This window comes from Denticeps clupeoides, chromosome 10 (assembly GCF_900700375.1).
Source record: "Denticeps clupeoides chromosome 10, fDenClu1.1, whole genome shotgun sequence".
NCBI classification, from domain to species: Eukaryota; Metazoa; Chordata; class Actinopteri; order Clupeiformes; family Denticipitidae; genus Denticeps; species Denticeps clupeoides.
The window spans coordinates 4,543,107-4,615,195 of record NC_041716.1 but is presented as its reverse complement, the minus strand read 5'-3'; the positions used below and the strand labels follow the sequence as shown (position 1 = coordinate 4,615,195).

General features: G+C 45.0%; 2 protein-coding genes across 4 annotated transcripts; both read right to left on the bottom strand.

The window, feature by feature from the left end:
• Positions 1-11,473: 11,473 nt before the first annotated feature.
• Positions 11,474-53,899, bottom strand: tbc1d22b (TBC1 domain family, member 22B). 3 transcript variants are annotated; one of them, XM_028992720.1, is made up of 13 exons: positions 53,652-53,899; positions 49,836-49,892; positions 49,159-49,484; positions 48,231-48,398; positions 45,503-45,573; positions 43,037-43,165; positions 39,131-39,196; positions 37,359-37,473; positions 25,508-25,614; positions 23,786-23,861; positions 20,432-20,559; positions 16,391-16,486; positions 11,474-13,230 (listed from the first exon to the last, which is right to left on the bottom strand). In XM_028992720.1, the coding sequence occupies exons 1-13, from the start codon at positions 53,705-53,707 to the stop codon at positions 13,102-13,104; spliced, it is 1,524 nt and encodes a 507-aa protein (XP_028848553.1). In that variant the 5' UTR covers positions 53,708-53,899; the 3' UTR covers positions 11,474-13,101. The 3 variants fall into 3 exon arrangements, with proteins under 3 accessions (XP_028848553.1, XP_028848554.1, XP_028848555.1); XM_028992721.1 differs by lacking the exon at positions 49,836-49,892; XM_028992722.1 differs by lacking the exons at positions 11,474-13,230; positions 16,391-16,486 and adding an exon at positions 16,514-18,198.
• Positions 53,900-61,915: 8,016 nt separating this feature from the next.
• Positions 61,916-64,334, bottom strand: pim1 (Pim-1 proto-oncogene, serine/threonine kinase). The gene is made up of 6 exons (XM_028993641.1): positions 63,923-64,334; positions 63,666-63,772; positions 63,459-63,509; positions 62,978-63,344; positions 62,421-62,597; positions 61,916-62,293 (listed from the first exon to the last, which is right to left on the bottom strand). Exons 1-6 carry the CDS (start codon positions 64,002-64,004, stop codon positions 62,109-62,111), a joined length of 969 nt encoding a protein of 322 aa, XP_028849474.1. The 5' UTR covers positions 64,005-64,334; the 3' UTR covers positions 61,916-62,108.
• Positions 64,335-72,089: the final 7,755 nt, after the last annotated feature.

Sequence of the window (72,089 nt, the reverse complement as noted above, 5' to 3'; positions counted from 1 at the left end):
CAAATATATACTGCGTATGAATCAATTTAAGGTGCCAAGGTCAATAGGAGATTTTTACACGCCGCAGCTCCAGTAGGCCGAGGTTAAACCATGCCAGCTTTGATTTATGCAAAATAATCTAACCATGTGTGTGGGAGTGGGATATGTAGCAAGACAGACAGAGTGAAGCGAAGCAAAGGAAGAAAGAGAGCGGGATGGAGAGAGTGAAGCAAGATAAGGGGTAATCAAGCATGAACATCATTTGCAAAATTTACAGATGTAATTTGGTATTACAGGACGCCTTCCTGAACTGTGCGGCGCGGCAATCATCATTTCCACCACAGACGCGCAGCGTATGCTCCGTACGTCTTTCTGCTGCTTTGAGCACAATAAATCAATCACAAAAAAAGTGAAACGAGCTCCATAACTAAAGAGGCCGGGGACGAGGTCCACGGGAAACAGCGTGCAGAACGCCAGCCAGCATCTCACACGTGCCCACAGGAACCAGGCTCATTTCAACCGACCTGTACGCCACATGACGTTGAACTTTATTTTCATGCCATTATTTATATCATTACACATTGGACTGATGGATAGATGGATGGATCGATGGATGAATGGAAGAATAGAGGTGGATGGATGGATGGTTAGAAGACTGGAGAGATAAAGGGATGGATGGATGATAGAGGAATAAAATGTTGGATGAATATAGGACTAGAGACATGGATGTATGGATGTATAGATGTAAAGATAGATGTATAGATAGATAGATAGATAGATAGAGTAGGAGGGAGGAGTCAGGATTTAGTGCTCTGTGATGCACTTTTTATTTGATAGTTTGGGAGAATGGGTATCTAGGTTCTCCCAGTTCTTATTTAACTATGTTAAGCAGAATACATCTGCAGTTTTGTGTCATTTGCCACATTTCTTTGGACAATTTGGGCTGTAGGAACACGACCTGAGCTACGAGCGTGAACATCGATCCATGTTCTCAGCTAAGAGTTTTAATGAACCATCGTACAGATTTAGAACCGTAAAATGTAGAGCAGCTGGATTTGCACTTTTAACTATTTAGACTGCCATTTGGTTAAATATGTAGTTGATGGGGTCACCCTTGTGTTTATCTGAATTTATATCTTCGCCTTGCAGCCTTTTTAGACCAGAGCGAAACCTAGAAGATGGGGTTGCGCTACCAGGCACAACGAGATGGACTCAGAAGTTCTCAAAGTGGGCAAGGCGGGGGATTTGTGTCAGCGCTGTGCTAAATGGGAAAGCTCTCTGCAGGTGTGGAGCTTTAATTGCTCCAGCCCTCAGCTCCCAGCACTGCAAGCATTTCCTCAGAAGCTCCTTGCAGACTGCTGGTGCAGGACTTGCGCCACCGGAACGCTGCAGAGAGCCTTTCATTAAGCCACGGGCCTGATTGCAATCAATACCCCCCCCCTCCTCCAATTACGCGCAGAGAGCGCTGCAGGAAACACCTCCCGTATTTAACCTGGCCCAGCATCGACCACTCCGTAAACTCACGTCTGGACCCGAGGCCCGGAGGTGCACGAACGTACGGCGGTGAGGTGTGTAGGTGATCGCTCCACGTTTCCTCAGAGGAGCGATTAAGGGTTAAAAATTCTTTAGATATTACATCACTCTCCATGTCTGCTGAGATTTCCTCATGCGTACAGCTTTCTGCAGTTCAACGAATGCTTCGTAGTGTGTGTGTGTGTGTGTGTAGGAATAATGGAACACACTGACATTTATCAGACACTCAGACACACACACACCGATACACAGAGAGCTCTCAAAGGGACAAGGGCAGGAAAATCCGGCGGATGTTAGAATAAAGGAAGGCGCAATGTTTTCAGATGGAGTCGAAAGATCACCTTTACGCAGACGATCCCTCCGAGGAGAGTGGCGATAATGCAGGTTTACAAGTCCTCTGTGCAGACAAAGACAGAGTGGAGTGGGTAATCTCTCTTATCCGCACTCATCTAATCCAGTTGTGTGTGTGTGTGTGTGTGTGTGTGTACCTGTGGTGAAAGGAGGGTGTGTCACTGTTGTGCGGTGTGTGTGTGTGTTTGTTGGAGTTTTATAAATAGCTCTGCTGTAGCAGGGAGAAGGACTGAGCAGGCAGGGGAGAAAGAGGGAGAGAGGGAGAAATAATGGGAGGGTTGAAGAGGTGGAAAGAAAGAAAGGACGCGGAGCTTCTTTTGTAGGTGTCTTTATTACAATCAGCACAACATGTAAAAATGCAGCATGTAGACGGCGCGGAGGCGAGGAAAGCGGCGGCGGTGGCAGCGATGTAGTCCAGGAAATCCTCTGATGAAAATGTAATCCTCTCTCAGTAACGCTCTTCTGCCGCATCACGTCTGACAAAACGAAAGTCAATTAATAGAGTAGATTTAATCAGAGCAGAAAATAGAACTGAAACATCAATGCGGGTTGATGGAGGGAGAGAGAGCGAGAGAGAGAGGGAAACTAGAATTTAGAGAGATAAGGGGATAGAGAGAACAAATGATGGACAGAGGAATTTATAATTTAAAAATCAATAGTGTTGACTTTTCTTATTTGACATAATTGTAATTTCAATGATCGCCATAGTAGTTGTAATTTTTGCACTCTCTAGCTGCCCTAGATAGACAGACAGATGGAGGGGATGAAGGAATAAAGAGGAAAGTGGAGTGAAAGTAGAGAGCAGCGGGCGGCCATGAAAGGCGCCCAGGCAGGTGTGTGTGGGGACGGTACCTTGATCAAGGGGACCTTCTGATTACGGGACCGCTTCCTTACCCGCCAGGCCACCACTGCCACCGCCAACGAGGGACAGAGGGAGCGGGGAGGGTCTCCCAGTCCCACTCCAGCTCTATTGAATAAATGTCATAATGCTCCCATGATGTCTTCCTACAGAGGGCGTCAGCGCGGAGCTGGCCGCTTTACCTGCGTAATGAAATATGTCGGCTGTGATGTATGGCCGCAGGAAAAGTACAAATTGAAAATTGAATTACACTAACTTAATTTGTGGCTCGGGACAATCAAATTACTTGTTTTGGCCAGAGTATTTTTGGGGAGTGCTGACGACGAATGAATCTTCGTGGCGGAGCCGTCAAGGCGGGGCCACCGTGAGTAACAATTGGCCAGAGGTTCAGGAGGCAGAGGTGGCTGCACTCCAGGGAATATTACTACATCTACTACCTATACACTGCCAAGGTCCTGAGTAAAGCTGTAGTACCACATATTCCCATCCCATACCATAATTAAACAAATAGATTGATTTTATTTGTATTTTCTTACTCCTATTTTTCCTATTTCACTCCTATTTTTCTTATTTTACTCCTATTACTCCTATTTTTTCCCTATTTTTTCCTATTACTCCTATTTTTTCCTATTTTACTTCTATTACTCCTATTTTAGGACGCGAGGGGGCCGAGGGGACGCCGAGGACGCCGAGGGGACGCCGAGGACGCCGAGGGGACGCCGAGGACGCCGAGGGGGCCGAGGGGACGCCGAGGACGCCGAGGGGCCGAGGGGGGCCGAGGACGCCGAGGGGGCCGAGTGGACGCCGAGGACGCCGAGGCGAGGCCGAGGGAGGCCGAGGACGCCGAGGGAGGCCGAGGACTCCAAGGTCCGGGGACTCGAGTTCCGAGGTGACTCTATACTCCGATTTACTTCTACTCCTATTTACTCCTATTACTCCGATTTGTCCCTATTTTTTCCTATTACTCCTATTCTATTCCTATTTTACTCCTATTACTCCTATTCTATTCCTATTTTATTCCTATTACTCCTATTTTATTCCTATTACTCCAATTTTTCCTATTTTACTCCGATTTTTTCCTATTTTACTTCTATTACTCCTATTTTACTTCTATTACTCCTATTTTACTCCTATTACTCCTATTTTACTCCTATTTTTTCCTATTTTACTCCTATTTTTTCCTATTTTACTCCTATTACTCCTATTTTTACTTTACTATTTAGGGCTAGGGCTACATCTATTTTCATTGTTTATAACTTGGTATAACTCCCTTGAGCCTGGAACATCCACTGGCCACCGATGGGCGAATTACGCTTCGGCCAGAACAGTCCGTAAGCCAGATTGGAGGCATATTTTCTGCTGGCTTGACGTTCAGTCGTTCAGTGTGAGTTGTTTAAAGACGACGATGTAGGGGTTCGATAACACATCACAGACACCCGGCAGATATTTACCAGACCTGTCAGCCACTCCAAAGCCTGCGGTGTGAAAGTGCTGTGAGTGGAAATTAGTGCAGAGTACATGTTGCACAACATATAGACGCATTGCACTCTCCTTCATCCCAGAGTCTTTTTTTTCTCCAAGACCGTAGGATCTCCTTGTATTGTTCATTTCTCTGCATGCATCCATTGGAGAAGTTTTTGATTCTTGTGCTTGTTTTCATGATACAGCCTAATCTAGGGCTGCAAAAGATGTTTCTAGATTTACTGAATGACAATAATGACGAGTCAAGTAAGAATAAGATTCTGTTGTGTGAACACCACAGCAGTATGAACATGACGCAATAAGTTGCTTCAGATGCTTTCAAATGTGTTGAGACCTTCATGTAATTTCTTACGATTTACGATCAACTTCACAGTCATCAACCAATCAGTGACTCTCATTAGCCTGGAAGTCACTCCTGCCGAGATAGAGACTTTTCTTGCTAGGACAAAGGTGATCCACTCCCAGCCACTCTGTATCGATCTGAGGTGACCCTTCCCTTTATTGATCTCCACTGGACCCAAACCACACAGCGAAAAGGCCCCACAAACGAGTTTCACCGCTCATTAACTCCGGCTTTGTAACCCGTTTGCAGTGGCTGGAGAGGCTCTGCGCCTCCGAGACACATTTCTAGAGTCTTTCCATCCCATTTGACTGAACGGCCATCTGCTTTTGTGCGAAGGGTGATGCACGGCGCCGAGGCCATAGCTGCATCAGCAAGATTAGGAGGAATAATTATCTTCAGTCATTCTGTGGCAATATGCATTATTAAAATGTCCCCAAATATAACTTAGGAGCGTAATTCCATTTAGCCAGTTAAAAAGAAAAGAAAGAAAAGTAAAAGTACACACTGCACAGACACGCTGAAGAGTTGCAAAGGAGCAGCCTGGACGAGGGCCAGACACATTTCCATTTCAATCAAGTTTTGATTTCGGAACGCTGGACCTCACAAAGCACTAGAACCATGAAAAGGCATGTTGGCCAGACCAACGCGGACGTGGCCAGCGCTGGCGCTCTTCCCTTTCAATCCGGCCGCCTCTCTCTTGACATTCCTGCCACTCGCTGAAAGGAAATCAATCGGAGTGACAAGCTTGTTCACCTCTCATACGCTCGTCCCTACTTGTGAGTAGCGTATCGTTTGTCGGCTGACACTGACGAGGCCACACATGAAAGAAAGTCTTTGCCCGCTTTTCCAGTGCCTGTTTCCTTCGTGTTCCACCCCACCTTGAGTGTCCACCAACAGATTCATTGTTTCGTATGTCTACTAAAGAATGTGCCAGATAAACTGGTCCATCTGATCCCTATTTACATCCTGAACTTGGGATGAGCAACGTCTTCAAAAATGACACTGAGATGACCTTCATTCTCAAGGGGACTAAAAGATACAGTTCAGGCCAAAAGTTTGGACACACCTTCTCATTCAATGTGTTTTCTTTATCTTCATGACCATTTACGTTCGTAGATTCTCACTGAAGGCATCAAAACCACGAATGAACACGTGTGGAGTTACGTACTTAACAAAAAAAGGTGAAATAACTGAAAACATATTTTATATTCTAATTTCTTTGCTCTGATTACTGCTTTGCACACTCTTGGCATTCTCTCGATGAGCTTCAAGAGGTCGTCACCTGAAATGGTTCTCCAACAGTCTTGAAGGAGTTCCCAGAGGTGTTTAGCACTTGTTGGCCCCTTTGCCTTCACTCTGCGGTCCAGCTCACCCCAAACCATCTCGACTGGTGACTGTGGAGGCCAGGTCTCCACTTTTTGTTAAGTACATAACTCCACATGTGTTCATTCATAGTTTTGATGCCTTCAGTGAGAATCTACCAATGTAAATGGTCATGAAAATAAAGAAAACACATTGAGGTGTGTCCAAACTTTTGGCCTGCACTGTATATCTATCTCATCTCTATCTCAGCAACTTCAGACAACAAGAACATTTTAGTGGTGTTCTGTAATTTTGGTTTGTTTTGGATTATTTTGGGATTGTTTTCCACCCCAAAATCCCACTTAGCATGACTGCTAACATGCTAACATTGTCAACAACTGTATATAGCTCGCAAAAACAGGTAAGACAACTGCCTTGCTCTGCCAAACATGGTCACAGGTGCTGGAGTCAATTCTGTGGTATCATTATCTAGTATTTGATTGTTAATAACCAAACTAGCATTAACAAAAAAATATTATCATTTACAACCTTTTCAAATCAAATCTAAAAAATATTAAGTTTGTTTTGGGCTTTACATTTACAAGATGTCGGCCGTGGGCCTGGCTTGGGTTTTGTCCATGACTCTAGAAGGTCATGTGAACCTTCTTGGGAAGGTTCTCCATGCATCTCTGCCAACTGAAGGTCACTTGGTACCTCTGGCCACTATTCAGTAGGAGTAAGGGAGCATAATGGCAACAGCCGTGCTTCTATTCAAACCTGGCTATCATTAAGAAGAATGGCGGTTGGCGCATCATGCGACCCGATGACCTTTTTACGGGCCAGTCTTCATGCAACAACATCGCGAACAGCTTTGGCTCCACGAGAAGTTGTAGCCTTCCTCACTGTGAGAAATGAACCAGACGTGCAACACGGTCTAACACGGGACCGTAGTTGGAGGCACAGAGATTCAAAAGAGCCACGCCGAGACGAGGTTTAGCATTGAGCTTTAGCTTTTTCCCGCCTCTAATCTGTCACCACCGAGAAGTAATGTTTTCATTAGTGTACCCCGTTCGTTTTGTGCAAATGTCGTGCGTGAATGACAAGCAAAATTATTCTGGCGAGCACCTCACCGGCAGAAATAAATGAATAATAATACGAAACGCTGACTGAGACGTTGGTACAGAAACAGCAGATCCCGTCATGAGATTAACGCTTGTCGGCCGTTGCTCTAACGATAACGGATTTATCTGGAGATTTACATGCTAACTCCCACCTACACGTAACCTTGAGCGCCCCACCGGCTGGAGAGGCAGAGGCTGACCGGCCCTGACAGGCCAATAAAGGATGGCGGATGCACCGGCCGCCGCTTTTGTCCCCACTCTCATTGTGGCCCGTGGGAAGGGCTAACGGGGCCAATTGATGGAGGTAAAGGCTTTACAGAAGAGTCCGTCACCTGTCACCGCTAAGACAAAACGCCTTGCTAGATAACGGCAGCTGATAACGGCAGAGGGGAAACACAAGCGGCTCCGTTGGCGACCTCGGCTCCCGCGCGAAGGCATCAGAAACGGCCGGGACAATGCAAGGCGGCCGGGTGAGTAAGCGGCGTGCAGGAATCAGGTCCAGGGGAGCCGCAGGGGACGGACGGCCATGAGTCAGGTGCTTCATCGGCTTTTATTTTTTCCGTGTGCATTACGTGGCCCCACTCACCCACGGTTCAGTCAGAACGCTCACGATGTACCAATCACGGCGGAGAACAAACAGCTATAGGAACAATCATATGTTTATTCAAGGGACTCGTGTGTTTTTAGTGCTTTTAGTCCAGGAAAATGAAATCTTTCATAAGAGAAATGTTATTTCAGCCCTTTAGAGCCACAATTTGTCAAACCATGGCCAGTCGAGGCAAACAAACAAATAAATACATAAATAACCCCCGGCACTTAGGAAATACTTGAGCTTTTATTTGTGCTCGTATTTAGCCATCAAACAGATAAACATCTTTAAAAAAATGTCTTGTTGAAAGCCTTGTATAGCTTACCTTAAAGCACTTTTTGTTGTTGTCGTGCGCCCATTGAGATGTCAGAGAGGGCTTCCAGCACAGACGGCCACCGGTCTCCACGGACAGAGACTAGTGCCGGGCCCCAGGAAAAGGTCATTAACCCTGCCAATTGCTTAATGAGCTCTAATTATGGCTGACATTTCCAAGGGGGCAGCAGATTGTCAGCTGATTTTGGTCGTCACGCCGACAGTCTCTGCACTCTTGAGCCTAACTCAGACCGACCGCCCGGCAAGTACATTACATTTCAGATGACATGAGCAGTCACTGGTTATTGCGTTATTTAGATTTTGAATTCTCCTCACAGTCCCAAAAATGACCTCTAAATATTATTTTAATGCAAATTTTATTCATGCTATTTTTTTAAAAAAATTAAACATAAAGGGCACTATTTTCAAAAGGGCTCTAAGCGCTAAGCATGGGGCTTGTTTGCTAGTGTAAGGTCAAAGGCGTCCTCATGCTTTACTTATGTAAATAGATGTAAGAAGAAAGATACATGATCTTGTATGCATGCTCTAAATCATCAGGCTCCTCCCATTATAAAGGATCCTCCAATTAAAGATTGTGTTCTGGGTGAAAGAAATAATTACACACCAACAAAAAGATACAGATAATTACCAAGCACTTTTTTTATTTTATCAATTAATTTATGCAAATACTGAGGACACCATCGACCTTACACTAGCAAACAAGCCCTGAACTTTGGAAATTGTGCCCAAAGGTAGATAAGCAAAAACAAAATATGTTGAATCAAGCCATTTGTCTCTTTATTTCACAAAATGTGCAATATAAATTGTGTAATTGTGTTAAGGTAATGAGAATTTTTATGATGTACCTGTGAAAGCCTCCCTAAAATATAGGGCGAGTCAGCTGGACAATAAAATTTGCATTAACATGATATTTATGGAACGGCTTGTGACAGTGTGCAATAATTTTTCAGCAAACAACCTATTAAAACACACACAGAACATCCAGACACAGAGCAAGAGTATCAACAGTTTAATATAAACAGTTCAGTATACAGCAGATAACTGTACTCTTTCATTTAAGGCTAAAAAAAACCCAGCATTAACTACAGAAGCATTAATGAAGCAGAGAAAAACCCATAGTTATGGCTGGAATATTTGGCATATAATCACAGAGAGGAGACAATGGAGAAAACGCACACATACAAACACACACGCAGATAAAAGAAAAAGGGGAGAACATGAACCCGCTCAGAACAACAGCGGCACGCCATGAATTAAATTTCCAGCCTCATCTGCATTTCAAGGCGTGATTAAAACAAATCGCCTCACACCGACATGAGTCCACAAGCCACAGCAGAGGAACATCACGCAGACGAATAATGCAGGGCAGGGGAATCACGTCCATTCTGACGGCTGAGGGCGTATGCAGGATTAAAAATGTAGTAATGACAGTAATAATCATGTAAAAAAATACAGTGTACTGTAGACTGGACTTGGGCGGTATCCATATTTCTAAATACTATCAATTGGGAATTTTATTTGCAAAGCGAAATGCGTTAAGGTGGAGCAGTATACAATAAAATCATGCCCATCCGTTCGAATTCAACTGCAGATACGGTATTAAAAAAATACCACCATCAAAATATTGTCACCATACCACCCAAGCCTACTGTAGACCATGAGGCCCTCATCATGGGCCCTCTTCAGTGAGGACACAAGCGTTAAAATGTGGGTTAAAATGCCCAGTGAGTGGTAACTTAACCCAAGAACGCGTGCCATTTCTGGCCATTTAACCGATAAGAGGCTATAATAGCCTCTCATCCAATCAGAATGCAGTACGGCCACAACTAATGCCACTGTCAGAACAGGCGTTCTGTGCCAGTGTTCGAAAAACAGCCCATAAAAACACTGCACAACACATGGCGGGAGAACCTTGTTTTTTTCCACTTTGCGCAAAAACAGTTTAATGTAGCTTTTCAAATCCGTCAGTTTCATTATATTATAAATGTTTTTGGTAAGCGTTGAGAACCAGTCCCTGTTTGCCAAAAACAACGACTGCTGCGGTGACAGAGGATTAAATCATCGCTTACGTCACAGCGTGTCACCAGTGTGCGCACGAGTTTGAGAACCAAGGCATTTGTTCACAGTTTTCACTCGAACAACGTAGCGTAACAAGAGCGTTTACTCAAGTGTCACCGTCACATGAACTCGTGCAGCGACGTCCCAGCCCGTAATACTCTGCTGTCACAATACCAGGAAAAAGAGCCGTTTCATGTCTTCAATACCTGCTTGTTCACAGCTTCACATGAGCCGAGGGAATTAAATAGCCGTTTTTGTCACTTTGGTGTTGTCTATGAAGGCCATTTTTACTGGACAAAAACAAACCCGGCGAATGCTGAAATCATTTTTTCTTCTTCAGTTAAGTATACGTATTTTAGAGAGCGGTCCAGAATCCACTGTATTTGTCAGGGACATTGTCTGCGCTTTCCCACCACCCCGAACGAAGACGTTTCCAAAAAACGAAGACGTTCTAGCAGCTTGAAAACAGTACCTGGGGAGTGCAAACCACGTCCACGACTGAAGCAACCGACCGCTGTGAACAATCTGTCCCACGATCAGACTGCCAACAGGGACAAAGGCGTGACGTTTCAGCTGCTTCGACTACATAAAGAAACTGTAAATGAGCCGAGTGAACAGGCTCCGCCCACATTTTACATTAGATAACGGTGTAATGACTTACAGAATGTAATGAGTGGCTCAACCTGATAAGAGGCTATTTGTAATAAATTACATTCTGCAAGTTTCTCAGGAGTTCACAGCGTCAGGAACAGAAGAAAACACGGGAATGAAAAGCATTGATGTTTCGTACCAAATGAAGTTTGACGCGAGCTGGGGGAAAAAAAGCAGGACAACTACAAATATGATTGGGGAAAGACAGGGTAACACAAGTTTGATCGAACCTCCCGGAGGTGTCATTTCATTCGTCTGATTTACACGCCTGCTAATTAGGCCGCTGCCTCGCCTGCTGTCAGTCGACTTGGTTCTTTGTTCCACAGTGTTTGACAGGATCAGAATAAAGCAGCCCGGCGCTGTCGATGCCGAGCCAGTACTTCCAACACCAGATCAGCGTCCTGCTGCTACTTAAACTCACGTTCCAGGTAGTTCTCACAAGGAATGAAAAATTATGCAGTCAGTCTTAAAGACTCAAGACTACAGCTATGTGTAAACTTTCAAAAAGTAAGATTCAACTCCGATCTCTCTCACACACTCACACACACACACACAAACACACACACACACACACACACACACAAATGAAGTAATCGGCGGGTAACACTCCAGTTTTCAGTTAAATAATCACAGACTGCACACTAAACGCTGCACAGAAAGGCTGAATTACCCAGAGTCAGCAGAGCGCCTGATGCATTATTGTACAGCTCAGATGGTGAGCGTGTGTGTGTGTGTGTGTGTGTGTGCGTGTGTGTGTGTGTTTGGGCAGGCGGCAAACACCAGCAGCCTCCGGCAACCTCATCAAATCTAGTGAGACCAGATGAAGAGAACACGATCACATGTAATGAACCCTGACATTTTTTATCGTTAAGTACGTACCATTCCGCTAAATAATTAAAAGTACTGCGCTACTTTTTTTTTTGGTTTTTCGAGCCATGAACGCTTTAAAAACCAGGGACGTCTCTGCCACTCGGTGATAGCAAATCCAGCCCTTTTCACAGAGTTCTTGTTCGCACTAACAGTACCAGGAACATCCAATCAAATCACGTGGGTGTTGGTCAGTCCCTTCTGAGGCCAGTCCACTCTACCGCTATCTTTTAAATTTACATCCAGTTCTGGACGAAACTGTCCATGCAGTGAATCATGGGATAGGCTGGCCTGCAACAGATTCTTTGAAGAAGAGCATGAATGGAAATGGCCTTATTGAAACCCAGCCTCAGAAGGATGACTGGCCACGCCTCCATGACAAAAGGCCCAATCGCACGTCAGCAGCAGCAGTCGCTGTGCCAGCCTACCGAACACCAAAAAAAAAAAAAAATCTGATCAGCGCCCACAGCACCTTTTAAAAATTCACTCCGCTTTTATTAAATTGCCTCTCTGGGGCTGTTTTCGCGCTCGGTCCGTGTCCCGGCCGGTCGTATAAAATTAAACTGCAGTCTGCGGTGTGCCGGGCTCAGCTCGCCTCCTCGCTGTGCTCTTCTCTACTTCACAGGTCACAGCTCTTCTGGAACGGAAAAATAAAATAAGATCTGCGAATCGACAAGTTGCCCGACAGGCTTCCCCGGGCAAGAGCCGACGCCCAGGTACCTGGGTGTCACCACGTACCATGCTTCCTACAGGATGGACTAAAAGAGAAAGGAAAGAGGAAAAACTCTGAAGCTACATGGACCGGCACCTTGAAGCTGCGCTCATTAGCTAGCGCAACGTCAGTCTTATCTACAGCTCAACAAAAACACACACACACACACACACACAAATGAAGTTTCACGGCTGACAGTCAGAGAGTGCAACACGCCCCCCGCTGAGATCCCCCACCTCCCAAGACTTCCCGTATCCTCCCTGATGCTGATCTTCTAGAGATACTGATTGTTCTGTTAATAGATACGTTATTATTTTTTTCTTCCAGTGTTTGATTGATTGCGGCAGCACGGCCCTTCTGATTGGTCACTACACAGCAGGCCTCAAGAGCACAAGTATCTCCGCCTCTAAAAGTGCAAAGTCACTGGCCCTGTGGAACAATGAACCAACTGGCCCTAAAACATTCATTATATTAGAAACTCACATTAACACACTTGGTTAACTGGTGAAAGTGGTTGCGAAGTGAGGATTGCAGACGGAGGGTCCTGATTGGCTGATGACAGTGGCAGCTCTTCGCAGAAGGAAAAGCTCTCCCACGTCTCACACGTTCACCTGATGGATGGACAGAACAGAACACAGGTCCTCTACCCCTCCTGTAAAGTGAGTCGGTATACCGCCCAATCATGGACCTTGTTGCCGGTCCCTGGTGCGTACTACGGTAACAGTCATCGCGGTAACGGCTCGAACAGCAGGCTCTCTGGCAAGAAATTTCCATAAAAAAACAGGAAGGAGCCGGGGAAGAAAATTAAAACAAATAAATAAAACACTAGAGTGTCGAGCAGAGTGGGGAAGTGCGTCCGACCCCTGTGTGCCCCGCCCGTTTCACGTCACTCGCGGAGTCACTTGGAGAGGAGGAGGGGGCTCATCTCCGGTAGTGGTTGGGGGCGTCGGCGAACATGTACTTGAGCCTGTAGGCTTCGGCCAGGAGTAAACCCACTTCCTCGTTCCCCCAGTGGATTGTGGGTAGATTCTGCAAGAGCATGAGCAGATTCTGAAAGATAGCAGAGAGAGAGAGAGAAGAGAGAGAGAAGAGAGAGAGAGCTTAAAATCGCTACAGTGCTGTCAGAGAGCATTTGATGTTTTGCTCATCCTGAAACGCAGCCGAGGCGGCCCACGGCACGTGACACAACAGCGGGCGCTGTGTTTATATTAATACAGCATCGCTGTCCCCAGGGACATCATTAAACACATCACAACGGTGAAAAATACCAATATTTTCCTGATGCATATTCATCTACTGCTGAGAATTTTCAAAAAAAAAACAAAACAAAAACTCACTAATAAGACCGGCTAATTTTAAAATCTTATTTGCAAACAAGATCTTGCAAACCACCTTGACTAATACAATCGCTTCACTCCAAAGCAATTAGAAACTCATTAAGAAATGCAATATAAGCAGCGATACCAAATAATAACAATAAAAAAATATATATTATATTGCATTAGAGTTTATTGTGCAGCACGCTTCCGCTGACACTGAACAACTACTGACATTCAATTACCTCAACATTACATGAGCATCACGCTCTAAACGATGTTCCCTTAATGATGCAGGTGAAGAAAGTACACGAACAGTCTCACCCCGCGTTACCCCGGTAAACACGACATCAAACACTTTCAGTTTAATGAACAAACCGAGCTTGTCTCTCCAGGCGTCTGCAGTTCTCCTCAATCTTTAAGCCACATTAAGTAAAGAAATAAACACACACACACACACACACACTGTAGAAAAGGTCATTTGCTTTTAGAATTTAGTTTAAAAAGGTAAACCTTCATATGTGCTGCATGGAAATAACATTTCAAACAAATTACTTTGCTTCTCTCAATAGTTTAATCACACAGATATTTACCCATTTTCGATTGCCACTTAAGAGCTGTGTGGTCTTCACAAACCTTATCCAGAGCGACTTACAGTCAGAAGTTGCAGGGATAGTCCCCCTGGAGACACTCAGGGTTACATATCTTGCTCAGGGACACAACGGCAGTAATGAAACAAAGACTTTCAAGGTGACTGGGACAGGGGAGCCTTAACCTGATCAGCTCTGGACCCCTTTTTTGAATGGACATACCCAAAATTAAACAGAAAATATCTGTGCAAATGGATGGCCTATTAATAGAATTTCTTTTTATTCCAAATCACAACGCTCCTGAAATTACTCTAGAGTGTAGGAATCAGCATATATGTCAACTGGGTCACGGAAAATTGGATGGAACACTGAATAAAATGAAAAGGGATTTGGCCATCTGAGAGAAGCTCTATTCCTCAAGTAACCCATAGTACTAAGACCTAATAATAAACATGCATCAAACATATTGCTAAAAAAAAAAAAAAGAGAACAGGGAGAACAGTAGAGAAATTTCCAGCTGTTTTTGGGCTGTTCTGAAAATATCACATTGTATGTATATGCTCGCCCATGGCACCAAACAGGCTAGGACCACACCTGGGTGTTTTCACCCTATGGCTGCCAGCATCCTACACCGTCGGCGCTTGGCAGAGAGGTGGGGGCAGGTATTCGCATCCAGAATATTCATCGCCCCCTCAGTTGTAAAAAATCGCTTTTTGTATGCTGCGTCATCATAGTTCAGATAAGAGACTTACAAGAGGAAGACACCAGCAATTCTCGTTCGATTTCTATAGATTTTGAGTTAACAAAACTATGAGCCCTGATACTAAAACTATGAGCCCTGATTCTAACTTGTTAGAAAAAGAACATGCTGGGGAATTGTTAAGTACTAGACGAAGAAAAACATTTTTTTAATTTATTTTGTGCAGTGTGTGTGCATGTGCGAGTGTAAGTGTTAGACTCGTCTGAAATACTTTTTGAATAAGCGGGTTTTCAACTGCTTCTTAAAGGTGTATTGATGTAGGAGGGCACAGTTCCACTTACAGCCCTGTAGGCAAACAGCAAGAATTTAAACTCAATGCGAGCAGCTACCGGGAGCCAGTGGAGAGAGGTAAGAAGAGGCGTGACATGGGTGTATTTTGGCTGATTGAAGATTTTGGACCATCTGGAGTGGTTTTATGGTGACTGTAGAGGCTCTAGCCAGGAGAGAGTTACAATAGTCGAGTTACGAGATGACCATTGCCTGGACGAGGGGCTGCGTAGCCTGTTGTGACAGAAAAGGCCGAATCTTGCAAATGTTGTAGAGAGTGAACCTGCAGGATCTGGAGATCGCAGCAACGTGATGGTTCAGACTCAGTTTGTCGTCAAATCCAAACTCCAAGGCTTTTTGCAGACGCCGTGGGTGTTAACAATAGCGAGCCAATTTGAATTGAGAGGTTTTGCTGAGGGGAGTTGTTGCCCGGAAGGATCAGAATCTCGGTTTTACCTGTAATTCTGTACAATAAATGTGGGAATATCTCATGATTCCTCACTAGTTTGAATCGTCTGTGCCAATAGACTTGAGAGGGCATTTGCAGAAGTAACGTCATCAACACCACTCACAAACCAAAAAGCGTGAAAAACCATACATACACGCATTACGGTAATGTTTTTACACCTTTTGGGATTTTCTTGCCGGTTTTGGGACTGCGTATGGGGCTGAATGTTGGATGTTTATGTTGAGCTTTTTGGTTACGTTCGTTTACGTGTGTGCCGTTGGAATTGGGCTCCTCCACATTAAGACGATTTGTGATGTGTATGCATTGGTACGTGTTTATGGGTGTTAATATTGCGGGCTCGCTTGTGCTGCCCCCGGGGCGGGGGCCGTAGCTTTGATGAGGCAGGACCACAGTCGAGTGGACAGACCACTCAACCCTCCCGCTAACACACCCAAACACCAACGTCCGGCACACTCTTAGCTCACCGCCCGAGGGTCAGTCCGAGAGCGCGGAGAGCGGCCGGGCGGCGAGGGAACGGGGGCGAAGTGCCATGAACGGGAGCAGCGGGCCGGACGCAAAGGGGAGAAATTTCTCATTTTCTACCCGCTGAGGTGTGGCAAATTGCTGGCCTGTGAAATTTGGTTACTGCAAGTCTGTTCAACTGGAGGGCCAATTATTCCAATTGCGACAAAGTGTCTGACGGGCCATGGCGCATTCAAATGATGCGCGCCTGTGCGCACACACACTCAGGCGGCCATTGAAAAGGAGGCAAAACTGGCTGGTTGTCACTGCACATGGACACACACACTCACACACACACAAGCTGTACCTGAAAGTCAGACATGGAGAGGATCTCCTTGCGCCACTCAATCAGAAACGCAGCGCAGACGTACAGGTGGAAGTGAGAGAAGCCTTCAGACTCGGCCTGGATCAATTTGAGGGAAGCAAAAACAAAAAAAAAAAAAAGGTCAGAATATGCAGCAACTGAGCAAGATAACACAACAACACCCTTTATTGTCAGTAATTACAGATCAGATCAAGTTCATTATATTAGACCTTCGCAAACAACCAGAGAAAAAATTAACATATGTGACCCAGGCTTGGGACTTGGGCCTATTTCCACGATAAACATTATTAGAAAATATTCCATCTGATTATCAATACGCATCAAGGCTTTTTATAGAGAAATATAGAGACATAAGACATCAACCTCTCATTATCCTTGTGGCGAAGGCTTGTCATGTTTACTTAAGCACCACTACATGGTGCCAGTCAACAGATGAGTTGTCAGGTGATGAAGGAACTTAGCATATGAGGTCTATAGATTTTACATCATCTCATAACTCATACAGATGGGTCTGGTGCATATGATCTATGTCCTAATTATCTTCATTTGAGGCAGAGTTGGATGGATAATTGACTTCAGGTAGAGTATACTCTAAACCTGGAACTCTGATAATTTTTTTTCCATTTTAGATTACTTTTCTTTTTTTCAACGTAAACGGGTGGCTTCCAAAATCCATGCTATTTCAGAGCTGCCATCTGACTGCCTTTTAAAGTCACACATTTAGGCTGATTGCAATATATTGATGGATGAAACATACTGATAAGACAACACACTGATCACTAAACAGTATCCCCAACAGCAAAGATGTGGAGACTGCAGCACAGGGCACGCCCTGCATTCCTTATTGTAGAACCTGCTCTGCAGCAGTCATCACCCCAGTGATTATCCCATGGAAGAAAGGATATTTTATTGAAGATGATGAAAAGTGACGCAGCAGAAGTAGATTTAAAGCTGAATGTGCAGCGTTGACGTCTCAAAGCAGGAGGTGTTGCCAGGTGATTAATTCTTCTTTTCCCCAAGTAAAGAGTACCAGCAAGCAGGCATTTCTTGTTCATGTGCATTTATGTCCTTATTTGCATCTTTTACCAATAAAATGGGTTTAAATTGTTCATTTTTCATGCATGAGAGAAACGACGTTCCCTGATGTTACTTTTTGCCGTTTGGAGTGTACGCTACACTGAGAGCGACAGGATCCCTTTAGAATGGCGGAAGAGGGAGTCGGAGTGTCTGGCAAACCGATCCAGCACTTTAGTCGTTTTATTTCATGTCTTTGACTGGAGCCCTGTCCGCTCCTGCAGGCGCCCTGCATTCTGCACTCAGAGCCCTGGCTCGAGAGGAACAAGAAGAAATACATATAAAGCGACATAAATAAAACATCGCACCCCACTGCTAAGTTCAATTTCCCTTCTGCTCCATTGCAGGTTGATGTTCCACAAAGTCTGTACGGGGGAAGAAGACAAAGACAAGGTGAGAGGGTGAGAAAGACAGCGGGCCAGAGGGCAGGGACTCGTAGAAGATGAGAAAATAGGAGGTTAGCGAAACAGACAGGCGTGGCGGACGGAGATCGCCATTTGGTGCAGGGGCCGAAGAGCACGTTCGCGCATGCTCGCCCCTCGGCACGCTGCACACGCTAATGGACTGGAAGTAAGACGTAGATGGTTTATCGCTCGTCCGACATTAACATGACTTTCCTCTTTGTCTCGCTCGCCCCTCTCATCTGCTGAGCTCTTTGTGGGGAGGCTAATTGATCTTCAGCAGCAGAAGCTTTTGTGTCTCCGGCCTAATGTACGCTGAAAAGAAAGGGGAGAGGGGGAATAGGAGGAAAAAAACCAAACCCATATGAGCAGGCCTTATAATAAAGCCATCTCGCCCAAAAGGTGTGACTATTGGTGCACAAGTACTCTGCCATCTTTGTAATATAATTTTTTTTTTTGCTTTATGCTGACTAAAAAGCTCTTTATTGATAACATGCCAAATACATTACATAATGTGTGTTATCAAGATCATTTCATTCAAGGGTATACCAAATATTAAAATATACCACATTAAATATTGTTATGTCGTAAATGTGCATAAACAGTCATTTGTTTAATTTATTCTGGAGACCACAAGGGGGCTATATAAAATCTACAGGCCTTCCATTCTCGATGGCTGTGTTTCAATTCAGAGACCGAATCCCTCAGAAGACTAGATGTGATTGGACCTTTCAACATTCGCCTAAAATATGTCTTTCCCCTGATTAATCAATCCATAATTCATTTTGCTGTACAAAAGGACAAAGGAAAAATCATTTTACAATGCATGTTCCTCTAAAATAACAAAATATATGTAAAAATGACATCCATTTTACAGCTGGAGATGCCGCAGTTATCTGTACGTCAGTAGATCTTTAACACATAGAGGCTGTAGGCTTTGGAAATGTGGTCCATAAGGGCCAGACCCATTTCTACATTCACAATCAAGTAGCAGTTCTCTCTAGTGGTGCTTCCTTATATGACAAAAAAAACTTACTAAGCATGTTTGCTTATTTTGATCTGCAAAATACCGATAAATGTGAACCAGCAGAATTCTATTTTTTGCTCATCAGCGAATGAAAGATATTTCAATTCCCCGCATAATGTCTACATAATTATATAGAGAAAACCTAATGAAAGATGAGCTGGTAGAGTGTGAAAAGGTTTTATTTTGCTTTTTAACCTCTATTTCTCCCTTATTAACAAGCCCTTGGAGAGCTGTTCAAAGACATTTAAACAACACTGCTGAACAAGTTTTGTGGCGGGATCAGAGATGAGGACATTCAGACAAAAGCGAACGCAGGCGGGGGGGGTCAGGGTGGCGGCGGCCGGCGCATTAACCTCTCGCACACAGCGCTGCTCTTCTCACCAGCTCAAACGGGCCTCTTTCCGGCCTCCTTTCAGATGAAAAACAAGGTGGGCTATTGCTGGCCTGCCTGGCTGGCCTCAGCTTGACCTCGGTGCGAGCGAGAGGGAGGCAGGAAGAGAGGCAGATACAGACTGGTGGCAGAAAAAGAGGGACGAGGCGGAGAGAGCGCACTAGCCTGGGGATAAAAGAGGAAAAGGAAGAAGGAATCGGGGAGGGAGAGGCGTGGCGAGCGGGAGTGGAAGGCATGATTGGTGGGTGAAGACGAGGACATTGGCGCGGGACACCTCTGGCACTGTCAGACGTGGTTACATCAGCGCAGGGCGGGTCAGGGGTGCTGCTGACACCGCTGGTTATGAGACCTCCAAGCCTGAGAGTGCAGAATCGTGTGGAACTAGATATTTGTGTCTAGTAGAACTGTTCAGTTACTGTCATTTGTTGTTAAGTCATCACACTCATCACTTCTATTCCAAATTTCTGTTATTTTTTAGTCTTATTTTAGTCTGTCAATGTTAACATAACTTGTACAGCAGAAAGCTACAATGGGCCAACTGCGATATTTTTGGTTTCTTATTTGTGAGTCATTTCCATCGGTGTGCTGCACTTAGTGAACCCACATTACTGAAAGGCTGAAGGTTTGTTTCATTTGATTTAAAAAAAAAAAAAAAAAAAAAAAAAAAAATATATATATATATATATATATATATATATATATATATATATATATATATATATATATATATATATATATATATATATATATAAATAAAAAATATAATATATAGGAACATATTTTTTCTCCCTTACTCACTAGGCTTTTGATTCAGTCATTTTTTAATATAAGGAGACTCTCAGAACACCGGTGAGTGCACAATTTAGCCGTCTAGCTGCATAAGCAGTTCCGTTAATTACGATCTCATACACAAAAACGCAAAACACATATTAGACATTTGCCAAATCATTTCAAGAAGCATAAGACCTTTAAACTCTGGATTTAAGGATTACTAGTCATTTTGAATTCTATTTAAGGCCTTACTTTTGGAACATTTTTAAGGATCCGCAGATACCTTTAAAACACACAAGTGCATTTCAATGTAGTAAAAGGCCACTTGTCCCCGTAACTGACTTAAAAATGTTCTGTACCTGGTAGGTGTCCCACAGGCGTATGGTGCAGCGCAGAGGCAGCTCTCTCATCAGGAGATTGTTCATCCAACGGAAGGCAAACTGCAGATACTCCACCTCATACTTCTGGAAGTGACTGTGAATATCCTCTGTGAACGGTGAGAGAGAAGAGTGGAGAGCTGACATGCGGTGCTTTCGTGTGTGTGTGTGTGTGTGTGTGTGTGTGAGTGTATACACAGATTTTTGACAGCATTCATGGCAATATAATGAAAACACAAATGTCAGCCTATCGCAGCAACACTCGGGTATTTGTTCAAAAACTTGCCGTCTTTTACTGACACCACAGGCAAAGAGTCGACACTGACTGGTCATTGGGGTGTCTGCGCCTCTTGTGTATATAACACAAATATATAAAACACATCTGAGATCATATACAGGGGGATCCATCACATGATCTTTATACAATACAAAACATAAAAAGAAAGTCTAGAGAATGACAGGTGGTGTTGTCCTAATTTCTGAATATTATAAAAAAAAATGACCAGAAAATGTGTGTTACACAACGTTTTAGTTTTGAACCACTGATGTGAGCAATTTACATGCCTGAAAGCATGGAGATGAGGGGGATATCATGAATGTTGGTAAACTGAATGTTGGTCTCTCCCAACTCGGTAAACTAACGAATGATCTTCTACAAGCAAAAAAACTACAGACGGAGAAAAATATTGTATTGCTGCTCGGAGAACAATAGGAGAGCAGAGTCTCTTTCTCCACAAGTAGTGCAGAATTATTAGGCAAATTAGTATTTTGTCCACATCATCCTCTTCATGCATGTTGTCTTACTCCAAGCTGTATAGGCTCGAAAGCCTACTACCAATTAAGCATATTAGGTGATGTGCATCTCTGTAATGAGAAGGGGTGTGGTCTAATGACATCAACATCCTATATCAGGTGTGCATAATTATTAGGCAACTTCCTTTCCTTTGGCAAAATGGGTCAAAAGAAGGACTTGACAGGCTCAGAAAAGTAAAAAATAGTGAGATATCTTGCAGAGGGATGCAGCACTCTTAAACTTGCCAAGCTTCTGAAGCGTGATCATCGAACAATCAAGCGTTTCATTCAAAATAGTCAACAGGGTCGCAAGAAGCGTGTGGAAAAACCAAGGCGCAAAATAACTGCCCATGAACTGAGAAAAGTCAAGCGTGCAGCTGCCAAGATGCCACTTGCCACCAGTTTGGCCATATTTCAGAGCTGCAACATCACTGGAGTGCCCAAAAGCACAAGGTGTTCAATACTCAGAGACATTGCCAAGGTAAGAAAGGCTGAAAGACGACCACCACTGAACAAGACACAAAAGCTGAAACGTCAAGACTGGGCCAAGAAATATCTCAAGACTGATTTTTCTAAGGTTTTATGGACTGATGAAATGAGAGTGAGTCTTGATGGGCCAGATGGATGGGCCCATGGCTGGATTGGTAAAGGGCAGAGAGCTCCAGTCCGACTCAGACGCCAGCAAGGTGGAGGTGGAGTACTGGTTTGGGCTGGTTTCATCAAAGATGAGCTTGTGGGGCCTTTTCGGGTTGAGGATGGAGTCAAGCTCAACTCCCAGTCCTACTGCCAGTTTCCGGAAGTCACCTTCAAGCAGTGGTACAGGAAGAAGTCTGCATCCTTCAAGAAAAACATGATTTTCATGCAGGACAATGCTCCATCACATGCGTTCAAGTACTCCACAGTGTGGCTGGCAAGAAAGGGTATAAAAGAAGAAAAACTAATGACATGGCCTCCTTGTTCACCTGATCTGAACCCCATTGAGAACCTGTGGTCCATCATCAAATGTGAGATTTACAAGGAGGGAAAACAGTACACCTCTCTGAACAGTGTCTGGGAGGCTGTGGTTGCTGCTGCACGCAATGTTGATGGTGAACAGATCAAAACACTGACAGAATCCATGGATGGCAGGCTTTTGAGTGTCCTTGCAAAGAAAGGTGGCTATATTGGTCGCTGATTTGTTTTTGTTTTGTTTTTGAATGTCAGAAATGTATATTTGTGAATGTGGAGATGTTATATTGGTTTCACTGGTAAAAATAAATAATTGAAATGGGTATATATTTGTTTTTTGTTAAGTTGCCTTATAATTATGCACAGTAATAGTCACCTGCACACACAGATATCCCCCTAAAATAGCTAAAAATAAAAACAAACTAAAAACTACTTCCAAAAACATTCAGCTTTGATATTAATTAGTTTTTTGGGTTCATTAAGAACTTGGTTGTTGTTCAATAATAAAATTATTCCTCAAAAATACAACTTGCCTAATAATTCTGCACTCCCTGTACACACGTCATGTCATTGTTTCATGAACATAAGGACATTCTGCAATAAACAGTAAATTAATATGTGATCATTCGATATTTATGCAATTCGCGTTTGTCTGGATTTCTACTTTCTAGACCTGGTTTGTCCCCCTCTGCACAATGATGCATTGTGTAATTCATTTTGTCTGACAGCCCATGATGTTATTAAGGATCTTCCTGAGACACAGTTGGTGTTTCCATTAATCCTGGACAGATCCGTACATGGAACCTGCAGAAGATTCTGACCACGGTGATGTGTGAAGAAAGCCCGCCTGTTAATTCCATTACCGGGCCTCATTCACCGCTCGCTGGAAGTCAATGGCAGAGCAAAACTGAGCTAAGGCGGTGGAAACAAAGAGCGGCACCCCGGCAGGAGCCGTTCACGTGAGATAAATTGATTCAAAACATAAAAGCGGCAGGGGGGGGAGGATAAATATTCTACATCCTCAGACTGCTACAGTCCAGCGGAGTTACCGTGGCAGAGTCGTTTTTTGGAGTCGGAGATCTTAAAGTGTCCCAACTCCCCCCCCTTCCTTAATCGCTGAGACTTTCAGAAAAATCAATCCCCCCCCCACACACACACACACTCCCCCAGCGGTGCGGCGATGGAGGCCGTTCGTTATGGCGCCACGTCTGATTGATGACACGCCGATGCCACTTCACGCGGCGGCCGAGTTTATGGCCGAGACCCCCTCAGCAAATGATTACTCCAAAACTCCATAAACAGCGACGGTAATGGGCAGGTGGTAAATCAGGGACAGGACGGGACGGGACGGGGCGAGCGGCCAGAGAGCCGGGGATGTCTTCTTACAGACTGAAGGTCAAAACCCTGTAAGGCCTCTGATTTGCAGAAGATCAGGACCTTTCTGTAAAAACCTGAACGCCTCAAAATGCGGCGAACCTGCTGGTGCTTCGGTGGAGAGGCGTAACGAAGGGGCTGTCAGTTAATGCGGTTCACGAAAAAAGATGGACCCAAGCGAGACGGGCCCAGAAGGAACGAAGGAGGAAAAAAAAATCTCACCATCAATTCTGCTGACCAGTTCCTCCAGGGCTTTCACTTTGATCTGAATGCCAGGCTGAGCGAAAGTGTAGTTATCCTGTGGCAGAGGGGGAGAAGACGAGAGAGAGGATGACACAGAGGGGCGGAAGCAGGAGAGGAAGGAGGAGAGGGGGATGAAACGGAGGATTTTTCTTCTAGCCATCATGCATTTCAATCCATTTGTGCAGCTTTACAAAAACACGCCCCTTTCATGCAGCCTGACTATTGTGTGTCCTGGACAGTGTCCCCGTGCCAAAGAAAATACATGGGAGATGTACAATGGGACAGTGCAATGTCTAAATGAGGGAACGAAGCCGCTGCGGCGTCCAATTAAATACATCAGACAAGTCCTGTTCGTTCAGGACATTCACCTGTTTAAACCCGTGACATGGAACCCCGTCACCGAGTAAACGGTGCAGACTGGTGGTCTCTTCACATCATCAAGCAGCTCAAGTCTTTACCATAAAGTAATCGACAATTAATTAATTGCCACCATCTTCTCTATTAAAACTGAAACACTGGTCTAGCAGCACCACCCACGAACATGAGTTACAATGACAACTGTCTGTTAAGCCTGATTTTAAGGCCGGTTTTGTGCCATGAGCGATTGCCGTTCTATCACGCTACATATCTAGTCGAGTCACAAAGCGCGTTGAGAGAGCAGGAGACGAGGTGACAGAAAGGGGCGGGACCTCCAACTGTTTCTGTAGAAGCGATGAACCACCCTGCCTGAGAGCGACACCCCATTTTTCAGGCCAGAGTTCATTTTTCTAGTGATGTTTTGTTGGAAATTGCAGTGCATATTTTTGACGGTCGTCCATTGTTCTTGTGTCAGATTCAAACTATTTGTCTTCTTCACAGAATTTTTTCTTGTTTTCCATAAGAAATTGTTTTTAAATGTTACATATAATCAGTATTTTCACTGGTTAATAATGATATTGACAACTGCTGCCCCTCCGGTGTTAGATAAAGTGCATATTCTTGCTCTAAATTTGACACGAAGGCAATAAAACCATCCATTTTTAAAACAGCTGATGGTCTTTATTTACTAATTTTTTTTTAATTCTCATAACTTATCCAAATTTATGGTTAAATACTTCAATTTCACAGCATGTCGGGTGGGGAGGCAGGTCATATGATGTAAATGTCTCGACAGCATTAGTGCTGCCAAATCACTGCATTTATTAAATGTATTTATTTTCTTTTTCTCTCTCTCTGTGGGTCAGTTTTGGCAGGGGGTTGGCCTGGCGCTGCCACGGCTGCCTCTCTGTGCCCGTGGCCATCCTGGAGAATGGATGTTTGCTGTCTGCGCCCGGGCAGCGGTTCATCCAGCACCCAGCGTGCCTGTCGATCCCACTCCCGATCCGCAGAGAGGCAAGCTGTCTCAGGCGACCACCTCACTCTTATCCCCCCCCCCCTGCTCCTGGGGTGGCAATCCCCCATAGCCAGGTCTGGTCGCTGCCTTGAGGGATGCTGCTCGGGTCTCACCCCTCTCTGGTGGCAGCCGCTGGTTTCATGCTGCCTGCTCAGTGCAACTCTCCCGAGACACGAAGAGGAAAGTCTGGCCCAGGAGCGTGTGCTGAATGGGCAGCAAGCTCCCACATACGAGAGCGTCTGCATGAGCTGGAGAGTCCAGCGTCAGATGGAAGACGACAGGACTACGGGGAGGGCCTGATGATTTTACACGGATACACACACGCTTACCTGAATTCCATCCAGAAGCTTACTCATGCACCAGAAACTGTCCGCCTCGATGTTGCGCTGTGTTTCCAGTGGCAAGGCAGACATCTCAAAGTTCTCCACATCTTCCTCTGAACACAAAACAACAACAAAAATGCCATCAGAGCTACTCAAACACAAGATAATCAAGGAAAAAAAATTTATATATATACACAAACATACACTTTTTTCTTTGAGAACTTTGGGATACAGTTTGAGAGAGAGAGAGAGAGAGAGAGAGAGAGAGAGAGAGAGAGAGAGAGAGACATACACACAGTACAGGCAAAAAGTTTGGACACACCTTCTCATTCAATGTGTTTTCTTTATTTTCATGACCATTTACGTTGGTAGATTCTCACTGAAGGCATCAAAACTATGAATGAACACATGTGGATTTATGTACTTAACAAAAAAAAAGGTGAAAACATGTTTTATATTCTAGTTTCTTCAAACATTTTACTAAACACCTAAAGATGTAGTGGTGTGAGCAACCCCTCCCAGCCATGTGCACAGCTGAAGGACAATCAGAGACGCTGGTGTTTTGTTCTAGTATTGCAACATATTTCCGGCAGCACGACTGTCTTCTGGCGGTTGGTCTCCTGGGGGGAAATGTTTGGGAGTCCTGTCTGTGTTGGATTGTGAAGTTTCACTTCTCTGTGTGTGAACTTGCTAATAATACAAAGTCAGCCTTCTACCAGTGTGTGTGCTACAGTATTAATATGTTTATTATGTACACAAAGGGACAAAGTACAGTTGGACATGGAGATGTAAAATGCAAAGTTGATGACAGATTGCACATGCGACTGAAAAAAATCTGTCTTCCACGATTAAATTAAGTGTTTTTAAAAGACCTGTTGTAAATCATCACCTCTCAGGTCTTGTGGTCTAATCTACTACTTTGTAGGATCACCTCACTCCATTCTGAAAAAAAGGCAGGGATCAGCAGAATCCTCTGGACTACTTTACCGGAAGGGACACTCAGCAAATATAACCTTCTTCACATTTACTCCCAATCCTAATTCCCCATTTTATCCTCCATTTTAAACATTCCCCTGCAGGGGGGGGTGTCCTGTGTCTTTTGGAGATTGAGGGCTAGTAGGTATCATCCTTCCAAATGGCACAAAACACAGCATTGGCCACGCTGCATTGAGAAACCCCCATCTTGTCTGGTCTTGAATGCTAAGCAGGACAGAGTGTGGTTGGTGCTTGGATGGGAAACAGGACTATCAGATGCTGTAATCGTCTCTGTATTATGGTTCATTTGATTATTTCTTTCTGTATATCGTTCTCTGAAATATCTGTATTTTCTGTCTGAACCCTGATGTAAAAGTGCTTCTAATGTTTTAAATCTCTCATTACTTCCCGCAGTGACCTCTTCTGCCCATTCTACATTAAGAACCTCACATTTGGTCTGGTCTTGGAGGCTAAGCAGGTCAGGGTGTGGTTAATACTTCAATGGGAGACTGCTTAGGAATTGCAGTCGGGGATGAGCCTTTCCCTTCCTCTTGTTCAGTCGGTAATTTATTTATTTCTCTGGCCATCTGTAAGATATCTGAATTGCCTGGATGAAACCCAGAGGTAGAAGTACCGGTTCTTCCATTTTAAATCTCTCATTACTTTCCCCAGAAATCGCATCAGTCCATACTACCTTGGGAACCATTGATCTTGTGTGGTCGTGGAAGCTAAGCAGGTCAGAGTGTGGTTAGACGATGGATGAGATGATGTCTAGTAATTAGAAGGGTGTGTGACCATTCCACTTTTTTTTATATAATTGCGTATTTATTTATTGATTTATTTTCCTGTAAGATATCAAATTAAACCGACTCCACCGTTTTCACTTCCAGTCATGGACATCAGATAACCGTAGAGCTTGTCTTGTCCCATTGCCTTGTCTAAGCAGGGCAGGGTGTGGTTATTACTTGGATGACGTGGACTGTTAACACCCTAGGGGTTAAGACACTCACCCATGAACCAGAAGACCCAGGTTCAAACCCCACTTACTACCAATGTGTCCCTGAGCAAGACACTTAACGGTGAGTGTCTCCAGAGGGACTGTCTCATTCATTGATTACATTTTAACCCTTTATTTCATAGAAACAATGCAAGGAACAGCATTACTAATGCAATCATGTGGTAATAAACTGGGCAGCTCATGAAACTCAGAGCAGAAAAAGAGAACTTTGCCAAAATGCAGAGAAGGAACTTAAAAGTGACTTGGGACTTGAGAAAAAATATAAAGAAATAGAAAGTAAGCAAAGACCAATGTTGCTTTCAGGGAAATAAATGCTGCATTTAAATGCTAATGTAGCTAAAGAATACTAATCAACAAATTCAATGTTGCTTCAGTGTACTTGCTAGTCACAAGTTAGATGTTTTTTGTTCGACTCTACACTTGATTACAGAAGGTTTCTCCTAGAAATTGTTCCTTTGCACCTGACTGGGTTTCTCGTTGTCTTTATTCTTCAGAGAAATCACTGAACCCGCCTATACAACTGCCAACTGTATAGAACAGCACATGGAATCTTCCTGAACATCCACTGCATTCCGAACCCAGCAGAATGTCACATTAAGAGAGAGACTGACTCTTTCAAAATATTTTATTTTTTGTGCATGCATGACCAGGACAATTTGTATTTTTTTTTTTGCATATTTTTCTCTATCTTTTCTATTTCAAAAATTGAGCATCTGGGATCTGGTATTCATGTTCTCCCTGTGCTTTTTTTTCCCCACCAGGTTCTCCGGTTTCCTCTCATACTAGGTCCAAGTTGTCCAAAGATGTGCATGAATGGTGTATGAATATGATGGATAGGGAATAATAATGTAGACTCAGTAATATTCAAGAATGGAAGGGATATAATTATATCTAACTAACTCAGAGATAAGTCAACACAATGGTAGTTCTGATATTTGAAACCAGTGACCAACACGTAATTGTATTAACATAATATATTAAAATGCAATAAACATAAGAATTTATGTGGGATAAGGTGGGTTTGAAGAGAAAACCATATAAGTGCTTGTCGATATTTATTTTTCAGCAGCATGTGTGTTTCTTTTTCTGTCTCTTCTGTTTGAAGGTTTTTCCTGCCGAATGTATGCTGGCACTGACAGAACCAGCTAATTGGGCTTTTAAGTAAACTGCTGAACCTTAAAAAATAAGGCCGGAAAAAAAAGGAAAAACAACGGAAGAAAGCGGTTGGTTATTGGAATCCAGTTAGGAACCTTCAGGTAGATGCATGAAAGTCTTTCAAGTGCGAAGCTGCAAGTACTTAAATGGTAATAAGAAATGAGCTGAGGGTCCTGCAATCGTCTGGCTGCGACATTTGCAGGATAATGAGGCCAGTCATGCTGCAAAAACAAGTAGCGAATGGCTGGAGGAACATGACAAAAAGTTTAAGGTGTAGACTTGCCCTCCAAACTCACCAGATGTCAATCAATCGTGACACAGGGCCTACTGCTTACAGGGCCAGTGGTGGCCTAGTGATTAAGGAAGTGGACTTAATCAAAGGGTTGCGGGTTCAAATACTTTTCATGGCTTCCCACTGCATGTGATGGGTTAAATGCAGAGGACACATTGGGTGTCACTTCACTTTCAGAGGTCTTGAAGGTTCAAAGCCGTTTTGCCTCCAATAAGACCACCACAATATTAGAATATTGGTTTTTAAAGCCGAACTGTGTTTATATGTTTGTATATACTTTTCTTTAATCACGTCCCTGCCTCTTCCTCCTTCCCGTTCGTCTCTGCGTCTCCAGTCATGTCTCTGACCTTTAAACACTCTCCAAACAGCCATGTTACACAGCGCCCACAGAAACATCGTGAGGGAGGGCAGCATCTCTGCAGCATACACACACACACACACACACACACACACACACACACACACACACACACACACACACACACACACACACACACACACACACACACACACACACACACACACCCCTGCTGCACAGGCAGGGAGGGGGGGGGCATTAAAAAGCACAGAGATGCTTCCCCTAAACAGAGAGAGTCAGTATGTATTGGAGAAGGTCCTTCGGAGAGCCAATAACCTGCAGAATTTAATGAGGCTGAGCTACTGGTTCACATCTGACAGTATTCCATCGGAAAAAAAAAAAAAAGAAAATAAAATAAAACAGTAGCACGGAAGCAGAAATATAGCGGCAGCTCTCTGGCACCTCTTGGGGGACATCAAACTAATAAAGGAGCCCCTGGACTCGGATGACGGAGCTCTGCATTCGCTGGGTCAGGGGATCGAAGCGGCCCAATGCTTTACTCGCTGCAGACTCGACTATTTTAAAAAAAAAAAAAATAATTTTTTTTACCATTGTCTGCCCACCTCCTGCTCTGATGTGCAGAAGGAAAGAAAAACAGGAAACAGCCAACTGCTCATATCACATTCTAAACCATTCGCATTCTAGACCGTACAATACACAAAACGGGGTGTGTTCATTAATAATCAAATAAGTCTCCATGATTTACAGAAATGAGTAAAAGTGAAGTGATTATCATTGTGAAACACTGCAGCACAGCACACGGTGCACACGATGAAAAGAGTCCTCTGCGTTTAACAATCACCCTGGTGAGCAGTGGGCAGCCATGACAGGCACCCGGGGAGCAGTGTGTGGGGACGGTGTTTTGCTCAGTGGCACCTCGGAGGTTCGGCATTCGAACCCACAACCTTCCGATCAAGGGCCTGCTTCCTTACCCGCTAGGCCACCACTGCCATGTAAAAAAGCTAATTTTCCCAGAATAACTGCAGCACTCTCTTCCTACTGCATTTTATTAGCTTTATTACCAGTCATTATAATCATCTCAGTGCCATATTCCCTAACGGGTGATCAGCACTTTTATTCAAGAAATCTGACCGGTGAACTACTGAATCCTACATTCACAAACGCCCTCAATGCTATAGCAGGACGAAAATATCCCCCTCTGAGATTCATTCATGACAGCACACAACCCAAAAACCCCAAAAGAGGAAGGGAAAAAAATAATAAAACATCCATTTAGTCTTGAGCATTTCTGCACCATTCTTGGGCCCAACACAGCACTTTGCTGGGGACACAGTTTAATACCACTCAGCAGAGACACTGCTATAAAAAGCTGCTTTCCGCCCTTGAGGGAAAATCCTGTTTGTGGGCATAAAGAGCCGGTTGCCATGTGGCTCCAGGACCCAAGCTGGGAGAACTCTGCATTGTTGTGGCTACATTTCCCCCAATCTGTACCACCAGCTGCCCATTAGAAAGAAGCTTCTGTATCGAGAGGGAGGAGAAATCTGAACATACTGGAGTATGAGTGTGTCAACTCGTGTCATTTTACAGTATGACGTTCTGTGCTACAATCGGTACAATCTGCACAGTGCATCCAAGAAAAAAGAAAAGAAAAAACTTTACCATTTTTCTGGCTTTATTTTGAGCTGAACACAAGAAGAGTCGCTCTCTGGTGATTCACATGGGCTTCTCCCAAGGCAAAAATGCCCCCCAAAAATGTAGTCTTGAGCTGCTTCCCACACTCAGTGTAATAGTTTTGAATATTATAGCAACCTTTAGTATTTCAGTAATTTCAATTAATTATTCACACTTTTTTTTTTAAATGTACTCTATTCACAGAGCTACTTCAAATGTATATAATACATAAACATAAATACACCTCGATGAAATTGTCTCAAGGAACTAAATTAGGTTGACATTCCAAGTCGAATGTCTGGGGTCTCCCAGTCATCTTCCTCAAGCAGCTGAGTTCTTGTGGTCCTTATCAAGGTGTCCATCCTCTTCTCCCGTCGAAGCCCCATGCCAAATAAGCTCACGGCTGATAAACCCACACCTCGGGCTACCACATAGTCAAAGTTAGACATTTATATATCTCATGATCTGCTTCAGTCCGAAGATGTGATGCACAAGCAATTTCCCAGAGGGCATTTCCACCACCGAATGCTTGTCAAGATGTTTTTCTTGCCATACGAAAAACCTACTTGCTCAAACTCCTCCTAGGCTCTATCTCTACTTCCAGCCATGCTGCAGTAAAAAAGACAAGTCAAGCTAACCCTATAGTTGGTTTTGGCGGCCTGTCTTAATTTTAGTTTTAGCCTAGTCTTTGTGTCAAGCTGCAATTTTAGTTTTTATTAGTCTTAGTCACGTCCAATGTGTGTCCAAAATGTCCTTTTCTCTCAGCCATCTGCTAACTCACCACCATCTATGACCCACCACAAGCATTTGGAAGTCTAAATTGAATGAGGAAGTGACATCATCTGTGCAACCGGATAGGAGACAGAGAAAAAAGTAATGCAGTATTTAAATAATAATGTGATTTAATGAGAGGAAATGAATTCTCGTCTTAGTCAACAAAAATTAAAAACTACACTAAAATGTCTTGTGTTGTAACCCACATTTAGTCTTGTTTTTCTTCATCACCAATATTACATGATATATTTCATAACAATTGTCATTTACGTCATAAATGTTCGCCAACTAAGATTTATGACCAACCTTGGTGCAAACTGGGCAAGGGAATACTCCAATGAAAAAAATTATCTAAATAATCACCTGAAAATAATCGTGGGAACCACGATCATAGTGTCTGAGGCTGGTGCAGGAATGCTATGCTCTACACTGGACGTACAGCCATATTACCATTTAAAGTTCTGCTCTACATAATTCGTTATATAGAAGGACTTTGGTCTTTCCCTCACCCACTGCGGTGGCTACAGCTCTAAATTCAGCTCTGATTCACGATGGACTCTCAAAACCCCTACCTTCATAAAAGCCAGCGCCTACAAAAAATAAATCTCTTCAAATGTGCAGTGCAGTGGGCAGGAGGCTGGAGAGGCAGAGGGGGTGGGCTGCACCACTGTGAGCCTCAGCTCTCCGAGGTGCTGCCTTGGGTAAGTGAGGTGATGTGCGCTTTGGGGACAAAAAACTCCTGACACACAGACAAAGACGGAAAAAAAAAACCCACACACACACACACACACACACACATAAGGTCATCAATACAATCACAACACAAGCTGCATTTTCCTGCAGCCTACACTACCTGACCAATAAAGAAAGATTCAATATGATCCTGTGCAGGAGGTGTATATGAATGGAGATATGAATGTCGGTTTACTCAGTCCACACTGCCCTTGCTACCCTGCGAGTCTCTGTTAAAGCAAACCCATGCATAACACATGCAGAAAGTGCATTTAGAGCGGTTTTTATTCAGCTGAGGGTGAGTTAAACCGCTGTAGTACCCTGAAATCAAGCAACTCTACATTTCAATACAAAATGCGCTCACATCCCGAGTCTGTGCTCTGCTCGACTTTTGGCCAATTCTCGACAACAGATGGCTCCAGGCTGCTTGCATTAAAGTTTTGAAGAAAAAGCACACACTCTATTCTCAGGGTTAAAATTCAGATGCCCAAATAGGGTCACAAAAGTGCTAATGTGCATGCAGGGCTATAGAAGCCACTTGCTTATATAAATACTTATATAAACTTTTATAAATAAGTATTACATGGACCGATTATCTGAAAAGTCCTTTCAGACAGAGGCCATGTTGTTTGCACACCCCTGAATCAAACACCTAACAAATTCCTTGATCAACATATTATTTTCAGCTAGAGATAAATAGCCCTAATCTTACATTCAGTAATCATTAATCATTAAAAAAAAAAAAAAAAAAAAAAAAAACACTAGCCTCAAATTTCCACAGTTCTAGGATTTATTTTGTGACCTTACAGAGAAAACATGGCCCAATTATGTTTTTGACTACACCACATTATGTCATAAATGTTCAGACACACACAGTATTTTGGTTACCTTCAATGTATTCAAATGTTTAAAAATACCGATGCATTTTATTTGGTCGAATATTTCCGCCGAATATACATTTCCTTGCCTTGATTTTTGACTCTTTTGCCACAAAAAGTGCGTTGCTGGTCTGCTTGGATAATAAGGAATAGCGCAGTTGTCAGGAAACACACAGAAAATGGAAACATCGCTATTGTATACTGGACCTTTGGTCTCTGGAAGCTCACATGCATTACAATTAAATGGAAAGTGCAAAGGCCATTTATTAGGCTAATTGAATAATGCAATATTTTAAAACTTTGATGCCTCAGAAGCACTTATGCTCGTCCTGAAATACTTAATGAAATACTGAACATCTGACGAAAGGCAGCACAGCATGCTAATGCCACCACCACTTCAGCGCAGTTGTGTTGTCTATTGAGGCCTGACCTTTGTTAGCTTTCTGCCACACGTAACACTCTCTCATCACATTTTGAAAGTCAAGGCTATCTGCATCACATCTGACTATGAATTTTTCTTTTCTCTTCTCCCGGCACAAGGACAGAAAACGTGGTCAAGTAAAAGCAAGACAGCATTTTTCGCTAAAACGCTTCGTCCTTTCTTTTCACATCAATAAAGTCCCTCTCAATAAAAAAAATTCTGGTATGCAGACTTTTGGGAGACTCGCCGTTCCTTTCAGAAACTGTCTTTCCAAGGGGAGCCCACTCTTCAAAGAAAGAAAGAAAGAAAGGAGGAAGATGTGGGGAGCAGATTACGCCTGCCAGAGAGGGAAGCGAGAGGTATGGAGGAAGATCGGTGGACATCGCCTCAATAAATCAGCTGTCAGTCAGCGAGCGCGTGTGCTGCCAGCCCGGGCAGCTGGTTAAAGCCGCTCGTGAATGAATGCAGCGCCGAGGTCTGAGCCAATTAGCAACAAAAGCGGCCGGGCAACCCTGACGGAGCACCGACCTCCTCCGAGAATCACAGGACATCAGCAGAAGTGGGAGGACAAAAAGAAGGGTTTATAACAAGTAATGAAGTTCAAGGGTACCTGGTAGTACTCACTAGGATCATGACCTTTGTATACTGAAACACAAACATTTACATATAATGATCATAGTACATCACAATGTGACCCATGTCAAAGTCACTTAAATCCCTACGCTCATCCATTTTTCGGTTTCCAATGAATCAGTTTGAAGGGCAAAATGTTCACGTCTTGCCCTCTTCCTTCGTAACAAGCTAATCAATGTTACAGTATTGATAAGCATATTGGTTGAGATGTGTATTACTGTATATATACACTGTATTATATTGTAAAGCAAGTGGGTAGAGCTTTGTTGAGGTTTTCTTTTTTTGTCCTGGAGGCTTTCTGCCCAGTGAGAGGCAGCGGAGCGAATGTGCTGGGCCATCATTAGGCTCTATAAACAGTTAAATCCCCCCGATCAATGGAGCTCACTCAACTTGAGCTATTGACTCTTGCACAGGCTCTGAGAGGGATGGACACACATTCACAAGCAGAGGGAAATTAAAGAGAAGAAGAACAAAAAGGCAGGCATCAGTATGAAAAATCTGCCTTTCAATAATGAGGCTGGGATGGGAACTGAATGAATTGGTGATGGGGAGCGGGGGTTAAGCAAAAGCAAGCGAGGGGCAGGACAGAAGAAAAAGGGTGGAGAGAGATTAATTGATCAGTGTTCGGTGGCACGATCGATCGCTGCTCCCAGGTAATCTGGGGGGGTGGCGGTGTCTGCAGACTGGTGACATTGCTGGGGTGGCACTCGGGGGAAGAGATCAATTGGCTGCCTTTGTTCTTCTGTAATCCTGAACTATCTATAAGTAATTAACCTTCAGACGAAGTGAAGAGGAAATAAATAAATAAGCGGCGAGTGCGAGCGAATAGCAATGAGGGCCACGTGTTGAGCATGCTCATTCACTCGCCCCGCACCGCCCCGCCCCTGGCGTCACGCTGCGCTCGCCCTGCCACTGGCACTGACGGAGCTTCTGCTCCGAAAGGTCAGACCCCGGGATCCACGCGGACGCACCAGACAGCCTTTCAGCCCGTCCCGCCGCACACACGCCGCAGCCAGCATGTCCTGCGGACAGGTCACAGCCGCTCCAGACCGGCTGCAGACCATTTCCAAGCACAGCGGCTGCAGCGGCCTGCGTGGGTTACGCAACGCTGCATTACAATACAGCGGTGGGCATTTGGAAATTTGTCAAATGTTTATAGCTTGCCATTTTAAAGTATTGCATAATGAAATTTATGCAAAATAAAGATCCTTGATGCAACCGCGATTACCAACACAGGAAAAAAAAAAAAAAAAAAGAACAATTTCATAACTTGGTTACATAATAAAAAAATGATTAAGAGACTGTGGAGGTCTGTTTTGACAAAAACTAAACAATACAAATGCATATACCTTTCCTGTACTTAAGCTGCATAAATGTGTGTGTGTCTTAAGAAAATTTTCTGATACTCATTTAGCACACCGAGATGGCATAATAGTTGTTTGTATGTAAACTTGCAGCTACAGGGAGCGATGTGGGGGGGCCAAGCAGTCTAGGAGGCCAGCGTTGCCATGGAAATGTGATATAATCGGTGCATTAACTTAATTATCGCGCTAGGAAATGGCCTCATTTCCTGTTTTGGGATGCCGCTGTTGAATACGATTGCAGTAAACGGCATCAGAGCTCGGGATCAATAAGGCATGACTTCAAACGACACTTCGGGATTATGAAGAGTAATGAGCAAAAACATGTTAACTCATTCCAGTGCATGATAAAACGGGACAATTCTGAGCATCATTTGGTCGAGGCCTTAAGTCAGTTAGGTCATAATTGTACATGAAATCATTCCGGATATATGGGCTCACTTCCTGTTTGCCGTCTTCGCAATCCATTGTGGCTGCATTAAGCGTTTAGTCTGTATGGACTGTCCCAAACTGAGAATATACTGGAAACAGTATTAAGGAGGAGTTCAAGACAAAATGTCAGCTCAAAACAGGCCATTAGAAGTTGATTTTGGACACCTGCAGAGAAAAAAGATGTACGAGGACAGGAGATGAATGTGGCTCTGTGACGGAGAGACTGACTTCAGTAATAAGAGACAGAGTGAAAGTAGCGAAACACATTAGTACATTAACAGCATTTATCAGACGCCCTTATCCAGAGCGACTTACAATCAGTAGTTACAGGGACAGTCCCCCCCCTTGGAGACACTCAGGGTTAAGTGTCTTGCTCAGGGACACAATGGTAGTAAGTGGGATTTGAACCTGGGTCTTCTGGTTCATAGGAGAGTGTGTTACCCACTAGGCTACTACCACCATTAGTAAAATTCCTTCATTGATTTAATTTATTCAATGAGGAAGCCTATATTCAAACATTTCTAAATGTCCTTTTCACGTATGGAAATATTAGTTATATAATATCTCGGTTATGGTCAAAAACTATTTGATAGTAGCCATTGTGGATGGATGGGGTGAAATTTTTGACCTTTTTTTTTTTGTTTGAAAAGCATGAGGGAACAGTCCCCAATTATCGTGCCAAATTTCCTTTTTCCCCCTCATCCCCAGGGGCTGCCACAGAGTGCCAAAGAGAAGACAGGGAATAAAAAATTGGTGCCTATGCAGATTCGCTGTTAATGTAACCGAAATGTCATGGCAAGAGCACCGGCAGCATAACTCAATTTTCAGCAACATAAGACTTGGAGAATATTAATAAAATTTGTCCAAACTGTCCTCACTGTGGGAAAACAACATTAGATTATGGATTCGGAGTGAAATGGCCCTTTAAAAGGCAACAAGAGCAGCACCATTTATAGCGCTGTTCAATAATCCCACTGCAAATTCACTTATAGAGTGTATTCATCACCGATTCAGGCTCCCGTCCGACATAAAACTAAACGTTTGCAAACACAGACAAGCGTTTAACAGTACTGTGGAATCGATAAAATGAAATAATGAACTGCAACGTTGCTAATGGAATTGATGAACCGGAGCCATCAGATGCATGTGGACAGCTATTGACAAAGTGACGCAGCGGTGGAGTGGAGCACACTTACCCACAAACTCAGAGAGGAACACCACAAAGAACGGGGTGACCAGATCATTAATGCCCTGCACATAGCCGCTGGCCGGGTGGCGGATGGCCCAGATGAAGAGGATTCGCTCAAACACCTAGAAAAGGCCACAGACAGCAGCGGGTTACACAACGCGCCAAACGGACCCGCGTAACCCCGGCCGCCAAGCAGCGGCCCAAAATGCCAAGGCATTTTAGCTGCCATGGCAACAGGGGCAGGAGGCAGACCTTCACACAACCACGCCGCCCTCTGCTGGTGCACTTGCAATGATCTGGAAATGGAACCCATATCCTATTTAACCAACGGGAATGCATCATTTTTCCCAGGGGAAAACACACCTCACAATGATGCAGGAAACCGCATGGATCAGAAAAATCAAAGTCTCGCGTCCACAAATGCACTGTTCTGTTAATGTAAAAAAAAAATAAAAAATCCTGACAGCCAAATAATATGTAATGAAGCCAGGCCTGGTGATGCCATGGCATTCCGCTGCAGAATCAATGATGCATTTGTTTGTGCTTACTTCGCCATAAGGCTGTGTGGAACGAAGTGAAAGTAATTATTTTCTGTTACCCACACAAGCATGAATATTTAATTTTGTCAATATAGTAGGGAAAATGTGCTCATAATAACTCATAATATTGATTGCCTGATTAATATTGCGGCAAATAGGCAATGTATTGTGCTTCCACATCTCTGATGTTTACATATGTCATGAAAATGAGGCCAATCTTAATTTTTTTAATTTTGCCTAAGAATTATATTCTAAAATTGGAGGCTAGTAACCACTGGTAACCATTGCAGTTACTTTTTTTTTATGTAAAATGATCACTGATTATATGAGTCCTTCATAGACAATAATAAAAAAGGACCACAGCTTTGAAGGTGAATTGCAAGATAGAGGTCATTTCTTAAAAAAAATCCAAGAATACAATTTAGGTGTTAAAAAAAATTACACAACAGAAAAGAGAAAAGATCAAGCACTTGACACTTCATCTTCCCTTGCACATCAATGTAAGAACGTGTTTATCGAGCTTCCTCTGAAGACATCAAACTGTTGAATCTGCTGCATTGTGCCAGCTTTAAAAAAAAATGAATTGCTTTGGATGAGAGATAAAATAACACCATCTGTTCAGAGTGCCGGAGTTGTAGAGAAGAAATCCCGTGGGATGCATTGTCTGGGCTCAAATAAAGCCCAGGGTCTGTATTCAAAAAGGCCCCTCGGAGTCGGTGTGTTATCTTTGCCTCTTAGCTCAGTGTGACTGAGGGTGTAGGGGGGGACGTGCACGACAGAAGCCCAATAAGCGCTCCTGCGTCCAGACAAATTCTAATCATTAAGCCAGGTTATTTTATCTGATGTGACCTTAAGGGGAAAAAATGTGAGGAATTGTGGCGCCTGGAGAACCTTTAACGGCTCCACCATTTCCTTTTGGCACCGTGGCTGTTAACATAAATGTTATCCCAGTTTAAAATCATATATTAAGCAAACCTTTTTCAACAAGAACAGAACCCAAGAACATAAGTGTGAGCGCATCACTTCCAAACAGATGGGGTCCCTGGGGTTGAGAACTTTCAAAAATTATGCAATATATGGTAAAGATTTATGAAGAAACTCCAGGTCTGGGTCTCCATCACTGGCAGCTTCTCCTTCGTTGTCTTTTAGCGCATTAGTATTCTGCGAAGCTGTGAAGAGCCTGTGGTGAAGGAACGGGGTGGGAGGAGAGGGCAAGACTCGGAGCCGAGCACCAACTCACCTCCTGCACCAGGGGCTGCTGGAAGAGGGGGATCAGGGGGTTCGTCCTTGGGATGTCAGTGTGGATCTGGAAAGTAAAAAAGCACACAGCAGAGAAAAAAAGGAAGCATTTACCATCCTGTCGGCTGAGGAGCAGATGTCTTCCAGGTTAAAACTACAGTCTGACTCGATAAAAGCCCCCGAGTGCACAATTGAGTTATAACCCATTTCCCTATGCAAGTAATAGGACAGATCAATCAGGCCTGAACTGATCACTATTGATCCACCTTCATAGCTCAGTTGAGGAAGGCTTCCGGAATTAAAAGGGCTGTGTCACTATAAAAAGACACAGCTGCATGAATTACATAACACACTACATATGAATGCGGTTAAGTAAGCAGCCCCATAATCAGAAGGTTGCCGGTTCGAATCCCGATCTGCCAAGGTGCCACTGAGCAAAGCACCGTCCCCACACACTACTCCCCGGGCGCCTGTCATGGCTGCCCACTGCTCACTCAGGGTGATGGTTAAATGCAGAGGACAAATTTCACTGTGTGCACCGTGTGCTGTGCTGCTGTGTATCACATGTGACAATCACTTCACTTTATTATCTCTGAAAGTGATTGTCCTTGTGAAGCACTGCAGCACTGTACACACGAAATGTGTCTTTGGTGAGCAGTGGGCAGCCCGTGAAAGGCACCTGGGGAGCAGTGTGTGGGGACGGTCATTTGCTCAGTGACACATCGGTGGTTCAGGATTCAAACTGGTAACCTTCCAACTACGGGTCCATTTCCTTACCCGCTATGCCACCACTGCTCCTATAAAAAAAAAAAAAAGCGCCATGCATTATTTAACACACTATATATGAATGCATATGCATATCACTATTATCCTAACAGTTATGGGCCATTATATTAGATGAATCAGGCTCTATAACTGTAGGTAAGTATGAATTTTTATATATATATATATATATAATGGCACTGGCAACAGTCCTGCAATGTCCTGAGTATCACAGAATCAATATACCTGTGATGTTGTTGTAAATGGGGGCTGCTGTATGTGCTGGAGATTTTTAAGGTCCAGTGATGTGACTGACTGTGGTGCCCTTTCAGTAGGGATGTAGGACCGTTCCAGACAGAGCAGGGACATTTGTTTTAATGGACCTTTGCGCTTGTGATGCAATGGGGAAACGAGCAAGAGACGGCGGGCGATATCGAGCCCAGTGCCCCCCGCCATTAACCGGATTTCTTATGGCCAGCAAGGTTATCGATTCCAGCCGCAGACATTAATATCACACAATGAAGAGTCTATTTTTATAGGGGTTTTATTGTGTTAGCGAGGCTGTGCCGGACCAGGGCCGGGGGAAGAGTTATTCGGAGTGGTTTACTACATGTCTCGGTGAGCCCTGGTCTTCAGACACGACCTCACATGACTCGCCGCAAACTGCAGGGTTGGAGGCTCTCGCTAGACCTTCCCCGCAATCCATGCGAACAGGCGCCGGCACTTTTCAAAAGACAATAAATATTTCAAAGCTGGCAGGATGACGGGGGTGGGGGGTGGGGGAATCTGACATGAATAATTAAAGCAACTGTTGACATTTTGACTTTTTGGTTTTAAACGAAGTTCGACAGAATCACCTGTGGCAGTACAGCAGCGAATGGAGTGGTTATATATATATATATATATATATGTGTGTGTGTGTGTGTGTGTGTGTACATACATACACACAGAATTACAAATCTACTTCCCATCCACAGTCTGGCTTATATCACATGCATTTGCTTTGGCAGATTTGATTGACTCTTGCTGTGTGTCAGGAGGTTTTTGTAGCAACCCTCTAATTATTTCAGTAATTAAGGGATCCGATTGGCAGGACAGAAGTCACATTGGCATAAATTAATTAAATGGCCGCTTACGCCCACCCACTAGGCTGGCCCATTCCTATTGTGTGTGTGTGTGTGTGTTTTTATTATTAGCATGTGTACTAATCATCTAGTCCTTGACTTAATGGGCCAGATGTGAGCTCCGTATGAGAATTCAGTCTTTAGCGCAGCAAGGTTCTGCAAAAATCTCAAAGTCGCAAAATACGCTTTGCATCAATAGATGTAGTCAATTCTACTGGCCTCTGCTGACCGCCCGCGGAAAACTGTTTCTGCTGGTGTGTTTAATTTTTAAGACCCATCAAGAGCCCATTTAACACAATCTATACGTTATAAATTACAAGGTCCTGCCTCTCTGATGGGGTTGCCAATCATGCGTTTGCAGCAGTCCCTCTGTAAAGAGCAAAAAGTGACACTAACAAATGCCGCCTGCCCGGTGTTGACGCTGCGCTCTATTACTTAAGATTGTCCCCGCTGACTGCCACTGAGGCATGGACTCCACCGGGCTTCCCCTCGAGCATCCTGACAGTTAATGGACTGTGCACGCTGTTAATGGACTGAAAAAACAAAACAAAAAAAACAATGGAAACGCTAAAATGATTATCAATTTGGTGCCGCGCCGGGTTCTATGCAGAGGTCGGGGAGGGTCATAATAATTTGAAACAGTCAGGTGTCCAAAGGCTGTCAATGCGCAGCTGCCACTTAAGTCTTACTGATGGGAAACGGGAGCATGTAATTAATTCAAATGCATTATGAAGTGCACATTAATATTACTCGCCACAGCGCCAGCATGAGGTTGTCTTTAGGTGAAACTTATTTTCTGCAGACACTCCCCCATCCTGTCCCCACGGGGCCACCGTTGCACGTCTATTCATTCCAGCCTTCTGTGTTTTCAGCCTGCCACATACACTGTCAGGCTATTAATAAGCAGCTACGGCTGGTGGAGAAAGTCTGGTTGCACCTCATCTCTCATTGCAGAAGCGAATGGCAGCGATTGGAGGTGGCCAGCCCTGCTGCTGAAGGCCCACCTGGCACAATGTCTCACCGCTATTCTTCAATCATCAGGATTGGGCAATTGGTAAAAGAGTAATGATCTCGGTTGCACAGCGATGAAGACCTCCTCAAAGATAAGTGGGAACCACTGCCACATAACCACATAATAACATAAAAGTAAAAAAAGTGTGATATTGCACAACAGTTGAATAACTGTAATATCCCACCTCTTTACTGTCATCTTACCTGCACTTTAACACACTGCTTACTTTAATTATACAAGTCTACAATATTTACAATTTCATTAATTTATTTTCTTCTATTCTATTTATCTTTGTTGAAACCCATAGTTTAAATGTGCATCTTGCTGGTTTGCTCCAAACGTTCTCTCACTGTAATTGATATGGTGACATTAAAGGCATCGATCTATTTATCGATCACTCTATTATAAATGCACCGAATGGAGTTTGGTATAGTAATAATAAAATTAATGACAATTTCAAGAGACTGCTAATTTCATTACTAAAACTATACGTATACACTTAGGAAAGTGTGTGGATATGGCCTGGTGTGTTGTGAGGTTACTGCTATTAGAACCAATATATTTTATTTATCTGGACTATTCAGGTGTAGGAACATCATTGGAATAAAATCGGAATTTCCAAAACATCTCATAAAGGTCTGGGTGGCATTTGGCCATACTGACATACTGGCATCATGTTCAAATAATCCCAAATCCATAAGCAAAGAAGTTCATTAAGTTTAATGACTGTTAGAACAGACTCACTGTACTACAGTCTCAGATTTGGACTGATTTACTACTAATTAGTCACAGCAAAATACAAAAAAAAAAAAAATCTGCTCAATACCTGACAGCTGATTGAACAATTTTGTTTAGTAATAGATGGATTATAGATACTATTATAAGTTTTACAACCACTCATGTTATGGTGCTAGTATCTTTATAATTTATACAACTTAATTCTGCACGATTTCTGCAATGAGTAAAAGTTTCAGGTTTAGTAGGGAATTTGGGTCTGTAGGTGCAGTACCTGTCTGTAGGTGTCTCGGTGGTGCTCGTCTGTGCGGGAGTCGTAATACTGCTCGATGAAGCCGAAGTACTCCTCCCGCTTCCTCCGCAACACCAGCTCCCGGCGCTCCATGTTGGCAGGGAGGTAGCCCTGCCGCCCAACAAGCCAAACAGAGCAAGAGTCAAGAAACTCATTCAAAAAAAAAAAAAAAGCTAAATTATTCAAATGCAGTAGCTTCAAAAGCAGATTACTCTCATCTACTCATACAATATAAAAAAGGAGGGGTGCAACAAAATACATAACAATAACGGTAATTCCTGGATGGTACGATCGTCTGTCGTTTCTCTCTCGGCCTCCCCATCAGCCTCCCTCCCACTCCAGTTCACTTCATTTTCCCTCCACGTTTCCCTCCTCTTCACCGCAAAATTAATTCAAATGAGCCACACTGGAACAAATGAACTCTTTCCAAGCGCTTGAACTCGATAAACCATGATGACGACTCAGAAACATCAAGAATGCATCTGCTGATACTTGATTTGAATACAATGAGGCAGAAAATGATCGCAGACAAATATTTCTTTTTTTTTTTTTGTGCATGTACATGAACTCTACATGCAGCAGAAGAGAATCGGAAAACTGCACAATTCGTGTCTATTCACCCACTGACATTTACAGTTAATGACAGGAAAAGCTCTCCACCTTTCAGGCGGTCATAATGTTATGGCTTATTGGTGTTTATGAGAATGGATGGTTACATTTCAAAGGACCTTTCAACACAATATTTTCATATTCGATACTCTAGAAGGGCAGCATGGAACGCCCGATCCCTTGAAAGCTCTTCGCTCAGTTCTGCTTTCTAGCGACTCTTTAAGCTCTTATACCATGAAGCATCTGTACACGGAGTCGTTCCTTGAGTCATTCTGGAAAACTCTCCAGCCAATTGGACGTATGGAAATATCATTTTAGGAGCCGCTGTAGTTAATTTTTCACGTAAAGGCCACTGTTAGCAGGAGAGGATGGCTGGGTTTCAGCGGAGTGGGCAATCACTCACTGCCGGGAGAGGCGCGCCGTCTGCCTGTGCCCGGAGGTACATGATATTGACATTGAAGCAGGCTGCTGAACCGTAAATGAACAGGTTCTCACTCCCGCGCGCTCATTAGATTCCCTCTCGACCCAAATATGGCAGAATGGCTCCACCAGCCTCAATTTCCAGGTGATGATAGGATTTCCAAGGAAATGGAACATTAGCAGCTGCAACACAGCAGAACGGGAACAAGATCACCTATGGCAAGGAGAACAGAAGTTACGGTGCCCGTCCTACGCTGACTTAACGTGATCGTTATTGGTACTGGCGGCAGAAAATAGTCAATACAACACTGCGATGACTTCTGCAAGGGCGACGACTGGAAATATGAAAACAGTCGTCCTGAAACACATCTTGTCGAATTTTCTCCGGAGTGAAGGCAGGCATTAGGAAACAACGGCGAGTTCGGTCATAATTAATTGAAGCAGTGAGTGCTTTTAGATGTCTACATCTGTGACGAGGACCAGTTAGAGTGTAATATTAAGTTAGTTCCACGGCTGGAAACACATGCTGCAATTGTAATGAAATGAGGGCGGGGGGAAAAAAACCTGTTATGGCAACCCACATCATAATATGATATATAAAAAGTCTCAATTACATTTTAGGGACATAGGTGTATTGGAATAATGAAGCAATGCATTATTAAGTCAACTGAATTGACAGTTTGGCAGCCACAATGCATCATGGGTCATGCTACTAAGGTCAAAATACCAGACTATTAAAGTCAAAACAATCAGGACATTGTTATAGTCAGTATATGTTTTTATTTGGTGAAATATCAAATGTTTTAGACACATGACCAGCCAGTGAAATTTCAAAATGTACCATTTTTGGGGGGTTTGATCTTAACTATTTAAAGACCAATGTAAGCAAAAATATAATAGTTATTGCCCAAAGAACCACAACCCTTGTCCTCATTCAGAATTCCACTAGCTTTGTTTAACAGTAAAACTATGATGAATGTAGACGGGTCCAGGCTAAGCACAGGAACATTCCCAGAGTGCTTTGCACTGACCCTGCAGAGGTAGCGTGCTACGTGATGTATGCCCTTGGCAGCCTCCTGTTTGAATGTGCTGTGATTGTATAATGTGACAGAGATATGTATTATTCCAGAGCGGTGCAATCGGTCACTCTGGCCCAGTTGTCTGTACAACATTAAGGTCAGTGTGACGCAGGGGAGCCATGATCATGGCTGTCGCTGGGGAAATAAACTCTGCCCGAACGGGAGGCTGCCGGGCGGCTGACATTGGGCGCGCTCCAAACCACGCTCGCTCGCTTCCTGAATGGTGTGCGTCGCTAAACTGAATGTCACAGAATTTAAAAGGTCTATTTGTGGTGTCAGGGACTTTGGGTACATGGACAGGACAGGGGTGGGTGGGGGGTTTTCAGCCTGCGGCTCTCACCGACAGCAGTCTCCAGGTGATTGGCCGAACTTCCCTGGGAATTCCTGACCAGCTGTGCTTCCTCAGTTCCTCTGCAGAATAAACAGTATATAGACATGAGTCAACAAACACACACACACGCACACACACACTCCCCAATGACTAAACACTGGGAGATATTTGCATAATAACTTTTCTTAGAAAGCAGATACTGCAAATTTAGTGGACTCCAATTAAGGGGTCAAGTTGGACAAAACCGGGAAGAAATTGAATGATTACCCCTAATCTACCCCTAGTCTCATTTCTATTATCATGTAACCACATAAATAATGTTTGGTGAAATGGTGAACTAAAATGAGTCTCTTGAGAAATGCAGACGCCCGTTTGATGCTCAAGGTGTACAACAAGCTCTGTAGGTATTGGTCATTTGATTGTGATCTGTAAAAGCCATGCTCAATAGGTTGATGTATATACATTCAGGAAATTTTACATTCATTTCAAGATTTTTCATCTCTAATTTATGGATAGGTAGATTTTTAAATTGTCATGTCATTAAATGTTCATTTATAGGGCGTCTGCCAAATTCCTTAAACGTAAATATAGGTCTTAGTGGTCCCCTAATACAGTATTTGAAGTCTGTATCTGGTGCAGAATTACAGCCACTTTGATCCAGTCCCACAATGAGATTCCCCAGGACGCGCCATTTCGGTGTCTGTTGCTTTAGAAGCTAATGAGGAGGAGGGAGGCGGGACGAGGAGGAGAGCAGTCCTATTCGCGGAAATGACGTCATCAATACCATTCACCAAAAACATTTTTGCCACAGACAGGAAGTTGTGTCAGTGTATTTACAAAAAAAAAAAAAAAAACTAGCCCACTGGTTTAGTGTGGCAGAAAGTTTAGTGTGGCAGAAAAAAAAAAAAAAAAAAACACACAAATGAAATGCTCTGCATGTTTGGTTTGGTGGAGATAATGTTTAAGGGGTGGGGTGGGAAATTCTATGGGTGGACAAAGCATGAAAAAATGGGAGGTAGCCTTTCTCTTAATGATGACATAAGGGGACAAATTCCAGATCCGACCTGAGTCTGTGCTGCCGCTCTCTGAACAGCGAAGCAGAACGGCCAAAGCGCTCTTTACAACCATCGCCATTTCTAGCCAGTGCAGGATCATAGATGGGCTAGAACTCATATTAATGTTAAATAAGCACACATTTGAGAGATTACAAAGTGTCACAAAGTGACATTTTTATAATTGGGGACCTTTACATTTGGTGTGTGTCTCTCAAAATAGGGTGAGGGTGGCAAAAACAAATGTTAAAAGCCACAAACGTTTTGCGTTATTGCAGTTCCGTGGTTTTCTGTGGCAAGCATGCGAAATGCTCCTGACTCACATGATGCTCAGTCTCCATAAACTTCCAGGTGTTAATAACATGTTGGGACAGTTCTTCACCTCATTTTAGCAACTCGATCCACCTTCTACCGTTTCAATTGCATGTATTATTTGCAGTAATTACACTCGGGAACAGAGTAACATCTTTTCCAAGACCCCATGTGCTCTGAGTTAAGTACACAAGTTATTATTTGATTCAATTAAATGACAGTAGCAGGTATGAGGTTCGGAAAACCAAAAGGAATGAGACACCGGGTCTTTCCATTCACATTTTACAGACACAAGGTTTCTGGCATCTCCATCTCCTTTTAATCCATGGATGCTTTGCTCCCCCCTCTGGACAACCACGTAAACACTCTTCACCAACCCCTTGGCCTCCCCATTACCCACGTACCATAATGCACCCACTCACTGTAGAGCCACTCGAGCAGCTTTGAAGAAGACAAATCACAGCCCTGCGGCAGATATCATGTTATTAACTGGAGGGTGTAGCAAGTCGATGTCACAGTGCTCAGACGTTGTAAAGATGGGTCTGATATGAGCCGCATAAATCAAAAAAAAAAAATTTCCATTCCCTGTGACAACTGGGACCGACTCGAGAGTGCCTCGTAATTTCAGGACTGGAGTCTTCAGAGGACGCAGCCCTCCGCACCTCCACATGTTAAATGAGAAGTCATTTCAAACAATAACCTTTGGAACTGAAGCGTTTCCCTTAATTATTTTACCTGAGCACATCACAAAAAATTTCAGTGGAGGGTAATATAATTATATTACTTATTTCACCTCATACTGGAGGAACAGGTCAGACCAAGAACGACAAATCCTTGGCAAAAAAAAATTAAAAAATATTATTTTAATTGTGTCACAGTCGCATTTGTCCCTGACACCCAAAACAAGGTCAAAAGGTCACTTGCTGCCTTATATAATGTTATTAACTATATAGAGAACAAGCGGAGGTTTGCCACACAGCATCAGCGATTGTCACCACATTATCCCCACCACAACCTGGCGCCAACCTTGCGCGCGACGCCGTTTCCTGATCATATTTGCTCCTCCCCCACCCTGCATCGATTCGGGACGACTCGAATGGTACGGGTTTCATGTTAATGGGATCATTACAGCAGCGGCGCCTCGTTGAACAAATGCATAGAAAACAACTCGTTTTCATGGCTGCCCTGTTGCACGCTGCTGACACATGGAGAACAGAAGGATCCCTCGGTGTGAAGCCAGCCAGAAAGCCAGCCCAGAGAAGAGTGAGTGTGTGTGTGTGTATGTGTGTGTGTATACAGTAACTGAAAATAAACATTTTATACATTTTTACATATTAAAAATGTATTATTATTATTTATTTTATTTTTTTTACCCAAATCGGTGTTGGGAGCGGCCAGCAGCTGCCTGAATTTATCCAGTCGACTCTTCTCCCGTATTGTCATGGGCGGAGCCCCTGAGGCGTTCTGGTCCGACATGCGGGCCACCAGCGGGATTATGGGCCGCATGGGTAGAGACTGCTGCTTCTGCAGGGTGGAGCGGACTGGAAGGGGAGGGGAGGGGAGAGAAGTCAGTCACATGACCTTATGAAATGTGTCTGGATTACTACCCACCAAAACTGAAAGTGAAAGGTGAAGAAAGAGGTGAAGAAAGAGGTGCGATCACCCTGTTTTTTTTGTTTTTTTTTGTGTGTGTAGTGTGTGTGTGTGTACCCTTGCACACTCTTATCACTCCGCTGCACATTTACATTTCCACTGAGGAGGAGCGAAGCGGGTGAATCATTTCAACTTGGCCACACACCTGCCCGGGGGAATACAGCAAATACAGAGATCTTCATGCTAAAAAATTCTTACTTTTATGCAAATCTGCCAGCTCTCCGTCCTTCCAGAATTTGTGGAAAAGAAGGAAAGTATTTCAATTTCGCACAAACAAACAGAAAACCCATATAATTCAACATCCCTACTATTTCATTTGAGCCCTTTTACTAAATTTACTAAAACTGTGATCCCGGGCACAAAAATGTACACGACATGCTCAAATTTCCAAACCAAAAGCTGTGGCCCAGACAGATGCAAGATTTTCTTCAGATCAGAAAGAAACACATGCCTGCAGCGGTGGAGAGCAAAACAAGAAATACGTAACAGTTGGCACAGCAACACGTGAGAAGTTCAAATTTCTTGCTCATTTGCTGAGATTCATTGGTTACCTCACCGTTCAGAGAAAAATCAATTCAGCTTATCTACCTCATTATAAAAAAAAAAATAATAAAAAAAAAGACGATGGGCAGCTGTAGACCTCCATACCTGCTGTGGTGTTGAGCTGCGCCTCGCTGCTGGACTTCACTACCCTCCCGTTGGCCGGCCCGCCGTCTGGCTGCAGCCGGTCCCGGCAAGGCTCCGGGCGGGGCGGCGACTGCCTGCCGGCGGGGTGGGCGTCGGCCTCGCACTCAGACAGAGTGGAGAGAGGTGGGCGGGGTGCTGCTGAGGTATGTGTGGCGCCTAAGAGGCCTTCGTCGTCCTCGTCCTCGATGTCCCAGGCATCGTTTGTGCTGCGCGCGAACTCGTGGAAACTTGATGCCTTTTTGGACTTGACATTCAGACTGTTCGTCTTTGGAGTGTCTTTCAGGAACCTGTGACGGGAAAAGAGAGAGGCTGTGAACAAAAGGGACCCAAATTGACAATGTCAGGCGTTCGTTTTGGTGGCATGAAATGAAAGCAATCACGAAGATGCACTTTCACAGAGGGGACTTGTGTTTCAAGCAACACAGAACATTGAAAAAATAAAATCACGGCTTAAAAGCATTGCAAAAAATGGGTTAAACATAAAAAGAAAATCAAAACAGTGCTTAACTGTATCAAACCGCGCATCGTATCATCCAGACACACACACACACACACACACACACACACACACACACAACCGAGGAAGGCGGTGAGTGCGAGGGACTCCATGCAGGGCAGCAGGCTTCGTCTGCACTTACGTGTGCTGAATTCGGGGGTCAAGGGGAGGGTGCTGTGCTCCGTAAACCGGCTGCATACTGAAGAAGAAACACAGGAAGCCCATTTACTGACACCGAGTACCAGGGCCGGAGCTTCAGCAAGGGAGCAAGGTGCTCAGTGACCATTTAATCCATAGAGAATGAACACTGGCATTCATGAATGTTGAAATTTCAAACTCTGTACCAATACTAAGGCTGGTCCTCGATACTACACTGCTCAAAAAAATAAAGCAAACACAAAAAAATAAAAAAAATCACACCAAAATTATACAGGGTGGGCTATTTATATGGATACACCTTAATAAAATGGGAATGTTTGGTGACATTGAACACATTTTACAAGTGGTCAGAAACTTGTAAATAACTCATGAAAGAATAAAGTTACGTTAAAACCAAGCACACCTTTGTTTTTCCTCACCAATAAATTTGATGTCACATGACCCTCTTCCTATTGAAAAAAAACAAAAGTTGGATCAAATGGCCGACTTCAAAATAGCCACTATGGTCGCCACCCATCTTGAAAAGTTTGCTCCCTCACATATACTAATGTGCCACAAACAGGACGTTAATGTCACCAACCATTCCCATTTTATTAAGGTGTATCCATATAAATGGCCCACCCTGTAGATCAAATGTATCAGCCCACGGAGGTCTCGATTTGGAGTCACACCCTACACACTACAGGCTGATCCAACTTTGATGTAATGTCCTTAAAACAAGTCAAAATGAGGCTCAGTAGTGTGTGTGGCCTCCAACTTTCCTACAACGCCTGGACATGCAAATCTGCCAATCTTCGTGTTCTCTGGCAAACACCAAACTTGCTCCACGGCTTTGGGCTGTAAGCACGACCCCCACCTGTGGACGTCTGGCCCTCATACACCCCTCATGGAGTCTTTTTCTGACCATTTCAGCAGAATTATGTTTACCGTGTCTCTCATGTAAACACTGCGTCCCCCAGGTAGCCAGAGGAGGGGCTGAAAGCTGTCTGCTGGAAATTGTTGTGGTCTGCTGGAGACTTCCGTGAGGAAGCAGATGCAAAACTGCTGCCAGGGTGGTAGTAGCCTAGTGGGTAACACACTCGCCTATGAACCAGAAGACCCTATTTCAAATCCCACTTACTACCGTTGTGTCCCTGAGCAAGACACTTAACCCTAAGTTGCTCCAGGGGGACTGTCCCTGTAACTACTGATTGTAAGTCGCTCTGGATAAGGGCGTCTGATAAATGCTGTAAATGTAAATTCAAAACTGGAATTAAAGTTTCGATACCATTGCTAGTTGATTTTTTACTATTTACTATATATTTAATATCAGTTTAGACATTTGATGGGGATTTAATGTAGCGTAGAGCATGGTAGACCCAAATTCTCACTAAGAAGCATGTGATCCTGAGAACTTTGTGATCCTGACACAAAGTTTCACTCTCGGGTCTTGAAAATCTAAAAAATGTGCAACGTGCTTTAAGGCACGTTTCATTTAATGATGTGTTTTGATGCTTTTCTGGATTAAACATCTTAATGAGGCTATGAAGGACAGAGCAAACCACGCACTGAATACACTGTGGCTACAGGAGATCATAGAAAAAAAACCACTAGAAAACTGTGTTGCCAACCTGGCAACCCTGCACGCAAATGTATATTCCAATAAAGCGAACGTATTATGCGCAGTACATAAAGAAAAAGCAAAGCCTATAACTAATGTGCTCAGACAACAGACGCTAAACCAATTCATTTGTTCCCAGCACCGTCCGTAATATTGTCTCAGCATTCAAAACATGAAGTGATGAACCTTGAAATGAAAAGGCTCAAGATGATAAGCAATGATTAGAATTACAAATAAACACATTCTCCATTTGCGTTTAGCTACGATCTAAGAAAACAAACTCAAGCGACAGCGTAATAATGAGCAGATTATACGAACAGAACTGGAATTAATGCATTGGTAATGATGCAAGGAATTGTACTGTGTGTTCTTTCACAATATCAACTGCAATATTGGCCATTTTAGATCTTCGTTTATGCAACAGTACATTTGTCATTTGCTTCAACCTGACGTTTATTAACTTTTATTATCAGGTGTGAATGCACAAAAAAACGGCCACCCCAAAAAATAAAAAAGTGATCCCAAAAGCACTGAAGACAACACCTTGATCCAAATGAGTCGTGCCCAGCAAAGTGGTGGGCCACGCCCTGTCCTCATGTTACAGGTTCTTTTTCTTCTTTTCTACATCACAGATCTTGTTTCTTCCTCAGAAAACATGTAAAAGTACAAGCACAGGACCAAACTGTAAAAACGACTAAATAAACGCTAGATGTAGTGGCCAGTGCCATTATGCTCTACAAGCCCCGAAGGGTCGGGAAAAAAAAAAAGAAGATAAATGGCCCATAAAAGGGAGTGTAAGCAGAAGTCATTTACGGTTGTAAAGATGGAACTCTGCACATAATTGAACTCACAGTCTGGGAATGTTTAAGTTTAAATAAATCCTTAGACCAAGACAACGTTCCACTCTCTGTTCTGCTCCGGCCCCTCTGGACATTAATAAAAACCTGCTGGAGACAAGAGTCAAGTCCCCCCCCAGCATGAAACTTACAAATCACTCAAAATGACATGTAAATGACTTGATCCATGCCTCATTTCTTTTAAATTTTGCTTTAAGAAAGCCATTAAGGAAGAGAAACAGAGTGAAAAGTCTGAAAGGGGTAGGGGTGTTGAAATGAATCTCATATTCGATGCATCGTGATGCACTCGTGGGCGATTCTGCACTGATGCAGCGCAGGAAATAATGGATTACACCATAATGACGTCGCTTGGCGATTTTCGAGTTTAAAAAGTAGCGGCGTTAATGGCTGTGGCGGCCTGATCTGATTACAGCGCTGCTGTCACCACGAACGACAGGAAAACGCCTGGTTCAGACGCCCTTTAGCTCTCACCTCGTATTTGAAAACATGTGAAGTAAATGCAGGGATGTTCACGCAACGCACCGTGAAGCACTGGTAATCCTAACTGAATCGAATCGTGAGGACGGCAAATGTCTAGTAACGCATGCTCGCGTGTCTAGTAACAGGCCAAATCTTGATCAGCGCGTACAGAGTTCAGGGGTCAAAGCCGCCCGCGGTGTGACTGCGTACAGTCAGATTCTGATTCTGGTTTGAGAACTCGTTCGAATGGTAAAAGTCTGTCTAGAAGTCAGTCATTCTCCCACCGAGGGGTTGCTCAAGACTTTTAAATCAGGCTTTTTTCAGGCTTTTTCATTTTAAACGCGTTGTGAAATCAGACTGGGCCACATTGCGAAAGCTAAAAACAGGCGCTTACTCATTACTACTCAAAAAAAAAAAAAAAAAGACACCACGTTGCGAAACACTGGTTTTCATAAATCAGTTTGAACTACAAAAACAGGAACCGTTTTTAGCACTAACAATTTCGTAATCTTCATCATCAATCTACATTATTACGGTCACCGTCATCGTCACGATCGCCGTGTTTACACCGTAAGCGCAGCGGAGGCAGAGCTGCACATCTTGCGTGAGATGCAAGCAGGAAAATGTCACTGTGCGCGATCTTGAAGTGACCCGAGGTCACGGAGCGGCTGGCACGACACCGGTCGCCAGGCAGGAGCCATGCGGGCCACCGTGAAGCACGTAACCCCCCCTCTACTGGTCCGAATACTCTGTTTCACAGGCTAACGAGCGGCTAAGCACGGACCGGACTCCGGCGACACCAGGCTGGCGGCCGAGCTAACAGGCTAACCGCACGGCGCGGTGGCCGAGGAGGGTTCTGGGCGATGGGGAGCGCGGTACCCACCTCCCGGGGCCCTTCGGGTTCCTCTTCCAGAAATGGATTCGGTTGTCGGTGGCCATGCCAGGCGAGGGGCAGTGTTTCCGCCCTCACGGAAGGACCGCCGGCTACCACAGTAGGACGTGGCGCAGCGTCACAGTTAATAACATCACCAAGAACGTGGCGGAGAATTCAGTAATGGCGAGTCTGTGGGGTACTCTGTCAGTTACAGAGGCGCACAAAACAGTGGGATGGAGGTCGCCATCTTAGCAGTGCGGACGTTTGATTGGGTGGAGACCTTAACAGGTGCACACGTGCCAGCCAATAGGAGAGCAGATATCAGAGGTGGGGGCGGGTCTTTCTTTCAACTGACAGCGCAGCTTCCGCAGGTGTCCCTAACGTTTAAAGCAGACTGCGAAAAGTTAGGGGATTTTAAGAAGATCATTTTCCCTCACACGATGCAGATGGTTTTGCATATATTCTTTCAGGAGCACAAAAAGTTGAGGCAATAGAAAGACATTTCAGAAAACAAAAAAAAGCAAGCAAATAATTTAATTAATACACTTGGGTGACCCCTAGATTCAGGGAAACGAATAATTTGTTGAATTCTGAATAAAACATAAATGTGTTTTCCAATAAATAATAACTGGAACGATATTCACACGTCCAGATTGCGTTTTGACTGAGTTTGAATGAGTTTGTGTACAGACCTGCGTTCCAGAATGAAGCTGTGTGCAATGCGTGTGTTTCACCAGCAGATGGCGTTATATGACGCCAACGTCAAGCTGGCCATATAATATGGCATGCAAGTAACGCAAACTAGATCACTAGAGGCAAATATCTATTTTTTATCGTTTCGAAACTCTATTTAGTGTTTGATTTTAATGGCACTCAGACAGGAGAAAAAAACAGTAATTAGTATTTTTAATGTGAACAATGGAGAAAAAAGGAAAAAGTGGAACGGATTGACCCACAGGTCAAGGTTGGTGTCTTATTATCACAAGTTTATCCGTACGGAATGTACTTTGGTGAGTCACTGGTCAGCAACATTGTTATTTTGGCAATGGTACGTCCTTCCTGAAGCACTGGATTTAAATAACAAAGTACATAATAATCTTCCATAAAATGTGCTCTGCAACATTATTTTTCCACGGTGGAAAGGGGTGGGAGCGAAGGGCACAGCCTTGACTGAAATCCCCCACTAGCATCTTCGGAACATCCCTTCCTGGCAAATCCCTTTGAGATTGGTGTTTTTGTTGTTTCATTCCAGCTTTTCCGCAGATCACTTCTACTTCTTTAGTCAGCATCCTGACAGGAAATGTTTGGCTCCAGCGGCCACAGAGACGCCGTGTCCTGCACACGGTCTGGAAAACATCTTCTGGGGGATGCTTGGGTGTGGGCCATGTGACAAGTGGAGTGGAGTGGCATTTACTTATTGTTTTCCACTGGGTGTCTTTTTTTATTACTGTCATCCTTTATCGTAGTGTGGTTATTTTGGGATCGGCATATTTGTTCCATCCTAAATATAACCCAGAGCTAAAAAAAGGACACTTTGTGGTGTTTGGACTGAAAGAACCCTTTTCTTTCGCAGAAGGATTAGTGGCTAATAGGAACCTCCACCCCCACCTGATCCAATACAGATGGGTGAAAAAATAGAAGACAACATAAAGTGCGGTGGTTGTAGACCAGTGGGTAGGTTACTTAGTACTACTTTAGTCCAGAGTAAGACAATTAACCATTAGTCTAATCTAATTAACGATTGTCTTAAAAGCTAATGGGACGGAACATATAAATGACATGCGGCCCTACACGTTCTGTTGCCAAATAAGTTAATGTTTCCGCGCAAAATCGTCCGTTACGCTTCCAAAAAACACAGACTTGCCGAAACTATCTATTCATTATTTATCTGCCACTTTTCTGTAACAATGCTTTCCTCGATAAGTATTCTTGACTGGCCATTTTCTCCCTTACTATGAGAATGAAAGCCGCCCAATCTGGCAACACTTGCGGAACGTCAGCCCGCGAATTCTACTTATATTTCATAAATCTGATACCATGTGGCTTATAAATAAATAGATCGTGGACAGCTGCATGTCACTGGTTAAAAACGCACCATTTTCAGCGGTTTAGGAATAGTGAATGAGTGGAAAAGAACCAGTCCATTAGATGGCACTATTTTTCTAAAGATCAAAGCATAAACTACTGCTTGGTGGGGCATTTCTGCTTTTTTTTTCATTATCCGGGGTCCCAAAAAACCTACGTGGTACTTCTAAGAACATTGTCATTGATATCAAATGACATCATTGTCATATTTTGATTGTTGTCATTGTTTTCTTTCTTTTTGGTGAGGTTTGGTACAACTGACTGTCATAATTTGCACCAAACTACATCAGTTTTGATTATTCTGACTTTGGACTCTTACTTAATGTCTTTTACTTAATGTCTACAAAGTATATATAAGTAAAGATGGAGAATATGTTAATTATGTGCTTAATTGTTTTGAACAGATAAGTGTCACTGTGGTATTTTAATGCTGGTGACAATTGTGACCAGTGTGAACAGTGTAAGAGCCACTTTCACCAGTTTTGCATCCACATGCATCCACATACAGGGTGGTAGTAGCCTAGTGGTTTACACACTCGCCTATGAACCAGAAGACCCAGGTTCAAATCCCACTTACTACCATTGTGTCCCTGAGCAAGACACTTAAACCTAAGTTGGGGACTGTCCCTGTAAGTCGCTCTGGATAAGGGCGTCTGGTAAATGCAGAAATGTAAACCAGTGAAGGTCACCGTGCTCCTCCTCCGCAGCATTGCAGGCAACCGACTATGACTGCACGCGCCTGCATGAGGAGCCGACATCAACGTGCCGGTTACGCAAGCAGCCGTGCAGCGGGTCAGCGAGGATGAGGAAGGAAGTGGGTCACGCGCGAGTGGAAGTGGGTCACGGCGCACTGCGTACAGGAGCGGAGCTGGCCGATGGTGGGACGAGTCCACCGTAGCACCCCGGTGGGGTGGGACTGGCTGAGAAGGTGATTTCTCTGCATTCCTGGACCTCAGAATCTGTGTTTGGCCCTTTGATATGGATTAGAAAAGAATGTGCAGATAAGAGCCGCTTACTGATGATCCCGTCACAAAAACATTTCCAAGAGCTGTTTATTACACACACACACACACACACACACACTTATACATTCCAGTCATATCATTCATCAAGTGTGCACGCCCTAATGAGAGCAAAGTACAAATTCCAAGTGGAACGTGACCAATCCATCGGGTCAGGGGACCTTGTGTGACTTGTGACAGCGTGCGCGTGTGGCCGTGAGCTGCCGCAGGCCCATTTTATTCCTCACGCACCGATAGCCGTGGGCCTGACAGCGGCACTTAATCCCCCTGAGCAGAGGCTCGCCGCGGCAGGAAACGGCCCGTGCCAACCGCACGTCCGTCCACCCGAGTGGGCACAAGCCGCCTGCACGGTAGGGCGTGGATGACCCGTGGATGTGACCTCTCGCTTCATTAGCCAAGAGGATTCTGGGAGGAGAAGGCGGCCGGTGTTGTCGGTGCAGCAGGAAGCAGAAGCGAGTGTTGACATGCCGGTGTCTGTTGACCAGCCGGGACGGAATGAGGAAGTGAGTCGGAGATTTTTTACGGGAAGCCTGGTAGGAGGGGCGGATAGGAATGCACTAGCGGAAGGACGATGAACGGCTTGTTGAATGAATGTAAAAAAAACACTACAATTTCCTCACGGCAGACATTGTTTGCGCACCTCACCACAGGCCCTGGAGTTGGAATGAAATTGAAAATCCCGCATGGTTAAATGCAGTGATCTGTCGCATGATCTATTGTTTTTATTTTTGTAGCTCCCCATTCTCACCGAGGACTCGTGTGGAGGCGGGTCTTTTCAAGGTGTGCAGATGTCAGCACTAATCACTTGTCTTTGGTTTGTCGTTCCGTGGGAACCTTCACAACCCGAGTTCTCAAATAAAGAGCAAAAACGCATAAAAAAAAAAAAAAAAAAAGAGAGGACCCAGGTTTCGGTGGGAGAGATCAACAGCGGAGGCGGAGCCTTGTTCTGGCGAGGGGGCGTGGCCTGGGACCGATTTGTGTCCGAACTTGACTAATTCAGCTTTTGCTATTTACAGAAGTCTGAATCACCCCGAGCTCTGTCAACATTGCCGTATTTGCCCATGGGAGTAGGCCCCGCCCACAGAAGAGTGACAGGCGCTGGCTTCTGAAGAGCGGCCTGACCTTCGTCTCAGTGCCTAATCCCCCCTAGTGACCCGAGGTGACAGATCTGCCAGGTTCTCCTAGCAGGAATGAAGGATCCAGTCCAATGTTCATGGCGGAATTTTCACAGTCAGGGTATCTGAGGAATTCTGGGTTGCTACGCCATGCGTCTCTCTCTCTCACACACACACACACACACACCAAGGAAACATGAAAAAAAATGTTTTTTTTTCTTTCCTGGCAAAACTGGATAAATTTAGCGAATTATTCCATGCAAGGTAACTGTTCTAGGATTAGTTCAAAGAAAGGCTTATCTTTACACACACACACACACACACACACACACACCCGCTCGCACGCATGCACGGCAGAACACCGTGTTAATCAGAGAAAGGAGCAGAGTGACCTTGCAGGGAACACGGCGCTCTGGGAGTTTGGCAGGTGACCCAAAGAGACCAATTAGTTGTGCACACCGCGTGTGTGTGTGTGCTCGTGTGTGTGTGTGTGTGTGGAGGCAGGCACACCTGCAAGAGTCATGCGGCACACACAGGTGCTATTCTCACCTCGACTGAACATTTTAATGATCATTGAAACTAGCTGCGGGTAAATTAAATTTTTTTTTTTTTAAATTATAAAGCGCAATTTCTATCTAAACAAGTAAAGAAGGTATAAAGCCACAGGCCTGTCCTGGGCTCCGCTCCTCACTCCATTTCTCCACCTTACCACATGCCGTGTTTGTAAATGTGTGTGTGTGTGTGTGTGTGTGTGTGTGTGTGTGTGTATTTGCTTTGAACAGTTCTGGTGGGAACGTTACACAATAGATCCGGTTCTTTGGAAACGAGGGCGGCGCTCGCTGCACCAGCTGGAGTTTCTCTTTCCCTTTTCCCAGAAGTGTGAAGACGAGAGCAGTAAAGGGGAAGTGTGAGCGAGAAAGTCTCACCGAGAGGGTAACAGAAGCCGAGAGCAGATATTTACTCCTGCTCTAATCGCACTCCGGAGGACCGTGAATGCCGCTATTGTGCGTGTGAATGCGGCCCTCAACAGGGGGCTTTTATATCAGTACACACCACGAAATCTTCTTCTCCCCGACGTGAACTTTCTGGTCCAGTGGCTTGGTCCCACAAAACAAATACACAGAAGATATTACAAAAATTCCACGTAAAATTCACTGAATAACACGTGACTTGGAGGCTGCAGGTGACATTTTGATGGAAATGTGGCCTCTAGTGAATTTCATTCCCATCTGAAAAAAGGTTGAATAACGTGTAAAAGTAACAGTCTGTTCTTCAAGACCAAGAAGGTCCAAGCTTGTTCAAGGTGGTGGAACAAGACGTATCAGGTGTGTGTTATTCCCAAAACGTTTTTTACCAAAAAACGTCCACGTCCATCCAATCCGACTCACAGGCAGATGTACAGTCACTGGCTATGGGGATGGTGCCCCAAGAAGAACTAAATTCGAACCCGTGATTGCGCCATCGCGTAGATTATAGGTGCAAATTTCACCTGCCTGGCAGCATTTGGAGAAAAACACTGATAAGTTGTTGTACGTTACCCTGTCATTCAGCGTCAGCCGGTCAATATCATTACACAACATATGGAAAGCTTTTCGTGAGAACCCACACAGAAAATGCCCCCCCATCGCCGACCGCGCATGCAAATGCTCCTGGCGCTATTTGACTCTCATTTCCACAGGCCGTTTGCATGAGCGTCTCCATCTGCATTCTGGTGGATGTGTCCAAATGACTGGCGTTGATAATGGCCCTCGGAATAGAAGGTCAGAGGTGTGGAATTCTGCTCTGGCTAAGGGGACAGGGGAAAGCAGGTGGCGTTTGGGGGAGGGGGTGGTCACTGTCCCTCAACGGCTTCATTTAAAGTGTGCTCCCGTACAAGTAATTACACGTTAGAACAGTCTAGAACATTTTTGGGCCTTGCTGTTGAAACCTGGGGAAAATGGGGTCTTGTGATTTATGAAGGAAGTGAGTGTTAAGAAAAAAAAGAAGTGAAATAAAGTAGAATCTGTCGAATCTGAGGAAACATTTAAAACCACATACTACAGAACTGATGCATTACTGAATTACCGATGGTACTGGTGGTCGTTCATGGGGCTCACCCTCGCCTAAAACCAAAGCGGGCATTGGGCAGAGACGGAAAAGGGGATTACACGAGGATTTGGGAACGCAGCGATCGTACGGCATGTTGCCTGCAAGTTGGAATTTGGCCGCTTGGCGTAGAAGGGGATCAGGTCACCCTGGACCCCTGCTGAGGTGGCTCTGCCCCGGGCATTAGCACAGGAGTAAAGACCACACCCACAAGCAGGCAGGCAGGCAGGCAGGCAGGCAGGCAGGCAGGAGCCATTGATGAATACAAACTGTGCGAATGTCTCTCATTGAAAATGCATGCAAATTTCCTCAAGATACTCTTCCAGCGAAGTGTCCAGGGAAACATAGGCGTGTTGATTGCAAGGACTGATATCAGGAGCCCTGCAGCATAATCACCTCAGATTATATGCACCCATGTATCATGATAAACCAATAAGGGCACATTCAAAGGTTGTCCCTTGGATTAAGTGTGAGACATTAATGCAATCCGTCTCCTGACGTCTGGTTGTCTGCTCACTCTGATAAAAGTTAATTACAGATACTCATTAAGTACAACGCATGAGTAAAATGCTGTATAATAGGACTCTTGTATATTTGGTCCAGATTATATATCTAAATAAAACAGAATATAATCTGGACTATTTCACTTATAAATATAGATTTTAAATGCAAACTCAAGAGACACCAAGACACGTTTAAAAAAAATATTTATTGAAATAGTATAAAAAATAAGTTTCTAATATAATTTACAATGCTAATTCAATTGACCAAAAAAAAAAAAAAAAAAAACAAGCTGCAATCATGCAACCAGAGATGTGTGTTGGGGGCTGGGGGTAAATTCAAGCTCGAGTTCACACTCACAAGGGCATTCTCAGCCAAGACGAATATTACGGTAACCAGGGTTACAGTCAGTAGACTTTCCATACACCATGCACTGAGAAATAGGAAGTGCTTTCACTGTTATTTTGATATTTACAGTTCTGCTCATAAAGCATTAAATACAGTAAAAATATTGTTTTATTTTAAATAATCTGTGGGCCCTTCAGTGTGGAATGGAAATTTTTTTTTTTTAATTCTCAATAAATAAATAAATAAATTCCAAAGATCTTGCATGTGTGAGTCACTCAAATAAATATTATTTACACGGCCACGCCTTGGAATTTGTGAGGCATAAGACTAATGAAAAATAAAAGTAAACATTAACATATGTTACATATTTACAACTCAAAAAGAGTGGATAACGTAGTTTTTCTTGTTGTCGTCAGTACTGTAATTGCATTGCTGTGTGCATACGTGACTAAGTGAGACGCTGCGAGAGAGCGGAGATCGGATGAGGGGAAAAAAGGCGAGGTAAGTCCGTTCTAAGTTGCACAGGTTACATGAGGTCATCTGGTTACTATAGAGTTAAGTGAGGTGTGGCACAAGTCCGTACGCTTGCTGTGTCACTGAAGATGAAAGAAAGAAAAACCTTTATATATATAAAAAAAAAAAGTCTGGTTACAAAAAAAAGGGGGTGGTACTATGACTATAATTTTAAATTCAAGTATTCAAGTTATTAAAAAAAAAAAAAAAAAAATTATAATTATTGTGTAGAAGGCACTAAAGATTAGTTCCACTCTCTGCTCTCTCTCTCTGAGGACACCCTCCACCAAGGAAGGGGCGCAGAGCGCTGCAGCTGGTTGCTCAGAAAACTCACTAGCATTTGATCTTGGTCCATTATGGAATACGTACGTACTGTAGCCGGTACGAGGAGCTAGTCTTCTGCAGCCTTTTTAAAAGGCCGAAGGGACGCGCCCAGTCTTACAGTGCCCAATTCAGTAGTGACAGGGACGTTTGGTTCTGACAGACACCGCAGCCGAGGGCAGCATGAACAGGTGGAAAACGATTAAATAACATTAATTATGATTTATAAAAAAAAAAAAAAAAAAAAAAAAAAAAAAAAAAAAAAAAAAAAAAAAAACACGCTCTGGAAGATTAACTTCCAGCCACCTTGTTTCCGCCTGGCATGACCCACCTATACACAGCTGCCATTTATACATATAGTTTTATATGTCTTAACCATTCACTTTCCCCTCAACGCAGTCTGTTTTCTTGGTGCAGAGACAAGGCCGCGCCCATCCTGCTTCGCTGAGTCACTGTGCCGGAGCACTTGTGCACAGTCACTTGCTTCCCACATTGACCGTGGGGAAGGCCGCAGTCTCGTGACTGAGGCTGTGCAGCCGGATTTCTGTGGAGTCTGTAGGGGGCGCTGCGCTCTGCATCCACGGGTGATTAATGATGTCCTCGAAGGAGGGCCGCTCTGATGGCCTTAACGACAAGCACCACTTGATAAGCTGCTGGCACTCTGAAGTGGAAAAAAAAAAAAAAAAAAAAAAAAAAGTTGCCATGAGGACTCCTCGGCACAGGCAAACATAACAATCGGGCTATAAATACAGACTGACGTCAGCTGCTGGACAAATGTTTGTCCTCACCTGTGGAAATTCGTCTCCGGAACAGCACCTGGCCTCGGACGATCTCCTCATCCTGCTCGAACGGGATGTCCCCACACACCATGTCATACAGCAGGATGCCAAGCGACCACACCGTCGCCGATCTCCCGTGGTAGCGGTGATATTTGATCCACTCGGGGGGGCTGTACACCCTGGTGCCTATGGAGACAATAAACAAAAAAATGAACCGCCGGACGTTATTCGTGTGACAGTTTAATTTCGGGGTTGGGGTGGCAGCGTGGCGTGTGGGTATCCCGGTGCCATTTGGAGGCCGGATCATGTGTTGCTGAGCGTGACAGTGGGTGCATGTGTGAGTGTGGGAGGGAGGGCTGGTTGCCATGTGACTCTGTTTACAAACTTTGAGTTGTAACCATACCCACTCGCGCCGGAGGGGGCGCCAAACGCGCATAATAAACCACCATCATAATAAACTCGGGAACGAGATACGCCAACTTTACACAGCGGTTTAAACTGGACAAGACTGCGCCACGTTATTTTTCATTTATGATTTTTTTTTTTTTTTTTTTTATGGTGCTCACCGTCGAAATCCGTATAAACCGTGTCCTTCAGCAGCGCCCCGGAGCCGAAGTCGATGAGCTTCATCTCGCTGGTCCGCAGGTCGATCAGGATGTTCTCGTCTTTGATGTCCCTGTGCACCACGCCGCAGCTGTGGCAGTGCCGCACCGCCTCCAGCACCTGGCGGAAAAAGTTCTTGGCCAGTTCCTCGGGCAGGGCGCCCTTCTCCGTGATGAAGTCGAAAAGGTCCTTGACGTTCTCGGGCCGCTCCATGACGATGATGAAGCTGTCGGGACGCTCGAACCAGTCCAGCATCTTGATCACGCCGCGAAAGCCCGTGGCCACCTTCTTCAGAAGCACGATCTCCATCGGAACCAGCGCACCGTTGGGCTAAAAAAAATAAAGTAAAATTTTAAAAAGCCGATCATTTAAAAAAAAAAAAAAAGAAAAAAAAACAACTTTATAATAATAATTTAAAAACGACTTATAAGTAAATAACCTCACCAATTCTCCCCATTCGGTCACCCGATCCTTTGCGACATGCTTTATTGCAACCTGTCAATTTGAATAAAACGTGTATTAGAAAAAATATATATATCGGAGGGATGCAGATAGTTATCCGTGTGCATCAGTTAAATAGTGGAGATTCAAAAATATAACAAATAATTAAGAGAATTAAAAAAAAAAAAAAAAAAAAAAAAAAAAACCCACCGGCGCTCCGTCAGCAATCCTCAGCCCGGCGTAGACCGTTCCGAAGCCGCCGCTCCCCAAAACCGCGCCGACCTGGTAAACCTTCTCGAAAGGCTCCCGGTCCTTCACTGCAAACGCAATTTAAAAAGAACGAGGCGTGAACCCGATGACACGGTGACCGGGTTTAAATGTAGGGGGGGGTCCGCCGACCCCCCCGTCGCCGCCAGCGAGGAGATTAGCCCGCTAGCGCGCTAGCCGCTAACACGACGTCCTCTAACCTTGATGGACCTGGAGCTGGATCTTCGCCGGCATGTCGACGGCGGAGATGTGCGCGAAGGAGTTCAGTTTCGACAGCAGCATCCTATATCGAACGATCCGGGGCGCGGAGAGCCTCGATCCACGCGGTCACTCCCAGACGCGGGTCGAATTCCGCCGTCGAGCGCGAAATGGCAAAAAAAAGAGAAGAAGGCGCCGCCGCCGCCGCCAATCCACGTTGCCGAAATGGGGCGAATGGCGTAGAAATCCTCGCTCATCCAGCCAGGCAGGTCAGCAGCCAGCTCCTGCGGCCGAAAGCGCCGGGGTCCTCTCGGTACGCGTCGAGCAAACAAAGCCAAAATAAATAGTATCAATCTAAACGCGGTTAATTAATTAAACTCAGCAGCAAGTACGCCGTCGTGGCGCGCACACACACCGGCTTACTGGCTCGCCTAACGAGGGCAGGGCGAGATATATATCCATAGTAAGGGGCGTGGCCATGAGGGGCCGCGCGTAAACCTTAAACCCGCCCCCCCGCGGCCGCTCCGCCAATGGGCGGCGCGCAACGGTCTCCGCGGCGACGTCAATCAAGTATGAAAATAAAAGAAGATGACGCCGGCTAGACTTGACGTGGCGGGAATCAAAACGCGCCAAATAGAGGCGCCTCTTCGGGAGGAGGAGGGGGAAAGGACTGTTTTAACCGCGTGGCAGGGGAAAAGCGTGAATTTACGGCGATAGGACAACGTTCTGACGAGTTTGCAATAAAAAAAAAAATCTATTTGAAACATGTTTAGAAATGAACCGAAAGGCGATTGTGCTAAAAAAAAAAAAAAAAACAATCTACGTTAGGAGTTAGTTTAAAGGTGAAAATGGAAGTATCGGCTTTTAGCAAGATCTAAGAGTAAGATCTAATATGCACGCTGCGTGGCGGGTGAACTTGTGCGGACCTTTGACGCTTCGTTGTCGCACCGTGGACTTGCAAAGCGCTTTTATGGCCCCCAGACAATGGCGAGCGCGCCAGAGTTCAATGGAAAGTGGACGCATACCAGGCATTCCTTCAGGTTGGGTGGCCGCGATCTCACTCGTGCGCAGGATGTGGGAAACTTGAGATAAACGACGCCCTTTTACTCCACAACCAGCCCCGCCCGTGTTATTGTTTGCCTGTTGCACCCATATGCACGCTCATAATTTTGCATCTTGCAACTCCCTGGTTGAGAAACACAAGCATTCACGAGGGGGTTACGATCTTCTTTGGTGGAAATTTGAGGAGACACTTCTGAGTGACTGGAGAACATTAAGGTTGTGAGAGCGAGCGTGTGGGATACAGTTAGTACGCTCACCTGTCAAAACCCAGTATGTACATGTGGACATGGGCTAGGAATAGAACCTGGAATCAGACCATGACCATGTTTTTTTTTTTTTTCTCGATGGGTTCCCTGGGTTGTAAGAAAGGGCGGGTGGGTAATGCAGTAATGTGTTGTAATGCTTCGTACCCCACATGGCTGCGGGGTGGTTGGGGCTATGAGGTGTGAGGGTGGGGGTTGCCGGATGGGCTATGTAATGGAATTGAAGTGACAGCACTGCTTGGTGAAGATATCTGGGTGCCTGCTCAGCAGAGCTGGAGTGACAGCGACACGGTTCTCCATCTGTCAGGCAGTCGAGTCTTTTATTAGCCCCGGTCCTGACACCGCGCTGGAGCCCAACTCTCCATTACACTGTCCTGCCTCCGTCACCCCCTGCCCGCCCCCAAAAACATATGCTGCCAGGCCACTGACTCCAGCGCCCCAATATACATCTGACATTATAACAAGACAGGCTTTCTCAAGTCCATGATTTATTGCTAAATGCTGCCTGCCTGTAATTTGCACTCATTTGTGTTCCGGATCCCAAGACACCGCCCATGTGCTGCTGTAAATATTTTTGGCAAATCTGAAGGCCATTTGCAACATTGCTCTAATAATAAAAATGTTTATCAGATTGACGCCTGTTGGCAGGTTCTGTTAAAATCTGTAGTGACTGTATCTGTTTATTCCCGGTGCCAAAGAAAGGAACAGCATAATAATTATGTATGCCGATGTCCAAAGACTAACAGTTTGCATTGTGGCCACGCCCAGAACTGTAGAGCAGTGTAGTAACGTTACTCAACTGTTCCTGCAGCCCAGTTACAACATTTACCAGACGCCCTTATCCAGAGCGACTTACAATCAGTAGTTACAGGGACAGTCCCCCCCTGGAGACACTCAGGGTTAAGTGTCTTGCTCTGGGACACGATGGTAGTAAGTGGGATTTGAACCTGGGTCTTCTGGTTCATAGGCGAGTGTCTTACCCACCAGGCTACTACCACCCTAGAGTTGAGTCAAGATTTGGTCTCTGGATACTGTGACATATCGACAGAAGACCGGGGAACGTAACGTCTCCCAAATTACCCGCAGATTGATCCGTAACCCCTGCTCCGGGCGCATGTGTCCGCTCATCAATCAGGAACGATGGGCAGTCGCCGCCGCAGCTGTCCCCCCGAACACCCCACCTGCTGCGACAATTCGCCAGGAATGAGACGGAACCAGCCCGGTCTGGATGTGGTCACTGCACTCGCCGGGATCAAAGTTGACAGCCTCGGTGCCTCGAGGCACAAGACTGCAGTCACACGGCCCCCCGCCGGATAAAAATAAACGCTCCGTCATCGCTGGAATCCAAGCGTCCGTTTCAACACCTAAATGACAACAGTGGCCGTCAGGGGCTGAGAATAGTGTGGCCACCCTGACCTTTGTTTGTGCGATGGCTTCGTCACACGTGAGTGACGCACGCGGCTGCTGGGAGCGATGGCGGCACAGGTGTGTGGAAACGCCCGTCCCCCGACTTAAGGCCAACGATTACGCCGCCGTTCGGGGCTTCTGCTACCGCTCTGCTCTCAGCTCTGGAGAGACGTCCCAGGAAAGCGGCGCGAGGACTCGAGGTGGTGACCGGCGGGGGGCCGTTATAATGATCCGTCCAGCGTAATCTCGTTCGTAATTAAAAAAGAAATGTTTACCGGCCCTTTTTCTTTTAATGAGTAAAAAGCGAGTCGGGGGGCAAAAACGCATCGTGTTGTTTACAGCGGTGGGCCAAGTGGAATCAGCAGCTGTCGGGCCTATATAGAGTGTGGATGTGACACCCCCCTCCGCCACACAATTATCTGACATGCGGCTAAATTAAGGAGGGAAAGAATACTGCCGAAAAAGGAAGCGGAGATAATCAGTATTTATAGCTGAAAGGTTAGCGGTCTAAAACGGCTACTCCCAGTGTGGCCTCTCTTCAGGTAGCCTGACCCCCCAAAGGTCCCGGTTTATGAAGGTCTTGTCTGTGGACGGGGAGGAGGGGAGGGGCTTCCAGAAAGGCCTCCGGCGTACATCAAAGGGCAAGGTTGGCGGGGGGGAGGGTCGGAGGGTTTACGTGGGAAAGGGCCCACGCTGCAACTTGAGCGCACACAAGCTTGGCTTTCATGTGGGCGAAGGCAGGGTCCGGGGTCACGGGGTCACTCGCATACCTGTCCTGCAGCACCCGGGTACTTACCCCGGAAATTATCCTCACTTGTCTCAATTAGAGCGCCGCTCCCGAAAGCCTGGCTTTGTTTTACGGGGGGGTGGGGGGGTCAGGAGAGAATTAAGGGATGGAACCGTGCTTCAGCGGAAGATGCTCAGACGAGGGGGGTCAGGGGTCACCGGAGGGGGGTCCCACCAATGGCCTTTGCACCTCTGTGTTTGTTTGCCGGGCCTAACTGGCAAACAGACATGAAAGAAGCACCAGATAACACCGGCATGACAATTGTAAACAGCAGCTTGCTGAAAACGGCAAAAACTCGCGGTATACGCGTCGGCTGAGCTTCATTTGAAACCAATTCCCAGCCCTCAAGCTTTAATTCCGAGCAGATGAATACCCCCCCCCCCCCTTCTCGTGCAATTGGAAGTGTGTGTGTGGTTATTTGGGGGGTCTCAGGGGTCAGCGTGCATGTGTGTGGATGCTGCTGGTCAGCGGGGCTCCGGCTGGCGCTCCGTTATCAGCGGGCGGCACACCAGCGCCTGGCTTTTCACCAAAGGGACGCTGTTTGTCCCTCACCTACTGTAATGGTTCTGCTGGGGCAACAAATTGTCCTCTGGAATGCGATTTTTTTTGTTCGGGGCAGCCAGGAATTTGCTGAACCAGCCAGAGGGGGTGGGGTGGGGGGTGGGGGGCTCTGTCACCTTCCCACTGGCGCAGGGCGGGACCTGCGTGATGGTCGTTATGGAAAACAGCTACTTTGCTTTCGGTGTCTTGAGGAGGAAGTGTGAATGGAAGGGGCTTTTTTTTCGGCGTCTCTCTCTGTAGTTCCCATCTTGGTGTAAACACTGCGACGGTGTCGTCATCCCGGTCATTTCGCCTCATTTCCATTTTTAAACATCAACAGCACAGCTCTCCGCACTGAGATATCCGTTCCGCTTGTGAGGGGGTTTTTCCCGCCACAAACGGCCTTTCCTGGTCACTTTCGCTTCCGCCACACCAAAACAGGCCGAGTCGGTGACATCAGGCCCGCGTACTACGGCCCCGGTTCTCAGGGGATGGCTGAGAGGCTCGGGGATGCTCTCCCTGGGAAAGGAACCGGTTCTCAGCTCAGCCCGCATTCCTCCAGCTGACTCAACCCTCCTCCCGCGGCACGCGTGTACGGACACATGCTGGGCGCGCTCGCACCTCCGCGCCGCCCCGTCTTTCCCAGCACTGATGAACCAGGCCGGTGGAATGTTTACGGTGGGCCGTCCTGAAGGGGCCATGACCCCAGTGTCCGCTGTGGACCAGAAGCAAAACACGGCGGCGTCCAAAACAATGGAGGCCATCGACGGGGCGTTGCCCGGTGCATTTGTAAACGCGCGACAGACTCCGCCCTAAAATCTGACCTCAGAAAAACAAAACAGAGCTCGCTTGTCATGCCGAGATACGTTTCATCTTCGTTTTCATATTCATCGGCGTGGTAAGCGGCGCAGAGAGAAAAGATCAGAGGCGTTCCGCCCTCCCGTCTGAATTTATGGGTGTGGCCCCCCCCCCCCCCCCCCCCCCCCCCCCCCCCCCCCCCCCCCCCCCCTCCTTCCCAGATTCCGCCTTTCAGTTTCATTTCGGTGGAAAATCGATGGATTCTAAAGAAGCAAAAACAACCTTGGGACCGGGTGGAGCATGAAGGGCCGTTGTTAATTACCAAGTGGTGCCGGACTGTAAATTTTCTCAGAGGGAAATGAAAAATGAGCAAAAGGTCACTGAGTGTGTGTGTGTGTGTGTGTGCGTGTTTTTTTTTTTTTTTTTAGTAGATCATGTGGAATTCTTTTAATAGTAAATGTCAGTTTCCTCCACATGAACAGAAGCCGATATTCATCGCACCCATTGTTCCTGCGGTGGGGGGGGGGCTTTTTCCTCCTCCTTCCCCTGCTGACCACAAGCAGGGCTGTCCGACGCAAGGCAGCCGAGCACATGGGCGCCCCGCAAATCTCCGGGGCGGCTCACGTGCCGCCGCAACGCCGGCTCGGCCAGGGAGCAGGCCTCTCGGGTTGGCCCGGGCGTCTGCGCACATGCTGAAGCGGCACATGGGCACCCGCCAACGTGGCCCGTGTGAGGCAGGTCATCCAGCTGGACTCATGTTCAAAGTTTCGCGGCCCGCGTTTGGCGAACGGAAGTTGCCATAAAGGAATAAATGCAAATCATTCGAGGTCCTGGTGGCAGCAGCACAGGCGCGTAACCTTTGGAAAACAAAACCAATTCACATGGAACAAAGACGTGGGAGAGCCGGATCGGCGCTCCCGCCCATGTTTACATTCAGGGGCCGCTGACGTCAGCACCGAGGCAGGTAGTGCCCATCGCTCTGGCACTAAAACGCCGTTAAGGGAGGGAGATGGGGGGGCAATAGATCGACTGAGTGAGAGAGAGAGAGAGAGAGAGAGCGTGCAGCCGTATTTAGATCAAATATGTTGGCTGGAGGTTTCTCTCCGGTGGGGCAGCGAATGGAAACATGAGCCCGACTCGGACGTCATGGGTGAACGCCGGCCATTCCGCTCAGGCCCTCGTGTCTCTGTTAACGTTCTTCCATCACCGCAGCCCCCTCTCAGGCATGCGCAGGGTTAAACTGGGCGGCATGCATCATACCCAAAGCTATTTTTCACCGCCGAAGACTTTAAGATTTGTCTGGTGTTTACCAAAAGAAAAACTTTTCTCATCTTACGTTGCTTTTTTATGTATTAAATATTTGGGTATTATTTTCTCATCACTTTGGTGTGTCACACTTAATAAAATGACATGGTAAAGTATTCGGATTACTCTCTGAATACTCTCTGATTATCTTGCCTTATTAAGTGCAATTATGTTTAAACTGGAAGTTCCTGTTCATTCGTTGGTGATATAAGTGTTATATTTGCATAAAAGTGGTGATGGTGCCCAGAAGGTTTTAAAAGCACTTTAATGATTATAGATTGTTGGTTCACATAATGCCAGGGGTTTATCTAGCGTGTGTTATGTGGACGTATGCATTCTGCAAAATGATGTAGCCAAGGAGCACACGGTTGCATAATCTGTCCAGCCGCAATCTGCAGGCCGACCCTTGAGCTCAGGTACGTTTGCAGGTATGCATGAACTTTGTGCTTCCTCCGCTCTTTCGGCTCTCAGCATGTTTATTCAGAGTCCACATTCCAACGCCGCAGATTCCTCAGCTGAGTCAGAAGCGTTTAATGCATGTACGCACTGGACCGCCGTTGTGCAATCAGCAGGGAGGAAGACCGCACGGAACATGTCGTTTTGAATGCCCAAATGGCCTGCGTGATCGCGATGATAAGCCATTATGAATCGAATACATTTTTAAGTGGAGGCCAGGCAGTTGCAGCAGAGCGTGAAACGCTCACTTTATTTGGTTGGAAAACGTTGCGCATTTGCATGCATACGTTCCTTTGGGCGCTACTGTGTGAAATGCCATCCGTAGTTTTACAGCTCAATTAGCAAGATAGCTTCCTCCTGACAGTTTTATTTTAGCGTCAGGGTTGCTGCTCTGATCAATGGATAGCAAATGTTGCCCCTTGCTTTGCATTAACAAACTACCATGCACCCCCATTCCAATGAATTATCAGCAAATTACGTTGCATTTAACACTTTGGGCTTGAGCAAGGGGCGTGCTCGCTCATGTCACATCAAGTATGTCTGATAGGAATAAGAAAGAGGAGGAACTCACTACCCAGCACAGACCTTTTAGTTGCCATGTCATTATTTCTCACACACTGAGACCACAAACGTTAAAAACAAGACGCCTGTGGAGATGACTGACAGCTGCCATGCACGCTACTTTCTCATTCTGAACCGATTTTGTGTCAGTACACTGAAAGCTTTGCCAGATTAAAAAAATGCGGCAAATTTTCCCATTTTGTATTTTGTATTAAACTGACATTACAAAATCATGTAATGAAAATTGGGCTCAATACTTTTTCTCAAAAAGCAACGGTCCCAAACATATATATGGAATTGAAAACCACCCAATCTGGCAACGCCCTCTGCATTCAATTTCTTTTTGCCTTCACATCCAGAAACACGAATGTGTGGCTGTTCTTTAATTAATTGCTAAATGAATCTCACTTTTTAGGTAATCATACAATATAGCGCGGCCTGCATGTGAGAAACGTCATTATTCGTGGTTGTTTGATTAAAGTGCCCATCTTAAAGGTGACTCAGCGCCCACGGCCTTGCTCAGTGGCCTTCGGGTACGAAACAATGCCTCCGTGCAGGGAGCTGCCGCTCTGTCTGTTGAATATTCTTCTTAAAGACAACAAGTGATTTGACTTAACTTTGCCCCGGATTCAGCACCATTCTTTTGAAAGACACGCTCTCGTTTGGTGTTGCGTTGGTGTCAAGATCCAAAATGTTCCACACCCACCATCCAATCAGTCACACTTGTTAAAAAAAAAAAAAGGGAACTTTGACCTAGGCATAAATAACCTGTACGGCTATTAATACTTTTCTCCTTTTATGACCGGTATGGCTTGTGTCGAACGGGCCCTGAGGCTAAAAGTCAGAAGCGCCTCAGGCGCCTTGAGCCCAAATCTGGCCCAAGCTGCTGGAGCTGGGTTTTATGGCCGCCTCAAAGAAAGGTTGCAGAGGAACAGAGCGTGCTGTTGTCTTTAAAAGGGCTGCGAAGACCTTGGCTGCGGCGCTGCGGCC

Bases quoted from the DNA above. Each gene is read 5' to 3' on its own strand.
- tbc1d22b (XM_028992720.1), bottom strand. From the start codon at position 53,707: ATGGCCACCGACAACCGAATCCATTTCTGGAAGAGGAACCCGAAGGGC. The intron at 37,474-39,130 runs GTGAGTTGGTGC...GGCCTTTTCTAG, and splicing joins AGCAGCCCCTGGTGCAGGAG to GTGTTTGAGCGAATCCTCTT. The intron at 13,231-16,390 runs GTACAGCTTGTG...GCTATCTTTCAG, and splicing joins TCTCCATGTCTGACTTTCAG to AATCTGCTCATGCTCTTGCA.
- pim1 (XM_028993641.1), bottom strand. From the start codon at position 64,004: ATGCTGCTGTCGAAACTGAACTCCTTCGCGCACATCTCCGCCGTCGAC. The intron at 63,773-63,922 runs GTTAGAGGACGT...TTGCGTTTGCAG, and splicing joins CCAGCTCCAGGTCCATCAAG to TGAAGGACCGGGAGCCTTTC. The intron at 63,510-63,665 runs GTGGGTTTTTTT...TCAAATTGACAG, and splicing joins GGATTGCTGACGGAGCGCCG to GTTGCAATAAAGCATGTCGC.